General features: G+C 43.3%; 1 protein-coding gene and 1 long non-coding RNA gene across 7 annotated transcripts in view; both read left to right on the top strand.

Annotated features, from left to right (window-relative positions):
- LOC125632621 (uncharacterized) overlaps positions 1-10,747 on the top strand; it is a 25,725-nt gene extending 14,978 nt beyond the window's left edge. Inside the window, exons 2-3 of the long non-coding RNA XR_012666937.1 lie at positions 8,881-9,100; positions 9,435-10,747. This is a non-coding gene — a long non-coding RNA (uncharacterized LOC125632621). The remainder of the gene's footprint in view (positions 1-8,880; positions 9,101-9,434) is intronic.
- A 15,372-nt stretch (positions 10,748-26,119) lies between these two features.
- Positions 26,120-65,627, top strand: LOC125632617 (carbonic anhydrase 3). 6 transcript variants are annotated; one of them, XM_048841120.2, is made up of 8 exons: positions 26,121-26,305; positions 26,883-27,080; positions 36,994-37,112; positions 41,560-41,652; positions 43,456-43,521; positions 45,150-45,305; positions 57,152-57,250; positions 64,570-65,627. In XM_048841120.2, the coding sequence occupies exons 1-8, from the start codon at positions 26,263-26,265 to the stop codon at positions 64,645-64,647; spliced, it is 852 nt and encodes a 283-aa protein (XP_048697077.2). In that variant the 5' UTR covers positions 26,121-26,262; the 3' UTR covers positions 64,648-65,627. The 6 variants fall into 6 exon arrangements, with proteins under 6 accessions (XP_074981178.1, XP_048697077.2, XP_048697076.2 ...); XM_048841119.2 differs by lacking the exon at positions 64,570-65,627 and adding an exon at positions 60,590-62,311; XM_048841124.2 differs by lacking the exon at positions 64,570-65,627 and adding an exon at positions 56,662-56,729 and having other exon boundaries at positions 26,123-26,305; positions 57,152-57,229.
- The last annotated feature ends 6,462 nt before the right edge of the window (positions 65,628-72,089 follow it).

Raw genomic sequence — 72,089 nt, 5'->3', positions numbered from 1 at the left:
ACCAGTCCTGTAGGAGATGCACACAAAACAGGGACAGTGGGAAATACTTAAGGTTAGCGATGACACTTAAACCTCACAAAGTTTATGCAAAACAACCAGCTACATCCTTAGAAAAAACAGTTTAGCTTTTTCCTCTGAAGAGAGGGGGGAAGGTAGGAACAGTGCAAAGTTACCAGGAGAACAAAGGAGGCCAGGTAACCAGGAAGAGCTTAAATAAGGAAACCCATAGGAAGAACCAGCATGAGAAAAGACAGTAAGGTCACAGAAGCTGGGAAAAGGGCTCTGCCATGGGGTACACTCACCACTAGGGCACCTCCTCCTGGTTGCTCTGGGGATTAGCTCCTCCCAGGTCCTATGCCCTTCTGTTGATCATTCTTGCACCCTCCCATCTCTCTCTCTCTGCAAGTCTTTCCATTCACTGCCCAGATTGTACCACTTCCCCAGTGGCTGGTAGGGGACTCCACACCAGCCCTCTACTCCAGGTTCTAGTTCTGGGACCCTCTGATCAGCAGCCAAGGTCTGTAATGTCCCACCTTGCTGCAATTTCCCTGCGCCTTTTCCTATTGTGTCTTTCTCAGGCTTTCACTCCACCCCTCCCTTCTGGATAAACCCTTCCTTCAGAGCCTGGATTTCCTGAGGTTTCTACTCTCCCTCTGGGTTTCCTTTCTAACATCCAGAAAGTGGCTTCAGGGTCCCTCATTCCAGACCCCTTCTGCTGCTAGCTTCCTGGGTTTATACTAGCCCCATCTGTTCCTTCTCAGCAGGGCTCCATCATCACTTGGGGGTTATTTAGGCCACCTAATTCCCCTCAGCTGTGACCTATCAGGTTAATTGTCCCCTTCTCAACCTCATTAGGTTAGTGTGGGATGAACACCCCATCATAGGCTCCAGAAGGGATTGGTCACCCAGCATATAGCCCCCTTTCCTGAGCGCAGGTGACCTCAAGGATTGTGGACAACCCAAGGGAATCAAACCCCATCCCATTGAATGCCCTGGAGTGGTGAGGAAACTGAGACAGAAATATGCATGTAGTGTTTATTGTTTTATATGATCTGTAATCTCCTGTGCTTTCCATGACTAAATCGAAAAGATCATAAAGGTATTAGATTGTCCAAAGTGTTTGTGTTGACTGCTTTACAACTAGTGTGTGCCCCTGAGAGGGTTAAACTGTAAACCAGAAGCTTCAGACCTTTTGGGTGATGTTCTGGGAAAGGGGGCTGGAGTTAAACAACTGGGATAATCTCTGGGGTCAGCACTGGTCCTGGGACCGAGGGTAGTAGGCTCAGGAGCCCCATTTCCAAGAAGAGGTGTCAAGGTTCCTTCCCCACACTGAACTCTAGGGTCCAGATGTGGGGACCTGCATGAAAACCCCCTAAGCTTATTTTTACCAGCTTAGGTTAAAACTTCCCCAAGGTAAAAACTATTTTACCTTTTGCCCTTGAACTTTATTGCTGCCACCACCAAGCATCTAACAAATATATAATAGGGAAACAGCCTGCTTGGAAACGTCTTGGAAACGTCCCCACAAAATCCTCCCAAACCCTACACCCCCTTTCCTGGGGAAGGCTTGATAAATATCCTCACCAATTTGCATAGGCGAACACAGACCCAAACCCTTGGATCTTAAGAACAATGAAAAAGCAATCAGGTTCTTAAAAGAAGAATTTTAATTGAAGAAAAAGTAAAAGAATAACCTCTGTAAAATCTGGATGGTAAATACCTTACAGGGTAATCAGATTCAAAACATAGAGAATCCCTCTAGGCAAAACCTTAAGTTACAAAAAGACACAAAAACAGGAATATCCATTCCATTCAGCACAGCTTATTTTATCAGCCATTTAAACAAAACAGAATCTAACGCATATCTAGCTAGATTACTTACTAAGTTCTAAGACTCCATTCCTTTTCTCAAAAAGAAAAGGAGTACTTGTGGCACCTTAGAGACTAACAAATAAGTACTCCTTTTCTTTTTGTGAATACAGACTAACACAGCTTCTACTCTGAAACCTGTCATTCCTTTTCTGTTCCTGGCAAAAACACACAGACCAAGAGAACCTTTGTCCCCCCCACCCCCCCCAGCTTTGAAAGTATCTTGTCTTCTCATTGGTCATTTTGGTCAGGTGCCAGCGAGGTTATCCTAGCTTCTTAACCCTTTACAGGTGAAAGGGTTTTTCCTCTGGCCAGGAGGGATTTTAAAGGTGTTTACCCTTCCCTTTATATTTATGACAAGGGGTAACAGATTGAGAACCAATGCCCAAGAAATGTGCTAGAAAGACCAAGGGGAACGTGTGCTGCAACTGCTGAGGATGCAGAAATGTGGCACAGCCCAGGCATCCAGAGGCCTGGCTTCCCCTCCCAGCAGTCATAGTGGGAGGCCAGGACAGGGCACTTGCTAGGTTCTGTGACATGAGGATTTAAAGATTTTTTTTTCATTTAATTCATTTAATTTCTTCTCTCCTCATACTAATTCTTGGTATATTATGCACTGCTGATGGTTGTGCTTTTGAGAAGGCATGGGCTGTGCAGCCAATTTCCTTATACTGCTGACATTTGCTACCAAACTTCAGGTTATCTTTTTGGTACCGGAGACAATTATTTTCTCAGCTACAGTTTCATACTGGGTGTTATCCTAGCCTCATTAAAGTCAATGGCAAAACTTCCAGAGACTTCAATGGAGCCAAGATTTTACCCTCTGACTCTTAGTACTCTCTGGGTGATCTTCCAGCCATTCTCAAGTAGTCTGCCTTTTAAAAAAAGAAGTGTCTGGTCACACTCTCTATCCTGAATGTTGAAAAAGGAAGCAGAACTAGCATGTTCTTACTATTCCCACCTAATTTAGGGTCCCCCTCCTTGTATTTACATTATTTCAGTTCAGTTTTACCTTCCTTTTGAGGGAACAAATGCCCATTTTACAGTGGAGGAAACCTAGGGGAGGTCTCTGGTTCCCTATGAAATAAACAGTAAAGAATTGAGAGATGAAGGCAGGTGATTCACAGTGGGAGCACATGGAAGGGCTAGATGTCCCAAAATGTTATGTTCTTGGAAAGGGGCTTAATTTTTCACATCATTAACTCATGATGGCATGTCTCAAAGGTGGCATGTTTATAGGGGATGGCTTTCTCAAAGCGAGAGTTAAGAGCTGTCTGGATAACTCAAAGGAGGAGGATTTCTGGAGATCAGTTAAGGGCAAATATCTCATGTGCATGCCTGAGGTGTCAGATGTTACGTGGGGGAAGGGTGTCTTATGAACTAGAGGAATGTATGGCATGAGGGACTCTTATAGGGTGCTCACTGAGGGGCACTCACCTCAGAGGGAGAATGTACAGGGAGTGTGTCTCCTAGAAGGAGAGTTTAGGGGATCATCACTGACTTGTCTCTAGAGAGAGTGGGAAGAGCCAACCACGAGCAGCCTCCCCCTAAATATCTTAGGTAGAGCAGAACCTGGTGGTTTGCATCACTTTACATGTATCTTGTTTGATTTTTGTTGTGATACTGTCTGACCTACTTGGAGTTCATTTACCTTCCATTTACTAAAGTGTTTAGAAACTTTTACCTTTTCCAAACTCCCATATCAGTAGATATGCTGCAAAGTGAGACTTTTTCCATATTTCCACATGGATAATGTCATCCCTGGTGTGTGTTGATAGAAGCTCTGGTTCCATATCTTATTAGTCTTTCGGGCCTTACCTAATGTTTCTATTGTTTGGTTTGAACTGTTCTCAGATATTAGTATATTCATGTCACATTGTAACATTCAAGGTCATTACATGACAAAGTTTTTCTTTAGTAGAAAAGAGATGCCAATGTGCTGAAATTTCAGAACAGACACATTAGGAGTTTATTAAAGCAAACAGCTTAAGTCAGATTTTCATTCTTGGATTATTTGGAATCAGGCTGTGCCAGAGTGCATAAGTAGATAGCTCATCTTGGATTTTCATTCTTGAATCGAGATTTGGATTTCAGCGTGCATATCGTTCACACAAATTCCTATGCAAAAACAACAGTAACATACTAATGATTATGCAGTTCAATGCATCAAATCTGGAAGCTGTGCTTTAAATGGAGAGAGAGTTTTTACTGTCGATGTCTCATGTATTAATTGATTCAATATATGCATTGATACAGATTTTTTTATTATGTTCATCTTGTCAGGTTTCCACAGGGAAAATTGTTTTATTTTGCCTCTTAGGGTATGTCTACACTGCAGAATGTACCCATGTTCAGCTTCCATGCTTGTGAATCTGTGTTTGTTATCCTACCTGAGAATGTCCATACAATAGGGCTACATATGTCCCACACCTGTGTAGCTGCATCCACAGTGGCACTATGTTGACACATTTAATGTTAGGATTTCTGGGGGCATATCCCAAGGTTCATAGCACCTCACTTACTGAAGCTGCTTTAGGGCTGGGTTCATGGTGCATTGTGGGAGAATATGTTTAATTCCCAAGTCCTTGTGCAGCAGCATTCTTAGCCCACAAACACACCTACCGGAGTCTGTTCCAGCTAGATCCAAGCCATGTATTTAGCACCAGGGGAAGAGCTTTTCTAGCTTGCAGCTGCATTGATCTGTGTAAACAGGATCTGTGAGGTAGAGCTGTGTGAGGAGCTTGCCCCAACCCTCCAGTCCCAGGACACGCACATAAGAGATGCCAAACAGGTCCAGAAGCAGGTTGCTGTTGCCATGTGGAAGATGGCTACCGCAGACTGCTACAGGTCTGTGGCTGACCAGTTTGGTGTCAGCAAGTCAACTGTCAGAGTTGTGGTAGTAAAGATTTGAAGCATGGGTTACCCTGGGTGGTGGCTATCTGAAATAATAGCTGGCTTTGGGAGGATGGGCTTCCTAAACTACACTAGGGCCACTGATGGCATTCCTGTAAATAGTCTGCCCACCATGAAGAGCACGTGAGTATATCAACCACAGAGGGTACTACTATATCATTATGCAGGCCTAGGTCAACTGCTGAAGCCAGGTCATAAATACTAACATGGGATACAGAGGAAAGGTGCACAATACCAGGGTTCTGAGGAGATCTGGCACTTACCTTTTTGGACAAACACTTTCCCTCCAAATGACATGGTTATCAATAGGATATCAGAGCCCACTGCTATTTTAAAGAACCCTCCTTGCCCTCTCCTGCTCTGGCTCATGAAACCATACCATGACCTCAGAAGGTCTAGCAAAAGAAGGTTTTATTACATGCTTAGCAGTTACAGGATGGCAGTGGAATGCATTTGGCATGCTTAAGGCAAGATGATGAAGCCTACAGAACCATTGTATGCCAGTGAGGCCATATGCTGTCCATATTATTGTGTGCCCTGTACAATGTCTGTGAGGCTAAAGACAAGTAATTTTGCATGGAGTGGTCTCAAGACACTGCTAGTTTGCAGGCTGGTATAGGCAACCAGAAAGTCCATCTGTTATCGCTGGGGCTCAGTCCAGGCAGACAAGGGAAATCAGAGATGCCTTGTGTGCTCACAGCCTAGTTTTGAAGAGTGGTGTAATGCTGTATATTCCTGTGGTATACACAGCATATTATTTGCTCCTCACTGCCTGGCTGCCCTGCAAGCTGCTGTTCCTGGTTGCCTTGTCAGCCGCTGTTCCTTGCTGCCTCCTACCAGCCGACTATTAGCCACTTTTGCTGACCGCTCCCGCCAGCCACCCATCAGTCAGCTCTGGCTGCCACCTGCCTCTCTGCTGTGACCCCTGTAGGTCAGTCTCTTAGTGATTTTTTTTTTTTTTTTTTTTTAGCTCTCAGCAGGCTGGGCAGAAACACTGCCTCATCACAAGTGATTTCAGCTTTCATTGAGTACTTAACAAAACAAAAGCCTTCTAATAAAGCCTATTTAGCTCTATCTTTTAACAGTGGGGAGGAACAGGTTAAACCAGAGTGGGAACCCTTAGGGAGAGTCCACATCTCCTGGCTGGGACACCTGTCCCACCCCTCTTACTTTCACAGTGGTCTGGCATTCGATCCCCTGGCTTAACAAGGTCCATTCAGCTGAGGGTGACACCCCCCCCCCATCACCATTTGGGACAGGTTAAGCGCAGTTCTGCTCCCCTTTATTCATACAATAAAGATGACAACATTGATCACAGCATTTGACTACCTCTGCATTCAATACTAAAGTGACTTGTAACCCAACACCAGCCAAAGTTGATCACTTTGAGCAACACGGCTCTATCTGCTGGATATCTAAGCAGAGTAGATGTGTTCGTGTAAATACAGTTTGCTCCTGAAGTCTCTCCATCTCCCGGCTAGCTGTCGGGAGAGTTCATTCAGACCCTGCTTAAACAAGCAAAAAAAAAAAAGCATACTATTTTACAACATAGAAAAAAAGAAGAAAATTCCCCCTTTTATGTTCTACATCATGGCAAGCTACCGGTTGATACTTTTATTTACATCTTTCTTCACCATCCTGTTCAGAAGCTCCTGCTAACATTGCCAGCCCACAGACACACTATGTTAAGAATTATATATTGAATGAATTAAAAAAAGTAATGAATAAACAACATTTTGGCCCTGACGAAGAGTGGGGGGTGGCACCTCATAAGGTTCCTGTTACAAGTACTGGTTTTAACATTATTTAAGACTGGGGAAGCCGTGGAGGATGTTAGCCTTTGGGGGTTTTCAGAGTGGAAAGAGCAGTTTCTTCTCCAGGCCAGTGGAGGAATTCCCTCTATCTGTGCAAAGGAGATTTTTCAGCATTTGCAAACTGAACAGTATATCAATGAGTGGAGATGATTAGTGAGCTACAGAGGCAGTATCGTAAGTTTGCCCTGCCCAGGAATCTGACCAACGGTTTAGAGTTTCTCTTTCATGAAAAGTTTTAAAGCATCACCACCCAGGAGGGGAAAATTTGAGGGAACATTAACAGGACGCTGAGCTAGGATTCAGAGGCTTGCTAGAAATGGAACTGAGACCCTCCCCCACCATCACCTTCCTCCCCTCCAGATTGGATAGCATGTGAATAGATAGGGGGCCAGGACACTGCTGTCCCTAAGAAGCTTTTCCATTCTGTTACAGCCATTGGCACTTATAATCCAGACTGTCTTGGACACTGCTGCAATGCTAACAGTGACCTAACTCTATACCAGCACACTGGGAGGAGAATAAGATGAAAGATGCACTCATGCTTGCTAATCTTATAATTCTGGTTCATTTTTTCTACCAGTAAGAGTACAATTAGTAAAAATCACTAGTTTCTTTAAATCCCCCTCTATGCACGCACCCCACACCTACAACCACACCCAGGTTGGATCCCATGTGGTGGTGGTGAGGCAATGGCAGGGCTTCTGTCCTCAACCGAAGCTAAATCCAACCCCCTGCATATAATATCCTTCATAACAATAATTGTATTGGTCATAGCCTGGAAATCCCTCCTACTTATGCTGCAATTTCCAATATAATAATAAAGATGGCAGATGCCATTTACCATGCTCTAAGTTCCACTGTGATACTGCTTCCTTTTCTGGGTGCCCCAAGTGCCCATCCCTAAACAGATATTTGGATCCCCTAGCTGATCCAGCCACATGGCTTGGTGTGAGGCCAATTCCAGCACCATGCTCTATTCCAGCTTCTAGTCTTCCAACTCTGTCCCCTCTGCCTCCAGGCTGTCCACTGTCACTGCCCCCATCCCCTCAGCCTGCTGTCTGCAAAATATACTGACCCCGCTCAAGAGATGGTTATGGAGAACTGTGGACTTTGTTTTGGGGGTAGTGGTGAGTACCCCCCTGAATTCTTCATAGTACAGCCATATAGTGGGGAGTTGCCAGACTAGCCAGTCCCAACCTTTGCCTTGCAGTAGGCAGACTGGAGGTGGGACGCACTGCACAGTATCTGACTGATCTCCAGCACTATGAGTCTCTTGAAGATCTTTTCATATAAGTGCAGGTTTATGGTGCTTCTTCCAAAATCAGCCCCTGAAGTTCTCACTAGACTTCATGGTTCCTCAAAGCTTCTTCTGGGGCCAGAAACAGATGCATTTCCTAAAAGCCAGTTTCAGCTCTTCTGTGCAGCAGCTGGATTGTATTGCTAGCAGTTTTCTCAGCCCCTTGCCTTAAGACAATCAGTTCTCTCTCCTTGGAACAGGAGCTCCCCTTCAGCCCTCTTTCTGGTATTGGGATTTTTGTCTCGGGCCTGTTTTAGGTTAGTCAGCTGCAAGACTTTTGCCATCTCCCTTCAGCTGAACACTGTTCCCAGTTACCTTCCAGTCTGGAGGGTTCAGCAGACCAGGCCTGTTTGACTGTGAGGGAGGATGCAGCTTTTAGGCTGTTCCCCTTCTCCCAACTCCTTCCCAATACTGTGCTTAAAGGTACAGTAACTGTCAAGGAACAAGAGAACAACTCAGACTCTAATGAAAGACTTGATACCAAGAAGATCAGAAAGGGAAATTAAATGTCCTGAAAGACTCTTAGAGACTTGCTAACCTTCCTGGAGAAGGGGTATTATAGGAAAGTGAGTGGTAAGGACTCATTCGAGAGTGATGTGCTGATAAATTCTCCTCTCAAGATAGCTGACACATTGGGTTTATGGAAATGTACTACATGGGTCGAGAATTTAATGTGTGGTGTTGTTGTTTGTTAGCTGTTTATATATGTATGTATGTAAGAGTTAATTTGTTTTTCTTTAAGAGGGACGATGTAAAGCTATATTTGTAGAAGATTATAATTTAGAATCACTCCCTCATAAGGGACAGTATTATGAACATAGGAATGTGCTCTCCAGGCAGGGTTTGGGAACATTGTGTGCAGCAACTCACTACAGAAGCTCTCCAGTTTGTTGTATTAAAGTTTTATTCCTTTCTCATTAACTGGTTTGTTGTTTAATGAACCCCAAGATGGTGACAGATTCCACGACCCACCCTCTATCCCCACAGCTCAGAAACTCTTCATGGGACTCTGGGCGATGAAGGAACTGAGCAGTGGGTAGAGTCACTCTGCTGCTCATACCTTTGGAAGGAAGTGAGAGGGCCTGAAAGGCCCATGTGTAACCTCTACTGGACTCTACTGATAAAACTTTCAAATTCCTGTATGGGGGGGTGAGCGCACCATGAGTGGGATCCACATGCAGAGAACTTCTTGAACAGTTACTATAAGGTAAGCAGCTGCTTTTTCCCTATGTCATGTCACCTGATTTGGAATATTTTATTGAATTAAGACTTTTAACTAGAAAATGGGGTGCAAATGTATTGACTTGTTAACTCATGTTTTCATTTTATCATCAATATACTGACTATTCTGCTGTAATTATGCAGAGATGGGTTATAAGAAACTAAATATTCCATTTATTCAGCATACACTTTATCTGGCTGTGATCAGCTGACACTGTTTTTGTTTGTTTCTTTAGACATTCTTTAGACATAATCAGTAACAATGCTTCTGAAATTTGTTCGTTGCTCTATTTGATTACTTCGAGCATTTCCTCTTCTAGTTCCACTTTCCTGCTTCGTGTCCAATTTTGTCATCTTAGCAAATTTGATCTTTCTGATGAAACCGATGTTTAAAAAGAAAAGGAGTACTTGTGGCACCCTTAGCCCTGGTCTACACTAGGACTTTAGGTCGAATTTAGCAGCGTTAAATCGATTTAAACCTGCACCCGTCCACACAATGAAGCCCTTTATTTCGACTTAAAGGGCTCTTAAAATCGATTTCCTTACTCCACCCCTGACAAGTGGATTAGCGCTTAAATCGACGTTGCCGGCTCGAATTTGAGGTACTGTGGACACAATTCAATGGTATTGGCCTCCGGGAGCTATCCCAGAGTGCTCCATTCTGACCGCTCTGGACAGCGCTCTCAACTCAGATGCACTGGCCAGGTAGACAGGAAAAGAACCGCGAACTTTTGAATCTCATTTCCTGTTTGGCCAGCGTGGCAAGCTGCAGGTGACCATGCAGAGCTCATCAGCACAGGTGACCATGATGGAGTCCCAGAATCGCAAAAGAGCTCCAGCATGGACCGAACGGGAGGTACGGGATCTGATCGCTGTTTGGGGAGAGGAATCCGTGCTATCAGAACTCCGTTCCAGTTTTCGAAATGCCAAAACCTTTCTGAAAATCTCCCAGGGCATGAAGGACAGAGGCCATAACAGGGACCCGAAGCAGTGCCGCGTGAAACTGAAGGAGCTGAGGCAAGCCTACCAGAAAACCAGAGAGGCGAACAGCCGCTCTGGGTCAGAGCCCCAAACATGCCGCTTCTATGATGAGCTGCATGCCATTTTAGGGGGTTCAGCCACCACTACCCCAGCCGTGTTGTTTGACTCCTTCAATGGAGATGGAGGCAATACAGAAGTAGGTTTTGGGGACGAAGAAGATAGCTCACAGCAAGCAAGCGGAGAAACCGGTTTTCCCGACAGCCAGGAACTGTTTCTCACCCTAGACCTGGAGCCAGTACCCCCCGAACCCACCCAAGGCTGCCTCCTGGACTCAGCAGGCGGAGAAGGGACCTCTGGTGAGTGTACCTTTTAAAATGCTATACATGGTTTAAAAGCAAGCATGTGAAAGGATTACTTTGCCCTGGCATTTGCGGTTCTGCCTTTGCAAAAGGTTTCTGGGGAGGGCAGCCTTATTTCGTCCTTCATGGTAGGACACTTTACCACTCCAGGCCAGCAACACGTACTGGGGAATCACTGTAGAACAAAGCATTGCAGTGTATGTTTGCTGGCATTCAACCAAAATCCGTTCACGCGGTGGGAGGAGGCAAAATGCGACCTTGTAACGAAAGCACATGTGCTATGTATGTAATGTTAACAGCAAGGTTTACCCTGAAAGAGTGTAGCGACTGTTTTATAAAATGTGTCTTTTTAAATACCGCTGTCCCTTTTTTTTTCTCCACCAGCTGCATGTGTTTCAATGATCACAGGATCTTCTCCTTCCCAGAGGCTAGTGAAGCTTAGAAAGAAAAAAAAACGCACTCGCGATGAAATGTTCTCCGAGCTCATGCTGTCCTCCCACACTGACAGAGCACAGACGAATGCGTGGAGGCAAATAATGTCAGAGTGCAGGAAAGCACAAAATGACCGGGAGGAGAGGTGGAGGGCTGAAGAGAGTAAGTGGCGGGCTGAAGAGAGTAAGTGGCGGGCTGAAGACAGGGCTGAAGCTCAAAGGTGGCGGCAGCGTGATGAGAGGAGGCAGGATTCAATGCTGAGGCTGCTGCAGGACCAAACCAGTATGCTCCAGTGTATGGTTGAGCTGCAGCAAAGGCAGCTGGAGCACAGACTGCCACTGCAGCCCCTCTGTAACCAACCGCCCTCCTCCCCAAGTTCCATAGCCTCCACACCCAGACGCCCAAGAACGCGGTGGGGGGGCCTCCGGCCAACCAGCCACTCCACCACAGAGGATTGCCCAAAAAAAAGAAGGGTGTCATTCAATAAATTTTAAAGTTGTAAACTTTTAAAGTGCTGTGCTTAAAGTGCTGTGTGGCATTTTCCTTCCCTCCTCCACCACCCCTCCTGGGATACCTTGGTAGTCATCCCCCTATTTGTGTGATGAATGAATAAAGAATGCATGAATGTGAAGCAACAATGACTTTATTGGCTCTGCAAGCAATGATTAAAGGGAGGAGGGGAGGGTGGTTAGCTTACAGGGAAATAGAGTGAACCAAGGGGTGGGGGGGTTCATCAAGGAGAAACAAACAGAACTTTCACACCGTAGCCTGGCCAGTCATGAAACTGGTTTTCAAAGCTTCTCTGATGCGTACCGCGCCCTCCTGTGCTCTTCTAACCGCCCTGGTGTCTGGCTGCGCGTAACCAGCAGCCAGGCGATTTGCCTCAACCTCCCACCCCGCCATAAACGTCTCCCCCTTACTCTTACAGATATTGTGGAGCACACAGCAAGCAGTAATAACAGTGGGAATATTGGTTTCGCTGAGGTCTAAGCGAGTCAGTAAACTGCGCCAGCGCGCCTTTAAACGTCCAAATGCACATTCTACCACCATTCTGCACTTGCTCAGCCTGTAGTTGAACAGCTCCTGACCACTGTCCAGGCTGCCTGTGTACGGCTTCATGAGCCATGGCATTAAGGGGTAGGCTGGGTCCCCAAGGATACATATAGGCATTTCAACATCCCCAACAGTTATTTTCTGGTCTGGGAATAAAGTCCCTTCCTGCAGCTTTTGAAACAGACCAGAGTTCCTGAAGATGCGAGCATCATGCACCTTTCCCGGCCATCCCACGTTGATGTTGGTGAAACGTCCCTTGTGATCCACCAGAGCTTGCAGCACTATCGAAAAGTACCCCTTGCGGTTTATGTACTCGGCGGCTTGGTGCTCCGGTGCCAAGATAGGGATATGGGTTCCATCTATAGCCCCACCACAGTTAGGGAATCCCATTGCAGCAAAGCCATCCACTATGACCTGCACATTTCCCAGGGTCACTACCCTTGATATCAGCAGATCTTTGATTGCGTGGGCTACTTGCATCACAGCAGCCCCCACAGTAGATTTGCCCACTCCAAATTGATTCCCAACTGACCGGTAGCTGTCTGGCGTTGCAAGCTTCCACAGGGCTATCGCCACTCGCTTCTCAACTGTGAGGGCTGCTCTCATCTTGGTATTCATGCGCTTCAGGGCAGGGGAAAGCAAGTCACAAAGTTCCATGAAAGTGCCCTTACGCATGCGAAAGTTTCGTAGCCACTGGGAATCGTCCCAGACCTGCAACACTATGCGGTCCCACCAGTCTGTGCTTGTTTCCCGAGCCCAGAATCGGCGTTCCACAGCATGAACCTGCCCCATTAGCACCATGATGCATGCATTGTCAGGGCCCATGCTTTCAGAGAAATCTGTGTCCATGTCCTGATCACTCACGGGACCGCGCTGACGTCGCCTCCTCGCCCGGTATCGCGTTGCCATGTTCTGGTGCTGCATATACTGCTGAATAATGCGTGTGGTGGTTAATGTGCTCCTAATTGCCAAAGTGAGCTGAGCGGCCTCCATGCTTGCCGTGGTATGGCGTCCGCACAGAAAAAAGGCGCGGAACGATTGTCTGCCGTTGCTCTGACGGAGGGAGGGGCGACTGACGACACGGCTTACAGGGTTGGCTTCAGGGAGCTAAAATCAACAAAGGGGGTGCCTGTACATCAAGGAGTATTTCAGGCAGGACTGCACGGAGGGTTCCAATAAGAAATGGTGCACCTAAGTTATCGTTGTTATTGGAACAAGGAGGTTAGCCTGGCCTCTGATTGATACATGGCTAGATTTACCTCGCTGCACCTTCTCAGTGAGTGACTGCAGTGTGACCTAGAGGAATGAGTCCCCTAGACAGGGGAGGAGGCAAATGAGTACAAAACAAATCTGGTCTATTTCTTGTTTTGATCCACTCCATCTATCTTTTACATCTTTGGCTGGCAGCAGACGGTGCAGAAGGACTGCATGCCATCCACATCTCATGGCTGCTCGGCAGAAGATGGTACAGTACGACTGCTAGCCATCCCCATCTCTTGCCTGCCTGGCAGAAGATGGTGCAATACGACTGCTAGCAATCCTCATCTCTTGCCTGCCTGGCAGAAGATGGTACAGTACGACTGCTAGCAGTCCGTATCGCTTGCCCGCTCACCATAAGACGGTTCAATAGGACTGACTGCAGGACTAAAGAGAATGACCTGGTCAAGTCACTCCAAATTTAGTCCCTGCGCCCATGTCTGCCCAGGCGCTCCCAGCCGACGCGGCCAGGAGCACCTCGGACACGATGAGGACGACTACCAGTCGTATTGCACCGTCTGCTGCCAGAAGGCAAGGGGTTGCTGCTACTGTGCAGCAAAGCCGTACCGCGTCTGCCAGCACCCAGGAGACATAGGGTGACGGTTACCTGAGCGGGCTCCATGCTTGCTGTGGTATGGCGTCTGCACAGGTAACTCAGGAAAAAAGGCGCGAAATGATTGTCTGCCCTTGCTTTCACGGAGGGAGGGAGGGAACGGGGGCCTGACGACACGTACCCAGAACCACCCGCGACAATGTTTTAGCCCCATCAGAGTGCTCCATTGTGACTGCTCTGGACAGCACTCTCAGATGCCCGATTGTTTGCCATTGCTCTGATGCTGGGAGGGGCACTTACAGGGTTGGCTTCAGGGAGCTAAAATCAACAAAGGGGGTGGCTTTACATCAAGGAGTATTTCAGGCAGGACTTCACGGAGGGTTCCAATAAGAAATGGTGCACCTAAGTTATTGTCCTTATTGGAGCAAGAAGGTTAGCCTGGCCTCTGATTGATACATGGCTAGATTTACCTCGCTGCACCTTCTCTGTAAGTGACTGCAGTGTGATCTAGAAGAATGAGTCCCCTAGACAGGGGAGGGGGGGAAGCAAATGAGTACAAAACAAATCTGGTCTATTTCTTGTTTTGATCCACTCCATCTATCTTTTACATCTTTGGCTGGCAGCAGACGGTGCAGAAGGACTGCATGCCATCCACATCTCATGGCTGCTCGGCAGAAGATGGTACAGTACGACTGCTAGCAGTCCGTATCGCCTGCCCGCTCACCATAAGACGGTTCAATAGGACTGACTGCAGGACTAAAGAGAATGACCTGGTCAAGTCACTCCAAATTTAGTCCCTGTGCCCATGTCTGCCCAGGCGCTCCTGATCGACCTCACAGAGGCGACCAGGAGCACCTCAGACATGACGATGACGGCTACCAGTCGTACTGTACCGTCTGCTGCCACAAGGCAAGGGGTTGCTGCTACTGTGTAGCAATGCCGTACTGCGTCTGCCAGCACCCAGGAGACATAGGGTGACGGTTACCTGAGCGGGCTCCATGCTTGCCATGGTATGGCGTCTGCACAGGTAACTCAGGAAAAAAGGCGCGAAATGATTGTCTGCCCTTGCTTTCACGGGGGGAGGGAGGGAACGGGGGGCTGACGATATGTACCCAGAACCACCCGCGACAATGTTTTAGCCCCATCAGGCATTGGGATCTCAACCCAGAATTCCAATGGGCAGCGGAGACTGCGGGAACTGTGGGATAGCTACCCACAGTGCAACGCTCCGGAAGTCGACGCTTGCCTCGGTACTGTGGAAGCGCTCCGCCGAGTTAATGCACTTAATGCACTTAGAGCATTTTCTGTGGGGACACACACACTCGAATTTATAAAACCGATTTCTAAAAAACCGACTTCTATAAATTCGACCTTATTCCGTAGTGTAGACATACCCTTAGAGACTAACCAGTTTATTTGAGCATAAGCTTTCGTGAGCTACAGCTCACTTCATCGGATGCATAAAAGTGGAAAATGCAGTGAGGATGTTTTTATACACAGAGATCATGAAAAAATGGGTGTTTATCACTTCAAAAGGTTTTCTCTTCCCCCTCCCCACCCCACTCTCCTTCTGGTAATAGCTTATCTAAAGCGATCACTCTCCTTACAATGTGTATGATAATCAAGATGGGCCATTTCCAGCACAAATCCAGGATTTAACAAGAACGTCTGAGGAACGGGGGGGAGGGGTAGGAAAAAACAAGGGGAAATAGGTTACCTTGCATAATGACTTAGCCACTCCCAGTCTCTATTCAAGCCTAAGTTAATTGTATCCAATTTGCAAATGAATTCCAATTCAGCAGTCTCTCGCTGGAGTCTGGTTTTGAAGTTTTTCTGTTGTAATATTGCAACTTTCATGTCTGTAATCGCGTGACCAGAGAGGTTGAAGTGTTCTCCAACTGGTTTATGAATGTTATAATTCTTGACATCTGATTTGTGTCCATTTATTCTTTTACGTTGAAACTGTCCAGTTTGACCAATGTACATGGCAGAGGGGCATTGCTTGTACATGACGGCATATATCACATTGGTAGATGTGCAGATGAATGAGCCTCTGATAGTGTGGCTGATGTTATTAGGTCCTGTGATGGTGTCCCCTGAATAGATATGTGGGCACAGTTGGCAACGGGCTTTGTTGCAAGGATAGGTTCGTGGGTTAGTGGTTCTGTTGTGTGGTATGTAGCTGCTGGTGAGTATTTGCTTCAGGTTGGGGGGCTGTCTGTAGGCAAGGACTGGCCTGTCTCCCAAGATTTGTGAGAATGATGGGTCGTCCTTCAGGATAGGTTGTAGATCCTTGATAATGCGTTGGAGAGGTTTTAGTTGGGGGCTGAAGGTGACGGCTAGGGGCGTTCTGTTATTTTCTTTGTTAGGCTGTCCTGTAGTAGGTGACTTCTGGGTACTCTTCTGGCTCTGTCAATCTGTTTCTTCACTTCAGCAGGTGGGTATTGTAGGTTGTAAGAATGCTTGATAGAGATCTTGTAGGTGTTTGTCTCTGTCTGAGGGGTTGGAGCAAATGCAGTTGTATTGTAGAGCTTGGCTGTAGACAATGGACCATGTGGTGTGGTCTGGGTGAAAGCTAGAGGCATGTAGGTAGGAATAGTATCTGTTATCAAAGTCCATCTCTTACAGTGCTATCAGTCAGTGTTACTACATAAATTGTTGGGCAAAAGTCAGCATGGTTTGTGTAAAGGGAAATCGTGTCTTACTCATCTATTAGAGTTCTTTGAAGGGGTCAACAAACATGTGGACAAAGGGGATCCAGGGGACATAGTGTACTTAGATTCCAGAAAGCCTTTGACAAGGTCCCTCACCAAAGGCTCTTATGTAAATTAAGTTGTCATGAGATAAGAGGGAAGATCCTTTCATGGTCTGAGAACTGGTTAAAAGACAGGAAACAAAGGGCAGGAATAAATGGACTGGAGAGGGGTAACTAGTGGTGTTCCCCAAGGGTCAGTCCTAGGACCAATCCTATTCAACTTATTTATAAATGATCTGGAGAAAGGGGTAAACAGTGAGGTGACAAAGTTTGCAGATGATACTAAACTGCTCAAGATAGTTAAGACCAAAGTAGACTGTGAAGAACTTCAAAAAGATCTCACAAAACTAAGTGATTGGGCAACAAAATGGCAAATGAAATTTAATGTGGATAAATGTAAAGTAATGCACATTGGAAAAAATAACCCCAACTATACATAAAATATGATGGGGGCTAATTTAGCTACAACTAATCAGCAAAGAGATCTTGGAGTCCTCCTGGATAGGTCTCTGAAGACGTCCATGCAGTGTGAAGCAGCAGTCTAAAAAGCAAACAGGATGTTAGGAATCATTAAAAAAGGGATAGAGAATAAGACAGAGAATATCTTATTGCCCTTATATAAATCCATGGTATGCCCACATCTTGAATACTGTGTGCACAGATGTGGTCTCCTCATAGCAAAAAAGATATACCGGCATTAAAAAAGGTTCAGAGAAGGGCAACTAAAATGATTAGGGGTTTGGAACGGGTCCCATATGAGGAGAGATGAAAGAGACTAGGACTTTTCAGTTCGCAAAAGAGACTAAGCGGGGATATGATAGAGATATATAAAATCATGACTGGTGTGAAGAAAGTAAATAAAGAAGTGTTATTTACTCCTTCTCATAACACAAGAACTAGGGGCCACCAAACGAAATTAATGGGTAGCAGGTTTAAAACAAAAGGAAGTTCTTCTTCACACAGTGCATAGTCAACCTGTGGAACATCTTGTCTGAGGAGGCTGTGAAGGGTAGGACTATAACAGGGTTTAAAAGAGAACTAGATAAATTCATGGAGGTTAAGTCCATTAATGGCTATTAGCCAGGATGGGTAAGAAATGGTGTCCCTAGCCTCTGTTTGTCAGAGGGTAGAGATGGATGATAGGAGAGAGATCATTTGATCATTACCTGTTAGGTTCACTCCTTCTGGGGCACCTGGCATTGGCCACTGTTGGCAGACAGGATACTGGGTTGGATGGACCTTTCGTCTGACCCGGTATGGCTGTTCTTATGTTCTTATGCATACAGATATGCTCCAAGGGGAGTGAGCATAGCTTTCTGATTCAGGCACTGGCCCTTGACTCAGGAGATCTGGGATTGGCTGGGGTGCTAGAACAATTTGTATAGTGGCGGTGCTGAAAGCCATTGAACCAAACTGTAAACCCTGTATATAATGGAAACCACTTCAAGCCAGGGGGTGCAGCAGCACCCCCCACACTCCTAGTTCCAGCACCCATAGGGACTGGTTCCCATTCTCACACAGACTTCCTGTGTAACCATGGGCAAATCATGGAGAGTGGGATTTTTGAAAGCACGTAAATCCCATTATGCACTTCTTAAAATCCCACCCTTAAACTTTCTGGGGTAGATTCCCAAAGACCTCAGGTGCGGTGATGCTCAGTGTTGTCATGCTAACTTTTTAGTGCCGATAACATCATCACTGGGATTCACAAAACCAAAGTTAGGCACTTAGGCTCCCTGTACAGTGAATGGGAAGAGATAGATATTGATGGTTGGGATGGACTCAGATATTGCAATATAGTGTGGGGAGAGAGGTTCATATATGCATATACTTAGAAGCTGTTAAGTTACTGGACAATGAACCAAACTGAGCTTGTTATGTTCTGTTTTTTGCAATTTTCTCTTTTCTGGGAACTGCCTTGTTGGATAGTGCATTGAATTAAACATTGGAGAGGTTTAACACAATAAATAAATAGCTGCAACACAGCTGTAAATTGTTAGGTATTTATCTTCTGCTTAAGCTTTCAAGTTTGGCCATTTCTTAAACAATCAGTAATAGGTGGCTGGAGTAACTTAATTTTATGACTTGCAGCAAATGTTTGCCCCAAGAAAAAGTGGAAGTAGACATGTTAGGTTTTGGATCAACAAATCATCATCATTAACAAGTTTTCTGGGTTGAAAAGGTCTTTTACTGACATTTGAAGAAGGGATTTTTGGAACACAGCCAAAAATATTCTATGACTATTTGTCAGTCCAGTTAAAGGTATCGAATCCTTTACTTTGCCCATGTAATTTCCCAATGAAAAGGAAAGGCAACAAGGCTAATAAAAAGAAGAGCCGTACAGTGCAAGACAACTTGCTGATTGTGACTGATTCCACATAATTTTACTGATCCAACATCTGTCACTTAGCTGTGAAGCTATTTTGTTTGTGCAATAGATCAGGTAGAGTTTACTGGAAAGCTAAAATTTCAAAGGTTTTCCTGCAGTTTGTAGGAATTCTTAATGGAATAGATTGCTCAAACCTTCATTTAAAAAAATGTAATGAAAGAAAACAAATCAATAAAAGATTTTTTTCCTTGTAGTAAAAAGTGTTGTTTTTCCATAAATGGCTTTAGTAAGTGTTCTATGTATCTTTGAGCTTCTGCTAAGCAAGACTGCTAGAGCCGTCTGTTTGTAATGACTAAAATACTGTGAGCTGCTCCAAATGGAATTTGATGATCTCATAAACATTGCTGGCTCTCAGTACATGAGGAAGAAACCATTTCTGAGAGATTAATGTCTGTGCTAAGATTTATGAATTAAAATGGCAATGGGACAATTTTATATTCAAGGGCTAAAAAACAAAAGTGAGAATACATAAAATGATGGGGTGTAATAAAGTAAGATGTTACGAGTGGTTCCTCTTTGTACAGAAACAGAAAAGGTGTATTTCTCTGTTTTAGTGCTGAGTTTTCTAAATCATTGTCTATTTTTTTCTTAATCTTATTCTGCTGAGGGAAAACAGAGGAACTGAGATTCTTTAGAAGACATTTGGACAGTGAATGGATCTTTCTAGCTCAGTGGTGCCAGGAGCTGAGGCTTCCTAATGTTCCTAAATCATAAGAAATTTTCGTAACAGGAATCACCAAAGCAATATAAATTCTCAGCAAACAACCAAACCCCAGCAATGTGAAATGTATGAAGCCATGGTAATAATTCATTTATATTAGAAAGACACCTATCCCTTACTTTTCAATAAAAGATGATCTGAGGACCCCAATGTTTTTCTTGTGCATATTCTGAGTGAGATATTGGGATGAATGTATTCAGCCATACTATCTCATGGTAAAAATCTTTACAGGCTGCAATTTGACCCTCAAACCTGGCTGAACAATTGTTTTTATAGCCTCTTAATCATGTTCTCAGTCAAACATTTGGTGTGGGAAGCTTCTCAGGCCAGAGATGAAAGGGTTTGAGCAACTGTTCTGCTAGGGCTCATTTCTGATCCCCATGAAGAGTGAGTAACTTGGACTATTAAATGGATCTTTGTGCTCTATAAGTTCAACATAACTTACATATAGTCTTTTATTTGCTTTTGGCAGATGTGTGCACAGATCTGACTATGAATAGGGCTTCCATGTCTGTGCTACTGCCAAATACAATCATTGTTAAACCCATACCTGTGAACATACATGGGTTTCTAATTAGGCATTTTTATGTGTACCCTGTATCTTGCTCTGGCTGGCAAATTCAGGATGAGCTTCCTGGCTCTTTTCTTCACTGGTTCTAGCATAGTCCTCAGACTAACAGTAATTAGCATTACATGAGAGAGAGATCTCTCCAAAACTGTAGAATCTAAACAGCGTGTGTGTGAGAAGGAAATACACCCTTCCAACGTTGATTTCCTAGCTGACAATATGCCTTGCCCTCTTGCATTGTAACTGTTATTGTACTTGTCCAAATTAGACTGTTGGCTCTTGGGTTATGGACCTTGTCTTTCATGTGTTGTAAAGCGGGGTGTTTATGGTAATGATGTTAGGATATTTACATTATAAAAGAGAGAGAAAATATAGAAATGATAGTCTACTAATCAGTCAATGACTTAATGCTAATTCCTGGTCCCCAGAATGAAGTCTGAGTTAAGGGATTTATCCAGAGGAGCTATGTAAGGGTTGATAGGAATGGAATCCTCCTCCGCTGTCTGGTTGTGGGCTGTGAAACATGAGCACACCCACTAGAGACTGTATGGATTATAGCAATCCCCAGACCTACTGACCATCACCAATAACAACAACACAGAAGTTCTGGCCAGTGGATCCTCATAGTTTCAGTTCCACTCTCCTGGATGTGGATTCCCTCTGAGTAGCTTCTTCACAGCTTGTCCCTTCGCTCCCTATTCAGCAGAACTATGGCAGTTCTCATACTTTTTGGTCACTGTGCACCTGAAAAAGATAGGGAGGGAGCAGGATTTGGTCCATAGAATCAAAAGTACGTGGATTAAAAATATATTTGCATATAAACATCTATTCCCACAATCCATTCTAATAAAGAGGTGCCATATCTAGGATGATCAGGTGCACTTACCATGACAAAAAAACATGAGTATTTTAAGAGAGATCAGAATAGATTGTGAGTTGGGACCCTTATTAAGATTTATGAAGCGAGATTTTTTTCATTAGTTTCAGCTTTTGCATGTGTGTGTTTTGGTATTCAGCTTTATTACTTTTGCAAGTCCATTAGCGCTAATGAGTAGTAAAGAATATTGTTTTTTACTACATAATCTGAAAGTTTTTTCCAAACTGCTCAGGTCCCCTGTACTTTTCTGTTCCCAAATGACTGAATATTCACCTTAAACTGTACAATTCAAGGTCAGCATGAGACTTAAAGCTGTACCTTCGTAGAGAAGAGGCGCCAATCTGTTGGAATTTCAGAGCAGACATGTCCGGAGTTTATAAAAGCAAACAGCTTAGGTCAGATTGTCATTCTTGGATTATGCTAAACCAGTTTGTGCCAAAGTGTATAAAAGCAGATAGCTCAGATTTTCATTCTTGAATTGAGGCTTGGATTTCAGAGTGCGTGCCACGTGAGTGAATCCCAATGACAAAACTGTAACAGTCATCTAGTTAGTCAGATTAGGGAGTTCTCTGTGTTAAATTTCCATGTTGTTGTTTTTAAGGACAGAAATTGGTCTGTAATGTTTTTTAATTGCTCCTATGATTGCTTGAACTTTATACCTTAATTCTGCTAAGAGAAATACTTTAAATTAAACTTCAAATACCTAACCCAATGTTCTGTATTTGTCTCCCACCCCTCAACTTTTGCTACTACCTATAATAGAAAGACAGAGCAGAGGGGAGTGTTTATAGCAAAGGGTTAGGAACCACCAAACAAGACTGGAAGAAGTCTCTTAACCTGTCTATCCCATCAGGAAATTGAGATAATAATACTTACCTGCTTTGTAATGCTCTTTGGAGAGGCAGTGTGGTCCAATGGTACCAGGGTGTTAAACAGGAGACCAGGATTGTGTTCCCAGCTGTGTCAATGACTATCTAACCTTGGGCTAGTCTTGTGCCTTTGTTTCTCTTCCCATTCTTTGTCAATCTTGCCTATTTAGAATGTGAAGTCCTTGAGGAAGGGACTGTCTCTTAGTAAGTGTTTGTGTCTATCATAACAGGGTCTGATTTTATTTGGAGCCTTTAGGTCAGGGGTGGCTAAACTGTGGCTCTCTTACAGTTAAAGTGCGGCTCACAGAGGCCCCCCTCCCCAATTCTCTACCAGATCGGGGAGGGGTAGTTCTGGGCTTCCACCCTGCGGCAGGGTGGTCAACTGGTGCCTGCTGAGAGTGAGTGGGCACAATTTAAAGGTCCACCTCCCCCCGCCGCAACAGATTGAGTCACGCCCCCCCCCTCCCCACACCCCTTCCCGTTACCCACAGTGGCCACTCCCTGAAGCTCCCAGGCATTAGCTCTGCATGGAGAAATAGCAGCAAACAGCTGGGAGCTGCAGGGAGGGGCCGCTGCTTTAGCTCCATGGGGAGAGGCAGCAACAAAAGCCGCGGCTCTCCCTGTAGCTCCCAGCTGTTTGCCGCTGCCTCTCCCCAGGGCTTCAGCTCCCAGCTTGCTGGCTCCAGCAGCTGCTGTACAGGAACGGGGCCCAGCAGTACTGTGTAACAGCATGTCCAGCAAACCCTGGCAAAAATCTGGGTGGGGCACATGACTCTAACTGCCCCACCATGCATTACCTCTGGTCTGTCCAGTGGGGAGGGAGGTCTTGGGGCTTCAGCCCAGCAGGATGCACCTGTTGGGGCTTGGGGCTTCAGCAGGAGTGGAGCTGAAGTCCCGAGCCCCAGCAGACACGCCCCAGCTCTCAAACTTCTGTTAAAGTTAAATGGCAGCTGCTCCAGGTCAATTAAGACACCTGGGGCCAATTAAGAAGTTTCCAGAAGGCAGGGAGAATGCTAGATTGATTGGGACACCTGAAGCCAATCAGGACTGGCTGAAACTAGTTAAAAGCCTCCCAGTTAGTCAGGTGGGTGTAGAGGTCAGGAGCTGTGGGAGGAAGTTGTGCTGTTGGAGAGACTGAGCAATACACACCATATCAGGCACAAGGAAGGAGGCCCTGAGGTAAGGGTGAAGTGGAGCTTGAGGAAGTGGGGGCTGCTGTGGGGAAGTAGCCCAGGGAATTGTATGTGTCATGTTTCTAAAAGGTCAGCTACCATAACTGATACTATTAGGGTCCCTGGGCTGGAGCCTGGAGTAGAGGGTGGGCCTGGGCTCCCCTTTTTGCCCCTCCTCCCCCGATTAATCACTGAGACTGTGAGACAACAGAGACTGTGCAAGGGAGGATAGCTTCTCCTCACCTCCCTTGCTGGCTTATGATGAAAATGGCTCAGTAGACTCTGTGACCCTTGTCTCTAGAGAGAGAAGGTTATGTGGAGGGTCACAGTGAGCCTCTGAGGCTAGTGAAATCTGCCAGGAAACGTGGGACCCATGGAGACAAGGGCAGAGCTTTGTCACACATGGTTTGAACTAAGTGGTTTCCATTATATCCAGGGCTTGCAGTTTTGTTCAGTGGCTTTCCACCCCCCTATACAAATTGTTCCAGCACCACTACCCCTCTGAGTCACCTGCAGAATGATGCAAGCTAACAAGTATGCCTTGAGTTTACATGCAATTTGGTGCATGACTCCCTACTTATTAACTTAGAATTAGCTAAACAAAACCTGCACTTGAGTGTGGGATAAAAATCAATATTTTTGAAAAGATTAAGGGTGTTTTGTTTAATAAAAAATATTGTAGGCTGTTTTATGTGTTTAATTGAATTCCACTTACCATCCTAATGAAACTTGATACTAATCACGAGCAAAAAGTTTAATTATCTAGTAAATAACAATATATCATTCCCCTTTTTCTAACATACTAAAATGTACAAGTAATAAGAATTTAAATTATTATACTATATAATTGCTCAAATAAATGTATATAAGTATAGTGTGCCCTGCCAGGTAGCAAAAAGATGTACCATATCTATTGTAAAGGCTCTCTATAGTTGTAAATCAACATGTTATAATGGTTCTATCCACTAATGTGCATGCATCTTTCTTTAGAAAATAACTGAAGTACAAATGGAAAAGCTGGTTAAAATCCACAGTTTCAGTTGAGGCTTTCTACTTGATGATTTAAATCAATCCAGCCTGGCTGAAGCAAGGGTTTTCTTACTGGGAGCTGTCGGAGACTAGCCGTCTATATTCTATAATGATTTTGCAGTTTAATAAGAATGTCCTGAACAGTAAGTAGCATCTTTAAAAAGATCCAAGAATTTGGAAATTCACCACCCTCTGCTGACTTTGTGCAATCAGGCTCTTTGTGAAGCCAGTGGGAGTGCACAGGCTGAAATTAAGCTGCACAAATGGGAATTTGATGTGATAGGGAACAATGTGAATTTATGATGTACAATTACATAACTAAAGTCGATGAGCCAACCTTATCCTTGACAGAACTCCAAACTCGAAGTTATACTGAACATAAGGTGGGAAAAGGTATTGCTGAATCCATGTCTCCTTGAGATAACGCCTTCTAGGTGCAATGTTCTGTCCCCTCTAATAGCACTGAGATCACTTACAGAATGAGTTTAATGAGTCTGTTCTATACCCAGCTAACAGGCAGTTGGCTTTTAGCTCATGCACTAAACTCCAGAGGTCCCAGGTTTGATCCCGCCCACCGCTGAGCAGGGTCTGTTGGTGTTTATACTAACATACAGCAGCTTCTGTGGAGTAACTGCACCTTCAGCATAAGCTCAACAGAGTCAGCCAGCTGCAGTTGGATGACAGGGTCAGCATAATATGATGAATTCAGATGCAGTGTGTTGGTTCAGGCTGGCCAAAGAATTAATTTTATTTACAAGTGGAAACCCGTCACCTTACGCTTCCCAGAACATGAAATTAAAAACAAATCCTTTAGTACTGAAAGATTTCAACCATATCGTCATTTTAGTGCAAAAGCTTTGAGGTGTCTGCACTCTCTTGCTGGTAATTCCTGGCTTTATGCACTCAAACAGGGGCAGAAGGAGGCACTAGCCTGGTAAAACGTCTGTTTCCTCTCTCAAATTCCCTCCAGCATTTCCTCCCTCAAAGTCACTAGCCGGGACAAATTTAGATCCCCACTAACTAGTCCCATTTGGTGTATGCAGTGTTATTGAAGAAGAGCTCTGTGTCCGAGCCAAAGCTTGTCCTTCTCACCAAGGGAAGTTGGTCCAATAAAAGATATTACCCCACTAACCTTGTCTCTCCGTTCCCATTTGATGCATTTGTAAAGCCTCCTGTTGGAAATTGATTTTAAAAAAAATACTACATCCTTTAACAATTAGTGATGACCCATGTAATATTCAGTAATAATAAATGGTGTTTAGTAAGAGCCATGTGAGACAGAGCATCAGCTGGAACAGGTCTAAGAACTTAGGACAGCACCTTAGTGGAACAAATCATCGAAAGAATTATGTGGGCTCTGTATTGCCACAGATGCATTTACTCATTTTATTTGCACTATGTGTTTAAATTGATTGAAATCACTGAAGTGCAAAGGAGAAGAGTTATTCTTTGAGTTTGAAATATAAGCCCCAGGGTCAGCTATTTATTGTTCCTGTTTGTAATGTACCTCGCATATATTTGTTTTTAATCCTACGGTGCAAACAGGCATTTTTGTGACCACCTTCTACTGCAAGGGAGAGATACATGGTTCAATATAAGTTAGTCTCTCTTCCCACACCCAGCCCTGTGCAATGATTTGTGTCACGCCCCGAAGTCACAAGTTTAACACGCCGTGAAGAGAAATCTTGGTCCCAGGCAGGGACCTAGCAAGGGGTGCGAGGCGCGGTACCGCCAGCACCCCCTCCCCCCCGCACCCGAGTGGGGACAGGATCACAGCAACTCCTCGTTCAATTACAAATACACACTAACGATCCCGGGGGGCAGCGGGAAGCGGCGCAGGCAGGGCACTAGCTCTGCAGGAGGCGAGCCTGCCAGGCGCGAAGCAGACGGGCAGGGGAGCGGCGCGGGGGGGCGGGGGGGGCAGCAGGGGAGTCCAGGGGATCGCTCTCTCCGCCCCCTGCGCGCCGGCCAGGCGCCCCCGCCCCCTCTGTCCCTCTCCCCCCCGACCGGCCTCAACGGGGGCTCGGAGTTGGCGGGAGCCTATAAAAGCCCCTGGCGGAGCCGGCGCCACCGTCCTGCAGGAGCCGGCCGGAGCAGCCCGGGCACAGAGTGCGGAGACCCCGCGCCGAGAGCATGGCCCAGCAATCCTGTCAGTGGGGCTATGACAGTGACAACGGTGAGTGAGGGGCAGGGCGAGCCCCGCAGCCTCCCCGGGCGGGAGCCTGCAGCGCTCGCGGCCAGCCCGGGCTCCGCTGTCCGCGCATCTGTCCGGCATCTGGCAGACGCTGTAAGGGCTGAGACTGGGGCGGGCTGGGTGGGGGCTGGCTCCCGGCTCCTGCAACCTCTGCTGCCATGATAATAAGTCTGGGCACAACTTTACCGCCAGGTCAACCCACGTTCCCCGTCCGATCTCCACCCTCACCCGGAAAGTGGATCTTGGACAGCTCCTGGAGCGCGGCGATCCAGGCGGCTGACTCCAGCTCCCCGGCTGGGCGGGTGGGACGGGGCTGGGTGGGCCTGTGGCTCAGCAGCATATTCACCTGCAAAAACAGTTTCTTAAAAGGAGTCACGCGCAATGGTTCAAATGCCTCTGTCTGAAAACCAAAAGGAGGGGGAAAATCCACAGTGAATGTCACAGCTGTGAGGCGATGTATGAATAAAGTGTAACGTTGATTGTATTTGTATTAAACAGATGTCAACTTTATGCCTAAATGGAAGCGATTTTCATGTCATTCCTTTGCATTTCTTCCTAGGACCTGAGCACTGGCACAAATATTACCCTATTGCCAAAGGAGACAATCAGTCACCTATTGAAATCAATTCCAAAGAGGTCCATTATGAGTCCTCTCTTCTGCCTTGGTGTGTTGGATATGATCCTGTCGGAGCTAGGACCATAGTGAACAATGGGAGAACCTGCAAAGTTGTGTTTGATGACACTTTCAATAGATCAGGTTAGTCTGGGTTTTACCTGAAGAAATTATAGAAATGAATGTTTGCAAAGTTCTTGGAAAACAACATCTGCTCTATATGCTAATATGCTATATGCAAAAGGGTCTTTGTACTGGCCCTATGCATACCAACACAGATGGCCACTTTGGGGATGGTCCAATATCTGCATTTTTGTGGATTCAGTGCTCCCAATACTCAACACAGCTGGGGCAGGGAGGTTGTGATTGCTATAGCAGCTCCTAGGTACAGTTTCAGTTTGGGATGAGGGGAAAGGGAGGGGCTGCTCAGCATCCACAGAATGTTCCCCTTGGCTGTAGGGTGGATTTCCCCTCCCCAGCCACACTGCACTCCACCTACATGGAGTCCAAATCCTCAGGATTTCTGTGAGAGGAGTGAATTTCACCAGAAACGCTTTGAGGTCCCCAGCTGGAATGCCCGTGTAAATGCAAAATATCATTTTTGAAAAGTGTGATCATACTATTTTGACAAAGAAAAATAGCTAACAATCGACCCTAAATCCTGCTTTGTTTACTCTGGCAAGAATCCCATTAAAGTCGGTGAGTTTTTTGCCTAAGGACTGCAGGATTAAGCCTGTGGTATTTCTGCTAAATGAGTCTCCAGATACAAAAGGAAAGGGCTTAGAAACTTCAGTTTAAAATGAACTCCTTAAAGCAAACATTAACACTCTCTAAAACAGTGGTTCCCAAACTTGTTCCGCCGCTTGTGCAGGGAAAGCCCCTGGCGGGCCGGGCCGGTTTGTTTACCTGCCCTGTCCGCAGGTTCGGCCGATCGCGGCTCCCACTGGCCGCAGTTCGCTGCTCTAGGCCAATGGGAGCTGCTGGAAGTGGCACAGGCAGAGGGACATACTGGCTGCTGCTTCCAGAAGCTCCCATTGGCCTGGAGCAGAGAACTGCGGCCACTGGGAGCCACTATCAGCCGAACCTGCGGACAGGGCAGGTAAACAAACCGGCCCAGCCCGCCAGGGGCTTTCCCTGCACAAGCGGCGGAACAAGTTTGGGAACCACTGCTCTAAAAGTATCACCATTCTTATTAACCTGTTTACCCACCAATTCTTTACAACCACATGCACAGTGCTGCACATATCAGATGTGGCTCTTCAGGCTTAGAGCAGCCATACATATCGAAGAGACATGCCAATACCTTTTAGCAAGTGCCAGCAGCATGTAGCATCTCTGTACAAATGGAATTTCATACTATTACCATTGGCTATACTTCATAGAAAAGTTGCTGTCAATAAGCTATGAAGTTGCTTCACTATTGAGTTAAAAAGGAAATCAAGTGAGTAATACTGCAGCTCTAATTCTTATGGCTCTAGAAATCAAAACTTGCTCTCATCTTTGCAGAGCTTTTCAGTGAATATTTCTGAATGCAGATTAGCAACAACAGCCATAATTTCTGTTCACAAAGTACCTTGCCCTTGTGAACACATCTCAAGAAGTTTCAGAAAATACATGTACTACCTGGAGTAGAGCGGATAGGAAAATTGTTGTCAAATGAGTTTGTTGTCAGAAAAGGCTGTTTTGTTTGAAAACTTTTTTTTTATGAAATAGCATCTGACATATCGTGAAATAAATGTAAAAATAATATTAAAATGAAAAACTCCATAAATTAAAATTTGAAAGAAAGCTACACAATTCCAACACAATGTTGATATTCTGAAATGACAAATTTTCAAAACTGATTTTTTTTTCTAAGATTACGTCCACACTGGGAGCTAGGGGTGTGATTTCCCTGCTGGTGTACACATACTCACACTAGCTCTGATCGAGCTAGCACAAGCGTAAATACCAGTGTAGCTGCAGTACCATGGGTAGCAGCAGAGGCAAGGCTTAGCCATGCCAAGTAAGGGCCCTGTGGTTTCAGGTGGGTTTGTATTTGTCATGGCTAGGTCATGCCTGTACTACTGCTATCCACGCTACCGTGGCTTCATTGCTACTTATACTCATGCTTGCTCAGTGAGAGTTAGCACAAGTATGTGTACCTGAGGAGGGGAATCACACCCCTAACTCGTAATAAAGATGTAGCCTAGGTAATCATTTCCTTCAATTTGGGAAGAAAACAACAACATTCCAAAAGGAAAACACATTTTAAAATGTTGAAATTTCCTGCAAATCTGATTTTCGGGCAGCTCCAATTTGGACCCCATGCAGCAGCCCTTATGCTTGAGTGTAAGGTCTGCAGGATTGTGCCATTTATTTGTAATATGTGAAGTACCAATCTTAAAAAAAGGGAAAACAAATGGCTGTCCCTTTATATTGTAGAGTGAAAGACCAGCCTCTTTTGGCACAAAATATGATGTTGTTTTTAAACTGCATTGTAAGCTTCAACTACTATTGCTAGTAGTGACAATAATTAGTATGAGAGAATTTGCTAAAAGATTCAATGCTCTTAAATATTTAAGTGTGTATACATCAACTTTTTTTTATTACTTTGATGGGTTCATGAAAACAAATCTATAGTCAAAATGAATACAAGATGAATTATTCAATAAAATGAAAAATGGAAGCACACAACAGACTGGGAATAGTTATGGGATTTTGATTAGTTCTCTAGCAAAGACAAAACCACATCTCCTTAATGGAAATCACTTAGCATTTCTTCCTAATGTGTTTTTTTTTATTAGATTCATTTTCATGGCGTTTGCTTTGGAATTCTATCATTGATGAGCTACATCATTAACGAAATGTAGCTGCAGTATACTAAAGACCTCCATAATCACTGCTGATTATGCGCACTAGGGCTGTCTCATTGTTTCCTTGTGCTCCCATCTGTTTGTTGCATCCACCGTTGTCTCTCATCGTATACTTAGATTGTAAACTCTTTAGGGCAGCACAGTACTAAAGGTACCCAGAGCCTTACGTAATGGGGCCCTGATCATGACTGCAGCCCCTAGGGACTACGTCAAGCAAATAAATAATAATCATAAATAATCTTAGGTAAATTATGAAATGCTTACACATAAGCAATATATGACATTGATTCCACTGCTGTCACAAAGTGCAGAAAAGTTTGTGCTTGTGTAAATTTATTTCAGGCTAGGTATTCTCATTAGGTGTTTGATTCTGAGAGAAAAGGTGACCAAGAATGATAGTGGTGGTTTGTTTGTTTGTTTTTTAGAAATCTATCTGCAAAATCTATGTCTGTTTGCTTCAACTACCATGTGTCCCTGAAGTGTTAAACTGTAAACCAGAGTCCCCAAAGTGTGGAGCTCTGCAAAAGGGAGTGCCTAAGGTATTGTGTTGAAGGGAGTTAGGACGGGTCCTGGGGGTCTAGGGCAGCTGGATCATGAGGTCCCATTTCTGTGAAGGGGGTAACAGACTGAGCAACTGTACTCAGAAAAAGTGCGAGGGAGGCTGGAGCCGGAGAGGCCTGCTGAGGCCCAGGGAAGTTTAAAGGCACGTAAATCCAGTGTTGGAATCCAACCACAGCACCTTGATGAGCGTCCAGCATAGGGAGCTTGACCAGGTTAGGCTCTTTCTTCCAGCTCTGTCACGCCACCAGATACCTCTGGCATCTCCCCTGATACTCCATGCACAAATTCTCTGTCCATCTGTACCCCCTCCCACCCCACCCCACTGATTTTTCTGATGGCTGCAGGACAGAGGCTGGAGATGCAGCGTTCAGACATGCTTTCCTGCAAGTCTCCCCCTTGTCTTCCTGCCAGATCTTCCACTGCCTCATTACAGCCTTTCATAGAAATGTTTCTCTTTGGACATAGCTCATTCATAAAACTTTTACCAACAGAATTTTAATGTGAAGAATTGTATATGCTAGCATTTCATAAATAATATTATATTTATCAACTTTCAGTGAATATATGTTCATTTTTTGGCTTCCACGATCATAGAAATACCGAGGATAAATAACAGTAATAACTCTTTAGCTGGGAGAAATCTAACTGAGCTTGGACTTGTGTTTTGGGTCTAATCTTACAAAAAGTTATGAGGTTGAAGTTGCTTCCTTATTCCCAGTTCCTTATTCATGGTACCAGCTCCTTGCCTTGTCATAAGGTTTTGAGTGTTAAAAGAAAGCCATTTGTAATGTAGAGAGCTCCAAAAACTATTAAAGAATAACCTTTTTAAGGTGCTGCTATCTCTTCTAGTCCCACAGTTCACACTGCAGGGAGTAAGTATTGTCTGGTCATTAGCCAGGAAACTCTGCTAACAGACTTTCCAACTCTGTCACTGATTTGCTGTGTGACTTTGGGTAAGTTACTTAGCCTCTGTCGTTCAGTTTCCACATATTAAAAGGGAAATGAAGATAACCATGCTTGTCTACTTTTGAATGGCACTTTGAGATCCTTAGGTGAAAGACTTTATATAACTACAAATTATTTATGATGATTTATTTAAGTATTACTAAAGTCAGTAAGAGTTAGAAGAATTTGCACAGCTAAAACCTAACATAAAGCTTTGCTTATATATTCCCATTGGATTGCACATATGCCAACTAAAGACAAACAACAAAGCTAAACCTTTTACTCTGTCCTTAGCACATCTTTTAACACTAGCTGTCATCATACTGAAATGCTTAGCATTAATTTGAGACCAGCAATGCTTAGGCCCAACAGGATTTAAGAATTGTATTGATGTTAACTTTGATCCTCCATGCTGTTGTTGGAGATCAAACCTTGAGTGCTATTCAAACAAAGTCTTCTGGGGCTGCAGTACTGGAGTGGGTTACATGTTTTCTGCCTCTGGAGACACAGGTTGCATTAGGTCAAAAAACACAATGAATTTAGGAGCTAATTTTATAGCAGTCTTTACTCAAAAGTGGCCCTGAGCTGAAAGAGCAGGATGTATTGTGTTGTAAGTCATCATGGATGTGTATTGTAAAACTGTGAGAAAACTCTACTTTTTTCCTTTGTATATTAAGTGCTTCTCATCCTACAAAAACACCAAATTTACATACAAATAACGCCAAAAGAAATACTGGGTTTATCTTCCCTTTTTAACAGTTGCTTAGAGTGGAAAATTCCATTTTAAAATATGAATGATGTAACTCTACTGAAGGCCTTTTGGAAACCTGCTTAACTGACTTTATTAGTCATAATGATCATGGGGGTACTGATAGTTTCTGCTCAGCACATGTTTGTTTATGTATGGATTTTTTCCTAATGCACTGTTGACATAATGAACTGTAACATTGCTTGATGATATTGTTCCTTTGTTTCCTTGTAAAGCAACATTTTCTATCTTGGGGAATAATGCCTCATTATTTTCCCTTGTGGGTTACCACCTGACCTTGTAGATCTGGCCACAGGTAAGGGTTTTAAGACTCGTTTGCAAGGACAAGAACTCCTCATGTCTATAAACAGGGCTGACCTTCTGTGCCAAACTGATTTTTGTCACTTGACCTCAGACGAGCCACATGGAAGAGTCTCTGCTCCCCTCAGCTGCATCCTCCTGTACAGCATTGACCCTCACTGGCTATGCCAGCCTCACTAAAAAACTGTACTGCAAATGCAGTCTCTTGCTGGTCATAAAACAGTTCCATGATGGATAACCATGGGGTGCTGCAGGAAATGGAAAGGCCCCACTCCACCAGACCTCTGTCTCTGCACACCCAGTTACAGGCCCCACATTGTGACAGAGGCCTCTTTTAAATAGGTGCTGTGAACTCTACATTTCAGCAAGTACTTTAGACTGTCGTCACTATAATAAATGTTCCATAAATAGGAGAGAAGGGCCCCATTCAAAACCACTGTACAAACACGCATAGTAAGAATCAGTCACTGACCAAGAGCTCTCTGGGAACCAAAATATTGTGAGTACTTTCCTAATACCACTCTCCTGGGCTATTCCACCTCTGGAGAGGTGCATCCTAATGGCTTAAGCCAAGTTACTTGAGTCCAAGAACAGCAATCTTAAGGGAGTCACATCTGTATTCCCTACTGTGGCCATGATATTTCTCCTTCAGAAATAAACTGTGGGAAATTCCTAGTTCCCAAAGCCCACACATAAAGCCAAACACTCAACTAAATGCCTAAAGAAGGTCAACACCATTTTGACGGGGCCACCTCCCACCTGCCAGAAATGCTGCGTACACAAACATCATTAGAGAGAGCCTGTGAGCTCCACTAGGAGGCTCTTGTCTGCCCTCTTCTGCAGTCCCATGCTTGGACACCATGAAAAGAAGCTGAGAGGGATTTCAGTGTAGGCTGTGATTGGGATTTCAGTGTAGGCTGTCCAGACACTCTCAATGTAGAGGAAGCTTTTCTCCACTTTTAATTTTTCAGAAACGTGTTTCCAAATAGGATAGAAATAGCTGAGGGAGTAAGACATGATAAACATTATGTGCATTGGAACACTGTAAATTCTCAGGTGTTTTTGCTGTGTATGTGAGGTTGCCTAGAGCTAGAACAGAAGAAGGGAATGTGGGACATTCTCTTTGAAGAGGCTACAGAAATACTTACCCTGCACACCAGACTCATGCTGGGTTACCAATGCCAGGGGTGGACGCAGTATTGCAGATATCATGGATAGGAAAAGTTTTGCTTAAACCATTTGGGGTCCCTAATCCAAACAGTTCAGTTCTCCAGAGGCATGGTTATATTGATGAAGATAAGGAAGAAGGAGGGCATCTCCAGTGCTGTGGCTTGTATAGTTATCCTCAAGCCAAGAAGGAAGGAGATCAAGAGGCTGCACTATCCAGCCTGTAAGAGAATTTTCAACCTTCACTTGTGTGCTGCATCTCAAGGCAGACCACCTCACCAACTGGGAGATGCAGGTTCTGGGATATGGAAGCAGAGTTTTCTTACTGACTTACAAGACAAGACATTCAGACGATCAGTCTTTTATGTGCAGCATTCTATATTCATGTGCAGAGATTCTTTTCCAATCCAATCAGCAAAGGCAGGAATGCTTTAGGCTCTGTAAAAGGTCCAATATCATCTTATCAGCCCTGTGATAGGAATCAGACAGGCTAAAATTACACCTTAGCATCAAACCAGTACCAGGGGTCCTCACTTTGTAAATTAATATAGACAGCTTTCTCACCCTAGACTTAGAGGAAAAGATCATAGAAAATTCAGAGTCTCAGGACCTAGAAGTACTGCCAAAGGAAAACTCTCTGGTGGCTGAATAAACTCTATTTTCGTGATGCCCGCGTCCATTATGGGATATAATCCAATCTTACATGCAAAGTCCATGCAGCTTTTTATGAGTGTCCACCCATTTCTCATTTCTAAAGGGTCAACCTTTAAACTCAAGGTTTAAAAAGGGGAAGTTCAATGAAAAACAGATTTACACTCAGCCATTTTCTTCATTCCTATGCATCCAAACTATGGGGAAATTTTCAGGCTCTCCTGGCAATTGTGTATCATTGAAAGGTAATTGTGTTTGTCCTGTGGGATGCGTTTTTATCCTGGGTACAGGATAAGTTATTCATCTTATCGTAAACACCTCTGCTCAATATGCAGCAGCATTCAAAAACAGCAAGCAAAAAGTTAGATTGCAAAAAGGAATGGGATGGAAAATAATACAGGAAATATTATGATTGTTCTATTCCTTAGAACTAGTGGAAACCAGGTCAGCATAGATGACCACTGTCCATAACATCTGGAAACTTAAACTGGTCAACGTATCCCAGGGACAGAGAATTTGGTGGCAAATCCACCCTTTGGGAGGAAGCATCCCTGGACCCTGAAACATTTCTCATCTATGGGAGACTCTAGTGATGGGATTTTGCCAACCAAAAATGCCAGTAATTGAGATTCTGAAGGTTCCCAAGCAAAGCTGCAGGAAGGATGCATTCTCCATTCCTTGGACAGGACCACATCTTCTCCACCTACTGTAAAGAAAGCAGCAAGATAATTCTGCAGTTAAGGATTTATCATGGACAGATAGCAGTTGTCAGGGAATCTCGCAGGATTTCAGGTACACTTTTGCTTTCAGGTTGGAAGAATGCAGCTGACACATCCTACAATAGGAATTTTGTTCTGTGGGAAAAATCAAACACAGAATATAAAAACACCCTTTTTAGATACTCTTTGTCTATAAAATGTCAGATGAGAACTCTACATCCATTGTCGAATTATGTACTTGTGTCCTTACCTCTCTTTTTTTCTGAGGTTACAGAGGAATTGGACATGCAAACCTACCTACCCAAATCAATACAGTTCATAAAATAAATATTTTGGGGATGTGAATCTTTTATGCAATCCCTTAGCATCTACTGCTAATCTACTCCTGGAATATCAGAAACTCACCTTCAAAACTGGCATATCTCCTAGTGTTGTGTTTGTCCATCAGAGTGTTAAAATTGGATTTCCTGAAAATGAAGGAACAATGGAAGAAAAAATACCCCAAAGGATGTGAATTTCTTTTGTCCAGGAGAGCTACAACCCAAATAGCCCCTGGTGCGCCGGACCAGTTTGTTTACCTGCTGCGACATATTTCTAAAAGATAGTCTCCATTAAATTTTTTGTGAAGTTCTATGGCCTGTATTATACCATAGGGTCACACTAGATGATCACAGTGGTCCCTTTTGGCCTTGGAATCTATGAATTAAAGTTAAGCCATAGTCTTTTGTCATTATGTCTGGATCAAAATCAGTTAGGCACAAATTAAGCCCTGTTTATAGAAGAGAAAAGCTCTTTTATTTATTTATTTATTTTTTGGCATGATGTCTTACAGCTTCACCTGGTGCCAGACTTAAAATGACTGGTGACAGTCCACAAGTGAAAATACTATGTCATTATTTCCCCTCAAACAGGATTACTAGGTTTTACAAGTCTGTTTTAATGGACAATTGATGCCCCTGACAGCTGCTACTGATCCTGCTGACAAACTGCCTACAGTATTACATTTCTGAGGGAACACATGAAAGGCCTCCTTTAGATGCTTTAGTTCTAGGACATTTCAGAAAGTAGCTGAACATGGACTTACTCCCAGTCTTTTCAGATCCAGGGATGTAATTGTCCTTACCTAATGTATATGAACTGAATCCTGTGAGGTGCTGGACCCCTTGTAGAAGTTGTTGAGCACCTTTAACTTCCAAGAAAGTAAATGGGTATTGAGGATGCTCAGAGCTTGACAGGATCAGACCCTAACCTACTAGCTGGAAAGTGTGAGTAGTCAAGAATCCACACACCATGATGATATTGTCAAAACGCACTTACCTTGTTCTTTGTGGTCTATAAATAAAACCTTCCCAGTGTTTGGAATAATGGCTCTTTAATGCATTATGGCCTCTTTGGTGAACACATTGCAATGGGAATTACACCTATGGAACTTCTGCAGGGAAAAAAGTTTGTCTGCGTGCTCAGTCGCCACTTCTCTAACTCATCTATTTTTACCTTTTTCTTCTGCCCTTTCTTCAAGAAATAGACTTCCTGTAGAGGCAACAGACTATGCTGTAAATAAACATTGCTTGCAACAAATTGGTTTTAAAAGCTTTGGTAGGCCTTTAGTACTTCATGGCACCTCTACAATACCTGTAATGCTGCATGGTCTCTCTAGAGCAAGTTTCATGAGAGAGATTCCCATCAAATGCTCAGCATAGATTTGTTCATTCCACAGCAGGACATTTGCTCAAGGATAGTGGGCCATCCTTAGCATGCTTCATCCCCAAACTGCAATACATGCTGCTGTTAGAGGAAGGGGACCTGTTCGGTAACTGGCATCACATTCTGTGGTTTGACCCTGATTCATGGCAGTTTCTATAGCTATGTAATCAAATAGTGCTATGTACCCTAGTTATAGGAGGATATAGGCCCAATCCTGCAAGGTGCTGAATTTCCTCAACTCCCACTGAAATAATTTGAATTTGCAGTAGGTGCTCAACATTTTCAAGGTTTGGACTCCTCTCTGGTAAATATATGAACCTCTCTTGTGAAGCAAAGCTTCCTGAAAAAGTTCTGAGCCAAATATTGATGTAGGTTATCAATTGCAGTGCTGAGAAATGGGCCACTCCCAGGTATCTACAGACTGCGTCAACTTCACTTTCATTGGGGTTCTTCTAATGATCATGGCTCTGAGCACATTGTGGATGGAGTGAAATATGCGGGAGAGGTAGGACCCATTTTTTATATATATTTATATGGTGCAAACTGAAATTTGGAATTATTGTGCAGCTGGGCAACGAACAATTTTCACTTTCAAGTATTTATTTGTATTTATTGGTTTGTGTACGAAACCTGTTATTTCAGTGAATATTCAAAAATGTGAACCAGGGTGAATCATTTCTGCCAACAAACATAGCTTTTTCGCAACTAAAATACAAACCCCTCGCCCTTGGCAAAATGTGTAAATTTTTGTAAATATGCCCCAACCTGATATTCACCATTTTCAGTAAGATCTTTTGCTGTTTTTGTAGCAAACACAGCTTTTGTGGCAAAGTGTTTTGTTTTTCTCAAACTTGTGAAAATATCATGTTTTGCTAGTTTTACTTGTTTATTAGCATTAATGCATCTTGGTATTTTCACAGATGAGGGAAATGACTTGCTAAAGGGATATTTAAATGGTCTGAGGTCCAAAATTGGATGTACCTTAAAACCGATGCAGGGTGGCGGAGAATATCCTCCACATTCTAAATAGCTGTGCTTTTAAATCATCACTCTATTGTCAAGAATTGTTTTAAACAAATATTTGCTGCTATTTTGGTGTAAAAGCACCAAACTACTATGTACTGAATTCACTGAAGTTAATGGGTGGATTTGACCCAGTATGTACTCGCTGTGGGCCTAAATTCTCCCTAATACTCAAAGACCAATTAATTAATAACAAATTCCAGTTTCTATCCCCCTCCCACATGGGAGTTCAAGGCCCAAACTACCATGGAAATACCATGGTTTCTCTATATGAGAAGCCATGCTGCAGCCTCTTAGTGTTCCCACCCTGAAACCCACATACATGCCATGGTGCCGAATTTTATGGTGGTTCTGAACAGCTTGCCATAAGGAGAAATGTTGGCAGACCAGATGCATAGCATAGCTCCACTGGCCCAAAACCTTGTGGTAGGGGCCATGGATGATTTTTTTCTATCATCTCTATTGCTGCTAGCGTCAGCCATGGTCAAACTGCATGGCTATACTAGTTCCTAGTTGCAGGCTGAATAGGAGGACTCTGTCTCTCCAAACTCCTGCTTGGTTCCATCAAACAAAGGGCTTTTACTTGGCCTTTAGTTTTCAGGACTAAGATTTGACCTCTAGGTCTGTGTATAGAGGAGAATGAATTTATGGAGTGATTTGGGCTTCACTAGAGTGTAATTGGAGGCCTCGGGCTATGCTGCTTTTATCCTTCGTAATAAGATGTTGCATCAACAGAGAAATAAATTAAGTAGGGCTGTCAAGTGATTAAAATTAAATGCGATTAATCGTGCGATTAAAACATTAATTGCAATTAATCACACTGTTAAACAATAGTAGAATACTATTTATATAAATATTTTGGATGTTTTCCACATTTTCAAAGACTGATTTTAATTACAACACAGAATACAAAGTGTACAGTGCTCACTTTATATTATTTTTGATTACAAATATTTGCACTGTAAAAATAAAAAATCATATGTTCAATTCACTTAATACAAGTACTGTAGTGCAATCTGTTTAGCATGAAAATTAAACTTACAAATGTAGAATTATGTACAAAAAATAACTTCATTCAAAAACAAAACAATGTAAAACTTTAGAGCCTACAAGTCCACTCAGTCCTACTTCTCGTTCAGCTATTCTCTCAGACAAACAAATTTGTTTACATTTGCAGGAGATAATGCTTCCTGCTTCTTGTTTACAATGTCACCTGAAAGTTCTCATGGCACTGTTGTAGCCAGCATTGCAAGATATTTACGTGCCAGATGAGCTAAAGATTCATATGTCCCTTCATGCTTCAACCACCATTCCAGAGGACATGCATCCATGCTGATGATGGGTTCTGCTTGATAACGATCCAAAGCAGTGCAGACCAATGCATGTTCATTTTCATCATCTGAGTCAGATGTCACCAGCAGAAGGTTGATTTTCTTTTTTTGGTGGTTTGGGTTCTGTAGTTTATCCATTGGAGTGTTGCTCTTTTAAGATTTCTGAAAGCATGCTCCACACCCTGTCCCGATCAGATTTTAGAAGGCACTTCAGATTCTTAAATCTTGGGCCCAGTGCTGTAGCTATCTTTAGAAATCTCACATTGGTACCTTCTTTGCGTTTTGTCAAATCTGCAATGAAAGTGTTCTTAAAAGGAACAACATGCTGGGTCATCATCCGAGACCACTATAACATCAAATGTATGGCAGAATGTGGGTAAAACACAGAGCAGGAGACATACAATTCTCCCCCAAGGAGTTCAGTCACAAATTTAATTAACACATTATTTTTTTAACGAGCGTCATCAGCATGGAAGCATGTCCTCAGGAATTGTGGCCAAAGCATGAAGGAGCATACAAATGTTTAGCATATCTAGCACATAAATACCTTGGAATGCCGGCTACAAAAATGCCATGCGAACGTCTGTTCTCACTTTCAGGTGACATTGTAAATAAGAAGCGGGCAGCATTATCTCCTGTAAATCTAAACAAATGTGTTTCTCTTAGCACTTGGCTGCATAAGAAGTAGGACTGAGCGGATTGTAGGCTCTAAAGTTTTACATTGTTTTGTTTTTGAGTGCAGTTATGTAACAAAAAAAATCTACATTTGTAAGTTGCACTTTCACGATAAAGAGATAGCACTACAGTACTTGTATGTGGTGAACTGAAAAATACTGTTTCTTGTGTTTATCATTTTTACAGTGCAAATATTTGTAAATATAAATTGAGCACTGTACACCTCGTATTGTGTTGTAACTGAAATCAATGTATTTTAAAATGTAGAAAAACATCAAAAATATTTAATTTAAATGGGTGTTCTGTTTAACAGTGCAATTAAAACTGTGATTGATCGTGATTCATTTTTTAAATTGCGATTAATTTTTTTGAATTAATTGCATAAGTTAACTGTGATTAATCGACAGCCCTAAAATTGAGCAATCTCCTATATTCCACATTCAGGGACAGTGATTCATTGATTCATAGATTCCAAGGTCAGAAAGGATCATTGTGATCATTTAGTCTGACCTCCTGTATAATAGAAGCCATAGAATTTCCAAAAATAATGCCTGTGTGAACTGGAGCAGTGGTTCTCAAAGCCAGTCCGCCGCTTGTTCAGGAAAAGCCCCTGGCGCACCGGACCGGTTTGTTTACCTGCCGGGTAAACCGGTCTGGTGCGCCAGGGGCTTTCCCTGAACGAGCGGCGGACCGGCTTTGAGAACCACTGAACTAGAGCATATCTTTCAGGAAAAAAAAATCCAATCTTAATTTTAAAATTGCCAGTGACAGAGAATCCACCATGACCTGTGGTAAATTGAGTGGTGTTTTGTTGGTGTTTTTTTGTTAGTATAAGGGACACTTTGCTAAGTTTAATCAAATTATTGGATTGCAATGATACCACATTTGTTTTATATAAAAGGTTAAAGCTGGGTGAATTTTTATTTATTTATTTATTTTGGACAAATAATTTCATTTGACTAAAAATGAAGTTTCAGTTGACCTAAAATTTATTCACAAATTTAACATAAATACTTTTGGCCAGTCACAGAATGGCAAGAATTAAATGTGCAGGAAGGAGGTGCTCCTGTGAGTTTACTCCCCCTTTATAACCTTTAGCTCAGCAGTTAGGGTACTTTCTTGGGTTGTGGAAGACCTGGGAAGACCTGCTCCGGAAAAGACCTAAAACAGACCTCCCCATTTCACCTAAAATTCATATTTGATTTAAATCAAACCAATTTTTTAAAAATAGTATTTGGAACTGCTACTGAACTTCAAAATCAGTTTTTTGTTCAGCTCTCCTGAAAATATGTGTTCACATACCAAGTGGTATTAGAAGCTATATAAGTCCTCTGGAAGGATAAATAAATGTTGAAAATTTTCCTGAAAACATAGTATTACAGAAAGTAGAAGTGGGAAAGGGCCACCTTGTCCATTCCCTAGCAGTGCAGGATTGGGAGTAGAGCAGACAACTACAGAGTAATAATTTATAAAGCACACATGAATTAGGATTTTTCTTTTAGAATTTCATTAACCTGAAAATCCAGTTGAGATTCCACACATCAATGGATAACTTATATATTGCACATATGCAATTACATGCATGGGCAAGCATCTCCTCTATTACATGATCTGATTAATTTTAAGCAAGTTTTCCAATATTTTGTGCAGTCTCCCTATTCTAATTTTTACACTTTGTTTAAAAGTAAAATAGCTGACAAGTGATTGCTACAAAAGCACAAGCACATGGAAGAGCTGTAGCAGGTATAGGGCATATTTATACATATTTTCTTTTTATGGAGTGATACATTTGAGGCCCAATCCTGTATTCCCTGTTCACCCTATTGAAAGAGGTTTGGGTGCACAGTGAATGCAAGATTGGGCTCTTGGTGGCTTGTTATTGCAGAATAATACTTACTAATGTTTAATTGTATTTGGTTACAGCTTCATTTGATACACTGGTATTCAAAATACAGTAATTACGCTGAAGCTTTGAGAAACTATGATGGTGTGGCTATTTTGGGTATTTTTCTGCAAGTAAGTAGAAAGAGCTCATTCTTTCTTTGTAATATTGCATACATTTGTTCTTTGCAGGAGAAAGGTTCCTGCTCTGTTTTTCAGTATTGTATCACATTAGAGGACATGTTCAGAATGGTGGATTATGTTCTGATGTGAATAGAGGGACTGAGGAAGACGTCCTAACCACAGGGTGTACTCCTCCTGCTCAGGGGGCGCAGTGTCAATAGCGGGTGGCTGTCCAATAGCAATCAGGGGTGCACTGTATTACTCGCTGACTGATTTCTATATCCGGGATCTCTCCAAAAGATTCCGCTTTAATCTTCCCATGAGAAAAACATGCCAAAAAACAGCATGTATCACTTGTACCAGATTTACCTGGTGGGTGTATAGTTTTAGTTTCAAATGGTGGGTTTTAGCCACTCATTTCTCATCAATGTTAATTAGAGATAGACCCAAGTTCAAACTCTGAATTGGGATCCTGATCAAAATCTTCTCAGTCTTCAAATCCAAGGTTCTGGTTCAGCCCATTGCAGAAATGGGTTCCAGCCAGGAAGTTTAGATTTGGTCCAGATTCAAACTTCCTCCTAATTGTGGAATTTGTTCCAAGATTTTGGTTTGGGCTCATTTCTAATATCAATGGACAAAAATCTGAGGTCCTTCCTGAGTTCTTTAGCTCTATTCAGGCAAAACTCAGTGGGTCCAGTAGTAGTTGTTTAATGAAAGACCCTCAGATGTTGAAAGTCTGTAGTGATTTTTCTTTCACATTATGATTTCTGTGTCTGTTATGAGAATGAGGAATGAGAGCACTGGCTATTAGCAGATGTAATAGGAGCCGGTGCTGAGTGAGCTTCTCCACACATCTCTGCAAATATACCCTGAGCCTTTTTAGTATATTAGAGTAAATTAGGTAAATTTTAATATTTACCAGTCAAATTATGTGGTGGTCTTGTGAGAAGAGACCAATTTCTGAAGTTTTCTCTGATGCCAAACTTCAGTGGGTGTTTGGTTTACATGGGACTCACAATGAGGCCCAAGAGAATAAGGACAAATTTGCATTACTGGTGACATGAACCATGTTTTAAGCCATTCTTTCAGTGATGAGAAGTTACATTACTTTTAGATTGTGCTACCCAGGGCCTTCCCATAAACTGTAATCCTATTCTGAAATACAGAGAGTCCTATTATAGTATTTCTTTGCTCTTCTCTTCTTTTCTTTACGTGAGATCAGATCCTTTGCAGAGATATCAGCTTTCTGCTCATATTTTCCCTGGATCCTCAGCTTGGCATATAGTTGTATTTTTAATAAAGTCAGGCTTCTGCATAAGGGCTAAAGCATGCATTTGGTAGGAGAATTACCATCAAATGGTACATATGCATGCTAAAGAAACTATACATTTTCTATTTGTTATACGTCCAAAATTGTGTGAACTGTGAAACTAATTTGCTACTAATCCTCAGAAATTCTTCTTTTGCATCAAGTTTATATTCAATACTGGGAGCCCACCCTGCTCTCACTTAAGTCAGTGGTAGTCATACGAGTCACTTCAACTGGAGCATGATTGAGCCTGGTATGTTGTTTTAGCAAATACTACTATAATGAAAAATCAAGCAATGATTTTTATATTATTCAGGGTGTTTTCCCCCCTATCAGGTGTAACATTTTGTTATTGTTCCATACAAGATGTTCTGAGAATGTTGCTAATTAAACTGACAGATGGGATGGGTCAAGTTCAGTTTTTCATGTAGTCGTGACCTATAATGATGAAGGGGAAAAAAGCAGCTGTCATATCTATTTTTCAACTCTTGCTTCCTGCATTACAGGTAGGAAAAACTCCCAAACCAGAGATGAAGAGAATTCTTGAAGAAATAAATGGTATTAAAACAAAGGTAACAGAACAGTTTTTATTATATTAGGTTAACTGAGTAGCTGCAGTAGGGAAAATCAGAAAGCCAGATTCACTAGTCTGCTCTGGCTGCTTTGCACTGTTCCAGCAACACATAGCAGCCAGCGCATTCTGGTGGCTATGGCCCGGAATATCTTTTTTTCTTTAAGGAGAAATGTAATTCCTCCTCTCATTTCTCTAAGGTTCCGCATTGACTTCAGTGGGCTTTGGATCAGTTGCCAGGCAGCTCTCGTTGATAATTAGTACAACTATCATTGCAAACTCTATCCTAAACTGCTTTTTAAATTAATTAATGATCTAAGGGCCTTGTCCCATACTTGTCCCATTATATAGGCAGAACTCCCACAGAAGGGAGCTCAGTTTGCATACGAATTATAGTATCAGGACTACGTTTAACACCGGAAATAAATGCAACCACTGGGTGTTTCCTAAAAATATTAGTCTGTGACCAGCATTGGTGGGGTTCATTCTAATTCTACTAAAATAAAATTCACTCTTCAGAATACATCTGACATTGATTATGTCACTCACCTTTTTAAGAGTTTGCTTCTGCAAGGTGCTGAGTACTGTGTATCCAATCCAGCAAATCACTTAAGCCTGTGCTTCACTTTAAGCACATAAGTAGTACCACTGATTTGCAGGGTCAAGTCCTGAACCTCTCCACCAGCTCCCCACTCTCCATCACCTCAGCTTTAAACTTCTTTGCCTTCTCTTCAGTCCCTAAATAACTCCACCTCTCCCTGCTTAACCAACCGTGAATCATTTATTACTCTGTCCCTTGCCCTCTTTGCTCTGCCCATAATGCCAGAGCCACCATTTCTCTCTTTTTTTCTTAATGCCTTTTTTCATGCCATCATCTACCTGTGGAACAGCCTCACCACTGTAATCAAAAGTTCCTGAATAAGTGAAGAGATCAAACACTGTCAGATACTATGTTAAAAAGACAACAGTGATACCAGCCCCATTACATGGCAACTGAGACTGCCTGTCAGATTTTACACCATGTTTTAGTAACAATGGAAACCTAGCTGTTCAGTTTTGGATAGTGGAATCCAGTCATGATGCATATATATCACAGAAATCCAAAACTGGGCTGTAGCTATTCTGAAAAAGAAACAGTTCAAGAAAAGCAGAGAAAGATAAGAGCATGAGCTAAGGAATTAAAATCAATGCACAGCATCTTGAATTTTATTTGTTATACTTTTTTTTCTTGGCAAAGTATAAATCTGAACAAGGCTACATATTTATGTATTTATAGGACGGGTTAGTGAAAATATATCCTGGACATAAATATTTCATGCACAGTCACAATTGTTAGGTAACAGTACATTATGGTGACAAGTTCTAAGAAGTTACTGTACTTAATTACATCAGTGGACACTTTGATAAAGTGCATCTTATTTTATTTCTTTGGGAAATCTCAGCCTTGGACTAGTGGTCATTTCTAGAAAAGTAAGTTACAGAGCAAATGTTTGAAAGGAGGTGGTCAGCCTCTTACATAATATTGGACATTTCATTAATTCTTCCATGGAAACTTGACTCTCTCTTTTTAAGCAAGCTCAGTGTCTCCATTAGTGTTACTAAAGAGATTTCTGTTTTATTTATTTGAAGGGAAAAGAGGCTCCTTTTTCAAACTTTGATCCATCAATTCTTTTTCCTAAATCTTGGGACTATTGGACATACCATGGCTCCTTGACTGAACCTCCTTGTGATGAGTGTGTTACCTGGATTCTTTTGAGGGAACCTATTATTGTCAGCCCAGACCAGGTAAACTTCAGCTGGACATTAACCTCCCTATTGTCGTGGTTCTCTCACAGTTTCGGCTTATTTATTTATATGCCATATCCCAGCCCTACTCTTTCAATAAGAAAAACTCCCCTTGGAGTTAATGGGAAATTGCATGAGTAAAGACTGGGTTAAAATAGAGTAAAAACTGAACTTCAGGATTGGGCCCTTCTGTTAGTCACCTCCTCAGCTGACTTTAGTAGAAGCACCATTGGGACCCCTAAAAGAGCTGCACAGGACTCCAGGCTGCTAAAGGTATGTCTACACTGCAGCGGGGAGTGAGTCTCCCAGCCCCGATAGATAGACTTGGGCTAATGGGGCTCATGCTAGCCTGCTAGCAATAGCTGTGCAGATGCTGTGGCACTGGAGGAGGGACCCAGGGGTGAGAGTGGGTGTGAGGTGGGTGGCTAGCTCAAGCCTCCGCCAGTGCCACACAGCTATGAGTCTACCTATCCAGGCTGGGAGGCACACTCCAAGCTGCAATGCAGACATACCCTATGAGCCTATCCACCCACCCCAGTTCCTTGTCTGTCTCCACATTTGGAAAATTGTTGGTTCCAGCTCCTAAATTCCTAGACCATGTTGCTGGGAAGGGTCAGGTCAGAGGCCACAGAGCTTCACAAATCAGTGAGATTGTAACAGACTGGGGGAGAATAGGAGGGGTCACAAGGAAGCAGGAGGTGATCAGAGAGTGTTTGTGTGGGTTTTGTGGCTACCAATGTGGAGGGGGCTGATTGTAATCGGGACTATTGTAGATTGAAACAGGAACAGTCTTTCTCATACATCAGCCAAAGAGGAGTGGCAGCTTTCCCTCTGCTTTCCTCTTTGTCTACTCTCCCCTTTACTTAAACTCCGGATTGTAGATGATGGAGCTGGATGTGGCTCACACATGTTATTTGCCATAGAGCCTTGCAAAACCGAAGCCTGCACTGTCCAAACACCAAGCAAATTAAATTTTAAGCCACTAACCTAGATACTTATGTGGCGTGATAAATCAGCAGAACATTTAGTGCATGTAGAAAAAGCTATAGTTATATTTGCTTAAACCATTTCAATTCCAAAGAGGTTTTTCAATTTATAACTTTCTGAAACTTTCATTTTTCAGGCAAAAAATGTCCCAGGTCTGTTCAAGTTGATTTTTTTTTGTTTTTCTTTTTTGCCTTTTGAAAGTTTGAGCAAAACGACTTCAGACATTTTTGAATGAAAAGAGAGTGAAACAGTACACTTTTTTTCATGGAGTGTAGTGATTGAGGCAAATAATAAATAGTCAGCTATCTCATTCATTATCCATTACATGTGCTCATCTAATTAAAAACTGTTTGTAATGCAACCTCAGTTTTGGCATTTTCAAATTTCTGAGGGATTCATTTTGCAGCCACAATGTTCTTTCAATATAGTCTTATTTAATATTTCAAAAGATTCCTTCCTAAAATCCATAGGAATCACATTTTAACAGGTGGAATAATATTTTTTTAACAAATGGTACTTCTAAAATAACTTGCCCCACATTCTAAGTGGCAGCATGTAACAAATAAATTAATGCAAATTTTGTAATCCTTTTAAATACATTTCTGGAAATGTTCATGGCCAAATTTGAATAAACAAAAGCAACAACTTCAGAGAACCTTAATTTCTCCAATCTGAAGGCCTCATGTTAAACATAACAGTCTCATAGCAGAAATAAATATTTTTTGTAAATTTCCACACACCCTAGTATACTCATAAAGGTGCTTAAATGATTGAAATTGGATGAAAATGACCAATGACCTCCTTGGTGATCTCAGATGTAAAGGTCAGTTTTCTAATCTAGGATTCAGAGTAGCAGCCGTGTTAGTCTGTATCCACAAAAAGAAATGGAGGACTTGTGGCACCTTAGAGACTAACAAATTTATCTGAGCATAAGCTTTCGTGAGCTACAGCTTACTTCATCGGATGCATTTAGTGGAAAATACAGTGGGGAGATTTATATACACAGAGAACGTTATACACATGTTATACTCATGTTCTCTGTGTATATAAATCTCCCCACTGTATGTTCCACTAAATGCATCCGATGAAGTGAGCTGTAGCTCACGAAAGCTTATGCTCAAATAAATTTGTTAGTCTCTAAGGTGCCACAAGTCCTCCTTTTCTTTTTAATGTAGGATTGTTCCCATGCTCAGCAGTCCACAATGAACGAGTCCCGAAGTTCAAGAGTCAATGGGAACATGAAAATTCTTTGAGTCAGACAGTGAGTGAGTGACATGTTACACATGCACGTAATAGATACATGTAGACATATGTTCTTATCCTAGGATCTCAAGGTGTTTTATGACTACAGTACACATAAGCCAATGCAGGCATCTCTGACACTCCATACGGATCCTGGCAGGCATCAGTGTATCACACAGCACTTTATTTCCAAATTATTATGTCCTGATACATTTGTGGCTGCTTAGTTTAAAAAAAAACTGAGTGAGTGGAGTACAGTGAAATCACCAGAACTCAGATCTGACTTGAACCTTAAGAGGAAAGCTAACACAAGCACCTGTATGACTGCGTTTTACATAGCTCATTCAAATACAGAGCCAGTCTGGAGGTCACTTCCTTATTTTTCTTTGTTTGTACCAAAATATAAAGGCATTAGATATTTGGAAGCTTCTCCTTGTATGCAAAATGCAAATTGGCTCTGGTCAGTTTTCCTGGCACAACAACAGATCTGGTTAGAGCCTTATTACTGACTCAGCTGTTTCCATCACAGGGGATCATGTACGGGTTTATATGAAACTCCAGTGTAGGTATAGCTATTCGTGAACAGCTCTGTGTTGCATCAACAATAAAAATGTCAATTTCCTCTCCTCCCCTACTTTAATGGGTTGATCTTAGTGTGAAATTCTTTTAGAATGCAACAGCTATGTGCCGAATCATTGATCCAACTTCATCTGATGTGTTTCTGATCTATATTCAGACTGCTCTTCTTTCTAAATACGGCTAGTAACAAGTTTGGGTAATTAATTGTTCTCCAGGCAGCCATCAGGTCCTGTGTGTAATCTGCAGGGAAGCACCTTGATCTGCTCATCAGAAGACATTGATCATTTCTACAAAGTGGATAATTAGTACCTGTAGATGGTGCTTTGTCATTCTGCTTTACAGACAGAATTATTATTAGTAATATTTTTATTGCAATAATGCCAAAGAGCCACAGGCAAGGACAAGGGCCCCACTGTGCTTGGCACTGTATAAACACAGAACAAATCAACAGTTCCTGCCCCAAAGAGTTGCAGTCTAGGGCCATGTCTACACTGCGGGCACTATAGCAGCGCAACTATGGCCCAGTACTGATGCCGGCAGTAACCCCAAAGTGGAAACACAGCCTAAAGTGATGGGAGGGTTTTTTTCTATCACTGTAGGAACTCCACCTCCCCAAGCAGCAGTAGCTAGGTCAATGCACTGCGTTGACACCTGGCATTAAGTCAGCACCCCTGAGCTCTGTAGCTATGTCTACCTACATTTTAAATATAGACCAGGTTTAAGTAATCTTCACCTGAGAGAGGTTCACAGGCTCAGGCCCTTAAAGATCTCTAATCCTCGAAATGTGCTAACATTGCAGGCTTGCTGGCGATAATTGTTTTAAGTGCTAATCCCTTTGCCACAGAGACCAAGATAGTGTTCTTGCATGGCTGAGATACTGAGGGCAAATTTTCCGGTGTGCACCTGGAAAGATGTGCTCATCCCATATGCGTTAAGCCATGCAAACAGGTAGATATGTACATCGTTACCCAATCCACATACTATTACTATTTTATTTCTATAATATACTTGGCATGCCTGGCACTTTTCAGCAAATGTATATACTAACCCTCCTAGGTGCACCCCAGTGTGGGGGCATGGGTCCAGCAGGAGTGGGTTGCATGGAAATAGGTATCGCTGGGTGCAAAAACAGGGAAGAACATTATCAAGGCTTGAGAAGTACCTGGAAAATGTTGCTTGTGGCATCACACAAAGAGAAGATAACCCTGGATTTTTAATGTTTTCACCAAAAAAGAAACAAACCGAAGGCCCAGCTTCTAATCCATCTAAAGCATTGCAGGGGGCAGCATCTTGCTATCTTAATATTGCTGACACTAGTATTGAGTCTTCCTACTGTTCCACAGCAGAATACAGTCTTGTGCCTCAGCTCACTACTGAAGCAAAGGATTTGTTGGAAAATCCAGCCCTAAGGCCTTCTCACAAAGGACCAAATCCTGACTCCTCCCCCGCAACCCTGGAGGACTCTATTCCTATGACCAAATGGTGCAGTTCTTGTGCTGAAAGGGAGGGGATAGGATTTGGGGCCCCTGCATAGGTGGTGCACACCCCTTGCATGTCACAGAACCCTGCAAACCAGTGCTCCCTGCACCCCATCACATTGAGCCTGGGGGCAAGACTGAGCTGGAGAAAGCAGGGGTGGAACCAGTGGATCTCTGACTATGTGGATCTATCTACTGTAAATATTTATGTAATGCCACTGTAGTATCTAGGTAATGGGTCCCCTGGCTATTCTAATCCTCCGAGGGTAGCATGGTGGCCATGAGGGTTACTGCAGCCAATGCAACTCTATGGCCTTCGGGGGAAAATTTCTTCAAACTGGCAGCTCCAGTTTATAGCCCAGTCACTCTGATGATGTTCTGGTTAAAGCACTGGGCTCAAAGGTCAGAATTCTCAAGTCTGAGAATTTTCATTTTGGTGCAATTACTCACTGTGTATTTTCCTTTTATACTGCACTGGCCAGATTTCTCATGGAACGGAAAACACATGCCTCTGTTCTACAAAATAGAATTCTTCTTCGAGTGATAGCTCATGTCAATTCCAAGTAGGCGTGTGCGTGCCATGTGCATGATTGTTGGAAGGTTTTCCCCCTAGCGGTACCCTGGAATGGTGCCTTAATGGTGGTGTATATAGGTCCCTGCCGACCCGCTGCCTCTTCGGTTCCTTCTTACCGCAGGTCATTGGAGCAGCTTCTCTCTCTCTCTTATGTTTAGCATGTAATCCCCTGGTGGACTGTTCTCCATTGTTTTCCGTAAATAGTTCAAAAAATGATTTGTAATTAGTATTAGTAGTTAGTTAAGTATCAGTTGGGGGTCCCCCCCCATCTTGTTTCCCCCCTGAGGAGTGGGGCATGCATTGGTCTCAGGGTTTCAAGCTGTGCAGGTCCTGCCTGAAGCCTGTGCTTAAGGGAGACCCACACGACTCCTGCCTGAAGTGCCCTGGAGAGGCACACTAGTCAGACAAGTGTAAAATCTGCAGCAGCTTCAAGCCCAGAACAAAAAAGGAATGGAACTTTTGGCTAAAACTCCTCCCAATAGAGTCAGTCCTTCACCCCCTGCCGACCCAGGTGGAGTCCGACCCTAAGCCCAATGCTTCGGTGCGCAGCACGCCAGCCTTGGTGCAGGAAGCTTCAGTGCTGAGAAAAGACTTGGCTAAGGACTCTCAGCACTGCCATTCCCCGGTGCTGAAGATCGCCCCTAGTGCAAGCACCAAACACCTCCCATTCGCCAGTGCCTCACAAGAAAAAGAGAGCAGATAGGAGGTGCTCCCCCACTAAAGTAGTGGAGTGGGCAGGCACCAATGGGGTGCATTCCACATCGGGACACCTGGCCTCGGCCCCACCTATACCAGCACTGTTGACTCCAGCCTCTCTGGGAAGTCCATCAAGTCCGGTCCTGGTGGACTCCCCAGTGCAGGAGGATGATATAGACCTCCCATCCACGCTGCACACGTTTGAAGCAGCCAGGGACCTGATCGTGATGACAGCGCAGTCCCCCCCATCCAGCACCAGCTCACACACCGGTGACAGTTCTACAAAGAGGCACTGTGGCCTCCCGGGGCAAGCTTATGATGATGCAGTGCCATTCACCATCACCATGGCACCGTTCCCTGGCACCATCTCAGTCCACTCTGCCCTGGTCACTGGGATCAGACTACTCTTTGGAGTCAGAGGTGGACTCCTATGCCTCTAGGTGAAGCCAGTACTGTTCCCAGCACCGCTCGAGGCACAATGAAGGGCAACCATTGCTCATGATGTCCTGGCCTCCACAGTGGCAGGGGCTGACCCAGTGACCCTTTTGGACACTGTGGGCCTACCGCCAAGTCCAGGACATGGGCTTCAGATCCCTGTCAGTGGGCTTCAGAGGTGCAGATCCCTCCCTCTGCCACCTCAGTGTCCCGGGAGCCTCCTCATGAACAAGAAACAGACGCCCAGGTCGGCGCCAACACCAGTGCAGGGCCCAGCACCAGCACTGGTACCAAGACTGGTGTGGTACCAGGAACCAGCACTGTCCCCAGCACCACCCAAGGGGTCACCATGCAGGGGGATTCCTGCAAGCCAGAGGGTCAAGAAGACCCAGTGTCCCCGTGGTCATCATCCTCATCCTTCCTGAATGAGGCTGTGGGTGGGTACCTCCACCACACTGCCTGCCATAGACACGAGGACACATCAGGACTTGCTCAGGAGGGTGACCCAGAACCTGAATATGCAGGCGGAGGAGGTCTCAGAGGAGATTGATCTTATGATGGATATTCTGGCTCCTGAAGAGCCTTCGAGAGTGGCTCTGCCCCTCATTAAGACATCCAAAAGGTGTTGTGGCATACACCTGTCTCTATTCCCCACACAGCTAAAGGGGTAGAATGCAAATACTTTGTGCCATCTAAAGGGTATGAACACCTATATACTCACCCATAGCTGAACAGTTTGGTGGTGGAGGCAGCCAACCACAAGGAATGGCAGGGACAGCCAGGGCCCACCCCCAAGTCCAAGGAAGCAAAAAAGCTGGATCTCTTTGGTCGGAAGGTATTCTCCACCAAGAGGGCTCCAGCTTCGCATATCAAACCAGCAGGCGGTTCTCAGCCATTATTGCTACAATTCCTGGAACACCTTCTCCAAGTTCCAGGGATTGCTTCCAGAGGACTCCCACTCTGAGTTTGGGACAGTCCTGGAGGAGGGCAAGGTGGTCTCAGGAACCTCCCTACAGGTTGCCTTGGACTCAGCAGATCTGGCCACTCACAAGATGGCTACTGCTATAGCTGTGAGACGCAGCTCATGGCTTCAGGTCTTGGGGCTCCCTCATGGGGTCCAGAATAGTATCCAGGACCTACCCTTTGACTCTTCGGGACGCTTTTCAGAACAGACAGACTCAAGGCTCCATAGCCTTAAAGACTCGCGGGCAACCCTTAAATCCCTGGAGATTCACATGCTGGCCCCGCAAAGGAAGCTGTTCAAACCTCAGCCCATTTCTCGCTTCTACTCTGCTCCTCCCAGGCAGGACTATAATAGGAAGTGGGGCAGGAGTAACAGGAGGCGCCCATCTCAGTACTCCTCAGGTCAGGGCCAGGGGGCAGCAAAATAGCACTCAGCCTCAAAACTGAACTTTTGAAGGTACGCCTGAGGACGGAGCACCAGTTCAAACCCCGGCTCCTTCCCCTCCTTTTGCAGATCATCTATCCAATTTCTACCATGCCTGGTCTCAAATAATCGCAGACTGATGGGTCTTGAGCACAGTAGAATTGGGATGTTCTCTCCAGTTCTGTTCCCTCCTGTCTTCCGACCCACCATACCTGTTCCTCTTCAGGGACCCTTCTCATGAGCAACTTCTAGTGCAGGAGGTGCAAGTGCTCCTGCAACTCAGGGCAGTAGAGGAGGTTCCTCTGGAGTTCAGGGGTAGGGGGCTCTACTCCTGTTATTTCCTAATCCCCAAGGCCAAGGGTGGGCTAAGGCCTATTTTAGACCTGCGAAACCTCAACAAATTCATGAAGAAGTTGAAATTCCACATGGTCTCCCTGGCTTCCATCATTCCCTCTCTGCATCCAGGGGACTGGTACGTTGCCCTTGACTTGAAGGATGTGTACTTCCACGTGTCCTTAATGTTGTCCCACAGACGGTTCCTACGATTCCTGGTCAACAGTACTCACTATCAGTTCATGGTCCTTCCCTTTGGCCTCTCGGTAGTCCCTCGGGTGTTCACCAAGTGCATGGCAGTTGTGGCAGCCTTCCTACAGAAGCAGCAGGTGCAGGTATTCCGATATCTGGATGGCTGGCTAATCAAGGGCCACTCTCTGACCCAAGTGGAGGACCACGTGAGCCTGCTGCACACAACATTTCTCCAGCGTGGCCTCATCCTGAACATGGCGAAGTCAACCATAATTCCCACTCCAAGAAGGTACCAATGAATTTTATCCTTTGACTCCACTCAGGCCAGGGCCTTTCTTCCAGAATCTCGTTTCCTTGCCATGAGCGCCATCATAGAGGATCTCAAAAGGTTCCCTATGACGACCGCGAGAAATTGCCTAAAACTGCTAGGGCACATGATGGCTCCGTCCCCTTCAGGCGTGGCTAGCCCGAGTGTACAGGCCAAACCAAGACCACTTAGACTGGTCACGATCACTCCTCAGGTCCTTGAGGCCCTCCGGTGGTGGCTCAATCCACGGACAGTCTGTGTGGGAATACCTTTTTCCAACCCTCAGCCCTCGCTATCACTAGTCACGGATGCATTGGCAATGGGATAGGAAGCGCACCTAGGTGGACTCAGGACTCAAGGTCTATAGTCCCAGGCAGAAATTTCACTGGACATCAACATGAGGGAGCTGCGTGCGGTGCGCCTCACTTGCCAGACATTTCAAACCCATCTCCGGGGCAGATGTACTCACAGACAATACTGACAGACAATACCACCGCGATGTTCTATATAAACAAACAGGGTAGTGGAAGAAGCCTTCTTCATTGCCCATTTGATATATTTGGAGGCATTGTATCTTTCAGGCTCACAAAACGAACTGGCCGATCACCTCAACAGGTCTTTTCACAGCCACGAGTGGTCTCTCCTCCCGGACATGGCGATCAACATCTTCCAAAGGTTGGGATCTCCCCAGATAGACCTGTTTGTGACACAAAGCAACAGGAAGTGTCAGCAATTGTGCTTTTTCCTGAATCATGGCCTGGACTTGCTCACAGATGGGCTCCTCTCATGGAAGGGGAGCCTGCTGTACTCGTTTCTGCCTTTTCTGCTGGCACATAAGGTCCTCCTCAAGGTTCAATGGGAGAAAGCATCCTTGATCCTCATAGTGCCAATGTGGCCCCATCAGCACTGGTTCACCATGCTGTTAGACCTATTGGTGGACATGCCTGTAGCCATGACTATGGTTCTGGACTTGATCACACAGGACCACGGCCACCTTCAGCATCCCAACCTGAAGTCTCTCCACCTCACAGCATGGAAACTCCATGGCTGAACTCGTTAGAGCTCATGTGTTCGGTCCCGATTAGGGAGGTCCTCCTTGGCAGTAGGAAACCCTGCACTTGTGCCGCTTATCTGGCTAAGTGGAAGAGATTCTCTGTTTGGTCCCTACAAAAGGGCACTCCTCCATTACAGTCATTGGTTCCCTTCATCCTAGACTATCGACTTTACCTGCAACAGCAAGGTCTGGCAGTGTCTTCAATCAAGGTGCACCTGGCCACTATTTCATTTTTCCATCCGGGCTCAGCTGGGTGGTCAGTATTTGCTAACGCTATGGTTGGCCGCTTCCTCAAGGGGCTAGACAGGCTGTACCATCAGGTACGGCAGCTGATTCCCCCATGGGATCTTAACCTGGTGCTCTCAAGGCTGATGGGCCCGCCCTTCAAGCCCGTAGCAGTGTGCTCTCTACTTTACCTTTCTTGGAAGGTGGCATTTCTAGTGGCTATAACATCGTCCAGGAAGGTGTCTGAGCGCAAGACCCTGACGTCCAAGCCCCCTTACACTGTGTTTTATAAGGATAAGGTACAGTTGTGGCTGCACCCAGCGTTCCTCCAGAAGGTGGTTTCGCAATTTCACACAAATCAGGACATCTTTCTTCCAGTGTTTAGCCCTAAGCTGCATGCTAATGGCAGGGAACGCATGCTCCATTCCCTGGATGTCAGACGGGCATTAACTTTTTACGTTGAGCGGACAAAGCCATTTAGAAAGTCGACACAGCTCTTCGTCGCCATTGCTGAGTGAGTGAAAGGTCTTCCAGTTTCCCAAAGGATCTCTTCATGGATTACAACCTATATCAAGGTGTGCTACCACCTATGAAAGATACCAGCCCCAGCGTTAACAGCATACTCCACAAGAGCACAAGCTTCATCTGCAGCATTCCTGGTGCAGGTCCCTGTTCAGGACATCTGCAGGGCGGCGACGTGGTTGTCTATTCACACTTTTACATTGCACTATGCCATTACACCTCAGGCTAGAGACAATGCCATGTTTGGCAGAGTGGTCCTGCAGTCTACAAATCTGTGAACTCCGACCCCTCCTCCAGGGGACTGCTTGGGAGTCACCTACTTGGAATCAACATGAGCAATCACTCGAAGAAGAAAAAACGGTTACCCAGCTTTCCTATCTGTTGTTCTTTGAGACATGTTGCTCATGTCCATTCCAAGACCGACCCGCCTTCCCTTCTGTCAGAATATCCAGCAAGAAGGAACTGAAGAGGCATCAGGTCATCAGGGACCTATATACATGGCCATGAAAGTGCCATTCTGGGAGCTCCACAGCCGATCCGATGGGTACCACTAAAGGAAAAAACCTTCCAACGACTGTGCATGTGGCGTGCGCACACCTACTTGGAATGGACATGAGCAACACATCTTGAAGAACAACAGTTAGGAAAGGTAGGTAATCGGTTTTTACATTCCTTTACTACAAGTTCTAGCAACAAAACCTTGATAAACCACTCTTACTTCCTCTCCAGCCACATAAGCTGTTCTTACATTCTGATTGATCCTGGGGCTGGAAAAAAAGCCTTATGTTGTGAGCCTTAAGGAGCTGAAATTATTCAGCTTATTGAAGCTGTAAACATGGTGGACCAGTGATCTGAGATGGTACAGGGAGTCCTTTTTCTAGATGTCTGGCTGGTGTGCCTAGCTCACATGCCCAGGGTCATACTGAACACCACATTTGTGGCTGGGAAAGAATTTCCCCCCCAGATCAGATTGGCAGGGACTTTGGGGAATGGGGGGAAGAGTTTGCCTTCTTTTGAAGCACAGAATATGATTTTCCTGAAGGGATCATCTGTGCCTATTTCGTCTAATCAACTCCTTGCCATTGCAGCAGCACTGGTGACATCTTGATCTCTCCTGTTGTCTGCTGGTGGCACACAGTTTAGTGTCTAGAAGACTGAAATGCTTTAGTCTAACTAGAGTCTTTGGGTTTTTATAGTGGGATCTGGGTAAAATTTAATGGCCTGTGTGTACAGGAGGTGAGACAAGATGATCTAGTGCTCTCTTCTGGCCTTAAACTCTATGAAACTGTGAATGCAATATACAGCGAGCCTTCAAGTTCATGATGGATTTGTTATTGTGTTTCAGATTCATAATACAGTTGATGCACTTTTCATTGCTCTTTGAAGATATAAGCTAACTATTCTGAAGACAAGGTATCATCATGGCTCATGTCACCCTATATACTCTTTCCCTTGCCTCCTTGATCATGGAAAGTAATGTCACAGCAAAGAAATTTTATTGAAGTTCCACAGTGCAAGAGGCAGGCAACGGCTGCTACCACTTGCACATGACAGAGCTCCCTAGGTTGAGGGTTTGTGTTGACAGGTCATGAGTAGGCCAGAGAAGAAGCCAGGCAGAGATGGAGAATCCACTGTTACACAGGTCTACTATGTAAGGATCCCCAGAGTCTATTCCAGCTATTAGGCTGCAGTAGACTCCATGCAGTGGCTCCTGTGACTTCGTAGGAAGATTCCTCTCCAACCCCCAATGCTTGACCCAGCCACAGTGGTTGGTCTAGACCTGGATTTGCCCCAAGTGAATTCCATATTGACATTGTTATTTTGCTTCTTTGCAGATGGCAAAGCTCCGTAGCCTTTCCATCAATGCTGAGACGGAACCTGCTCGCCCCCTGGTGGATAACTGGCGCCCTCCTCAGCCTCGGCATTTCAGGATGGTGAGAGCCTCGTTCCAATAAAATCTATGCTGAAACTGGGTGTCTTTGCGTGAGGCAATGCCTGCATCCCAAAGCCTAGTTAGCTTTGTGCCCTCTCCTGCTCTTCCTCTGGATGCAGCGCTGCATTTCACAGTCCAAAACTCTGCATAATGAAATGTGATGGGTCCCCGACTCTAATTTTGAGATGTCAAAAATTACTCGAGGCAAATTCGAATATTAACATGAAAATGTGGAATCTGTGTTTGGATCTCAATAACAACTGTGTTGACTTTAATAGTAGCATTTATATGGCTATTTCTAAGGAAGAAAAATGGAATAGTTACTAATGGCTAGAAAAGGCATTTCTCCATTAACCTTATGGTCTTCAGTGCTTGCCTTTTTCCAGACCAAAGACGTTTCCAATTAAGAGGTTTCTACTTTGTATTCATATAGAAATATGGAGAGTACAAAGACTCATTAAATTTCCATTGATAATTAAGCAAGTTAAGATTTTAATGAACTGAGAGATTAATATTGTACAATTTTATGTTGAAAACTGAAATCAAGTTGTCAAATTCAGGTTATTAAATGGGGGGGGAGGAGAGAGTTCCTACTTTAATTATTGTAAAAACGGACTTATTCTTGTTAGAATGTCAACATTCATTTTAATGTTAAAGCAACTGAAATGAAATGAATTTCAAGAAATCCCAGGATTTTCTTTAATTTCCTGCATTTGTAGGTCTTATCAGTGGATGAAAGTGAATAGATTCTGTAGAAAACCCTTTAGCATCCTAAGAGTTACTTAGTCCCCATTTTTTCTACTGTACCATTGTCCTTACATATCTGAAGGCCAAATTCTGCCCTCGTATACCTATGAAATTGAGCCTGATGTCGGTGAGATTTGCTTGCAGGTATCTCTGTTGGACTTGTGGTAGCAAAAGCAATAAAAGAGTATTGTATGACTGCACTTGAAGTAATAGCATTTCTGCATTACGCGAACCAACACTAATGAAAGCTCTTTTGTAAGAAATGGTGTTTGGGGTTTTATTTCGAATTCTGAGGACAGGAAAACGCAACAGACAAAAATACTTGTCAATGTCCTCCTAATACATCTCTGTATACATTAGGGATGGATAAGATTGTAGTACCTAACCCTGGTTGTTTGTACCATGAAAAAATGGGTGATTATCACTTCAAAAGGTTTTCTCTCCCCCCACCCCACTCTCCTGCTGGTAATGGCTTATGTAAAGTGATCACTCTCCTTACAATGTGTATGATAATCAAGGTGGGCCATTTCCAGCACAAATCCAGGGTTTAACAAGAACGTCTGAGGAAGGGGCAGGGGTAGGAAAAAACAAGGGGAAATAGGTTACCTTGCATAATGACTTAGCCACTCCCAGTCTCTATTCAAGCCTAAGTTAAATATAATCAATTTGCAAATGAATTCCAATTCAGCAGTCTCTCGCTGGAGTCTGGTTTTGAAGTTTTTCTGTTGTAATATCGGAACTTTCATGTCTGTAATCGCGTGACCAGAGAGATTGAAGTGTTCTCCGACTGGTTTAGGAATGTTATAATTCTTGACATCTGATTTGTGTCCATTTATTCTTTTACCTAGAGACTGTCCAGTTTGACCAATGTACATGGCAGAGGGGCATTGCTGGCACATGATGGCATATATCACATTGGTAGATGTGCAGGTGAATGAGCCTCTGATAGTGTGGCTGATGTTATTAGGTCCTGTGATGGTGTCCCCTGAATAGATATGTGGGCACAGTTGGCAATGGGCTTTGTTCAAGGATAGGTTCCTGGGTTAGTGGTTCTGTTGTGTGGTATGTAGTTGCTGGTGAGTATTCGCTTCAGATTGGGGGGCTGTCTGTAGGCAAGGACTGGCCTGTCTCCCAAGATTTGTGAGAGTGTTGGGTCATCCTTCAGGATAGGTTGTAGATCCTTGATAATGCGTTGAAGGGGTTTTAGTTGGGGTCTGAAGGTGACGGCTAGTGGCGTTCTGTTATTTTCTTTGTTAGGCCTGTCCTGTAGTAGGTGACTTCTGGGAACTGTTCTGGCTCTATCAATTAGATAAATTATTACCAACAGGAGAGTGGTTTTTTTGGGGGGGGGAGTGTTGGGGGGGGAGAAAACCTGGATTTGTGCTGGTAAGGCCCACCTTGATTATCATACACATTGTAAGGAGAGTGATCACTTTACATAAGCTATTACCAGCAGGAGAGTGGGGTGGGGGGAGAGAAAACCTTCTGTAGTGATAATCACCCATTTTTTCATGGTTTGTGTGTATAAAAACATCTTCTGTACTTTCCACAATATGCATCCGATGAAGTGAGCTGTACCTCACGAAAGCTTATGTTCAAATAAATTGGTTAGTCTCTAAGGTGCCACAAGTCCTCCTTTTCTTTTTGCAAATACAGACTAACACGGCTGTTACTCTGAAACCTGTCATCTGTAAAATATGGTATTTCATCACAGCAACTGCTAATTGGCACTTTCCCCCACTATGATGTCACTTGTGTGTCTCTGCTTCAAGAAAATCCTCATTCCTAATAGCATTTACTTCTCGTTTGATCATATACCATCCTTGATCCTGCCAAAACCCATATATTCAGAAGTATTCTGCTTGAAATTTTCTGAACTGATCTGGCTCATGTCTAATGATGACATTTCACTCTAAATTGCACATGAACTCTAGTTTCCTACAACGAAACGCATGATCAAACTAGATGAGCTGTTGGGTCACTCTGAATTTAACTTTTAACCTCTGCTTCACCTCCACACGTCACAGCCCACAAGCCTGACTGTTTAAGAATGGCATTAGTAGCTTCTTTTCCCTGAAGACATAGAATAGATATTCAGTCAGTCACAACGAGTCCTGTTGAGGTCTAAAAAATATCAGGTAATAAATTATAAGGAGGCAAAAGTAAAGTCATGTAACTGATTCCTGTAAGCCTGGAGAAAAGCCAGCTGGGCCAGTTCCAAATAATTCCTCAATAGGAGCCAGTGGGTCTGGAACTTCCCTCTTCAGTGCTAATGCAAAATTCATTTTTCTGTCCTTACACACACATCTGGAGAGGTAATAGATTAATGCAGGATATTTTGTCACATTATTAGCCCAGAATACATCTGTGTATGTGAACGATTCAATATAAAAGCTAGCATTTAACAATGTTGGGTGGGACACAAGAAAGTATTTTAAGAATAACATGAGTCTGTTCTTACTTCATTCGTGATATTGGGGGGGGAAAAAGCCCAGTTCTTTAACTCTGAATTTCCTAGTAGCTTGTACGACAACCTTAATAGTATATTTTAAATGTATTATTAAATGTGATACATATCATTCTTTTCTTTCAGGAAGTAATGCTTACGAAGGTTATGAAATGTGTACTATGCATACAGAGTATGCATGTTTCCAAGTTTAATGTCCCAGGACCAGATCACTTCTTTCCTTATTAAAGTCAGTAAAAGAGGGAATCTTCCTTGTTATTTACCATAAGGTTGAGTGCAGTGTCTGTTCCTCCCATCCTCCCCTCAATTGCAAGATGATGGCAGAACAGAGATGAGACCTCCAATACTGTTGTAGTCATGGATCTGGTCCCAAACATGAATCATTTGCCATCACAAATCAAGTCTCCCTGTGCGTTTTGTGGTACTGCCAACTCAAAAACTATGAGTCAGACCCCCCAAAATCACAAGAATTGTTTTAAAAGATTATATTGGGGGTGAGGGTTGGCTTGTCTTTTGATTTTTGAACTCCCCCTGCCCATCCCTGGTGAGTGTCAGCGGCAATTTGTATTGCTCACTCCCACATTTTTTGGGTAAGGTAATTTTGCTGCCTTCCAGTTCAAAGCCCCCCCACCCGACCCAGTTCAGCTTGTCCCTGAACCCCCATCAGTTCATCCCAGTGCAGAAAGCCCCCCTCAGTTCAGCCTGTCACCAACCCCTCCAGTTCAGCCTGTCTCCACCCCCTCAGTTTAGCCCATTTCCCCATCTCCCTCAAAAGGTGGCTCCTATCTCCAGTCAAAACTGGCAACTTGCCCCATGCATCAAAAAGTGAGGCTTCAAATCTACAAATGCCCTTTCACCAAATCTTGTTTGGCTTTCCCTTGAAATATGTGTTAACTACTGATATTAAACAATCTGTTCCACCTTGTATTTAGCTGTGACACTCTCAGTACGTTTCCCGGACCTGAAGACGAGCTCTGTGTAAGCTCGAAAGCTTGTCTCTCTCACCACCAGAAGTTGGTCCAATAAGAGATATTACCTCACAAACCTTGTCTCTCTAATATCCTAAGACCAACGCAGCTATAACAACACTCGATTCTATACCTGTACATGTGAGAATTGTTTGACTTAGAACAAGTTTTAAAAGAGCACCCTTTTCAGTGGTGTTCAGCTGTGCAGTTTAATATATATGCAAAACACGTATGTAATAGAATCAAATAGGATAGAGCCCAAAGTCTGATGGCTGGTGCCAAAGTGGTTGCACAGGGGGAGAGAGAGAAATTATAAAACTGTGTCCCCACCCGTGATGTTTTCCCAGATTGGCCTGTAGATGGCAGCAAAAGTACAAGAACAAGAGCTAATGCACTGAACCTGCCTTCACTGAACTCTATAGGCAAACTCTCATTGACGTAAGTGATGCAGGATCAATCACCACGGTATGCATCTGATGAAGTGAGCTGTAGCTCACGAAAGCTCATGCTCAAATAAATTGGTTAGTCTCTAAGGTGCCACAAGTACTCCTTTTCTTTTTACATTATCCTGGCGGCAGACAGAACTCCTTGTTTAACAGCAGTGATATTTTATTTCAGCCTGTCATTGGGTTTCCATCTTAAAAAGGCAGGATAGACATTGCATTGGAATCCACAAAAGGGCGGTGAGGACCTGACTTTAGAAAATCAAATAGTTAATTTGACATTGACAATAGTATTTTCCTTCCATAATCTGCATAGTAGCACATGTTGGTTACTATAATGCATTTAAATTTAAGATACACTGTTATTCTTAGCAATGATGCTTGCAAATAGGAAATGTGGAAGTTTCATGTAGAAATATATTGTATATTCTACAGTTTGTTTGGTGTTTTTATTATTTATTATATTACCCAAACAGTACCATCCTGTCAGATGTGCATGATGCTGAACAAAACTCATAGCTCCTGAGTTTGATATCAGTTACCCCAGTGTAAATCAGGAGTGATTCCACTGACATCAGAAGGTGAAATCCTGGACCCATTGAAGTTAATGGGAGTTTTGTCACTAACCTCATTACATGGGGCCAGGATGTCACCCAGGAGCCATAAAACTTCTGTAAGTGAAGTTGGAATCAGCTCCATAGTTTAGAGAAACGAAAATCTAAATTGCACTGGTAGAACTGAACAATGAAATTCTGTGAGATGAGGGATGTGGGGCAGCTGGAGATTTAACTTTGATGTCTCAACCCTGGTCAACAGAAAGAGTTAACCCATAACTGTACGAGGCCAGTATATTTTCTGCTGCAAAGGCTGAAAAGCCAAATAAAAATAACCATTCAGTGGTCTAAAGAAGGGCTTTGCACACCGAGCTATGCTGAGCTTCCACAGCTTGGTGGCTATATGGTACACAGTACATTTTGCTGTATTTTGATGCTTTAAAAAATGCAAAGGAATTGGGTCCACCTGTGTCAAAATAACCTGCATTCCTCTGAACCTGCTTAGGCCCAAATGTGGCATAAGGAATCAAGATGAAGCCTGAAATGGTGTAGGAATCACTTCTTTAAGACAAACAATATTTACTATAACCTTGGTGTCCTGACTCAGTTTATCAGCTCTCAGTAATAAAAGTGAATCAACACCCAATTTGCATGTAATGGATTAACCTAAATTTGGTCTAAACTGAAGGAAGTCCCTGCTAACGAAGTGAGAAGCCTGAAGCAAATGCTCACCAACAACCACATACCACACAACAGAACCACTAACCCAGGAACTTATCCTTGCAACAAAGCCCGTTGCCAATTGTGCCCACATATCTATTCAGGGGACACCATCACAGGGCCTAATAACATCAGCCACACTATCAGAGGCTCGTGCACCTGCACATCCACCAATGTGATATATGCCATCATGTGCCAGCAATGCCCCTCTGCCATTTACATTGGTCAAACTGGACAGTCTCTAGGTAAAAGAATAAATGGACACAAATCAGATGTCAAGAATTATAACATTCATAAACCAGTCGGAGAACACTTCAATCTCTCTGGTCACGCAATCACAGACATGAAGGTCGTTATCTTAAAACAAAAAAACTTCAAATCCAGACTCCAGCGAGAAACTGCTGAATTGGAATTCATTTGCAAATTGGATACTATTAATTTAGGCTTAAATAGAGACTGGGAGTGGCTAAGTCATTATGCAAGGTAGCCTATTTCCCCTTGTTTTTTCCTACCCCCCCCCCCCCCCAGATGTTCTGGTTTAACTTGGATTTAAACTTGGAGAGTGGTCAGTTTGGATGAGCTATTACCAGCAGGAGAGTGAGTTTGTGTGTGTGGTTTTTGGGAGGGGGGTGAGGGGGTGAGAGAACCTGGATTTGTGCAGGAAATGGCCCAACTTGATTATCATGCACATTGTGTAAAGAGTTGTCACTTTGGATGGGCTATCACCAGCAGGAGAGTGAATTTGTGTGGGGGGGTGGAGGGTGAGAAAACCTGGATTTGTGCTGGAAATGGCCCAACCTGATGATCACTTTAGATAAGCTATTACCAGCAGGACAGTGGGGTGGGAGGAGGTATTGTTTCATATTCTCTGTGTGTATATAAAGTCTGCTGCAGTTTCCACGGTATGCATCCGATGAAGTGAGCTGTAGCTCACGAAAGCTCATGCTCAAATAAATTGGTTAGTCTCTAAGGTGCCACAAGTACTCCTTTTCTATTCACCCCACAGTTGCTCACTGGGAACCGCTTCACTAATATTCAAAATAATCAGAGAGCTTGTCCTCGTGTTACCTCAGTGCAGCCAGTGGGAAAATGTTCCACTGCTTGTTTCACTCAATAGTGTCTCTCAGGCAGAAAGAATCTGAGAGAAGGTTATATTGCAGCCTAAGGTTGTTTGAGTGGCTGTTGTTTTCATGTCATGAGAAAAATACTGCTGCATGGCTGTAAAACTTCAGGATGGGGGCTGTGTACATATTCTCCTTCATTGTATTTAATGTATATTTTTGTATAATATGATGATTTATTTTATCAGTTTTGCAGCCCCACTCTCTTTTACCCTCCCCACCATGCATACATTCTTTCTGCTTCACTATGATGGGGTGATCTTCCTCTAACGTTGATTTTTCCTGTCCTTGTCTAAGCAGGAGCCAAACTCTCCACTGATTTATACCAGTCACTTCTTTGGGCCAGATTCTGATCAGAACATTGTAAATCCAGGGTGACCCAGTTTAATTTAGAGCAACACAATTGATTTGATTGTGCTCTCCCTAGTAGTGGATTAAGCCGTGGATTCAGGCCCTGACCTGGGAAGAGGCACATGGACCGATGCATCTGACGAAGTGGGTATTCACCCACGAAAGCGCATGCTCCAATACATCTGTTAGTCTGTAAGGTGCCACAGGACTCTTTGCCACTTTTACAGATCCAGATAAACACAGCTACCCCTCTGAATATTGAGACAAAGGGGCTGTAGGTATTATCCACTCCTTGGGGTGGGGGTATTTCCTAAGGGAGGAAGACAATAATTGCCTTCAGGGAGAATTCAGAGAAGTGACTTGATTCCTGCAGGAAGAGCTATGTCTGCTAGATTGTAGTGTGAAGAGAGAACATAGGGCAGGAAATCCAGAAAGCCTGGGCTGATAAACTGATGGACCTGGAAATGACAATGAGACCTAGACAGAAACCAACAGGCTGCAGGAAAGTCTTTGTTACTTTGAGGAAACTGGGCTTCAGAAAGACTTGACTTCGGGTATCCAAAGCATAGGAGCAGGAGACCTACAGAGAGAGACATGATTTGGGAGAGCATGTGATTAGGAACTGTGAGAGAATTTGAAGCTAGTTTATGGTTAGTAGGATAAATCCTAGAAAGTGCTGGTCACTCAGAAATGAACAGGATTATAGTTTGGAGCTAGAAATAAGATGTAAAATCTAATGTGTGAATGTTGCTACCTTAATCATCTGTACCTATTTTGTTAATGATTATATCTAACTGACCTAGCTGAGTCCAAAGGAATAGAAATAATACCACCTCTGTACAAATAGTAATATAAAAAAAGTGTTGACAGATAGATACTCTGTCAACACCGTGATGTTCCAACCTCAGATGTTAAATCTGTCTCTGCTATTAGAAGTATTATAACCAATGTTTCGTTTGTTACAGAGCCAAATCCTACACACCCAATAAAGTTTATTTATAAAAGGATTAACAGTAAAAGATACTTTGTCTTCTTGTGTTTGCTTTCATTAAGGACTGTTGATCCCTCCTTAATTAGGTTAGTGAAATCATGTTCTACTTGTGCAATATAAACTCTTCTTCATATAATGCTGAAGCTTAGATAAAAGACAATTTAGTATTTATGTAGGATTGATGTTTGTGAGATAATGCACCCCTGTATTCACACCCTACACACCATTGTAATAATCTTTGTAGAAAATATGCCTTGTGAGGTAGCATTTGAAACTAATAACTCACTGATTAGTAATATGATGAAATGTGTGTAGCAACATTATATAAAGTTACGAGTTCCTTCTCAATGATGCTGATAGCACATGTTCAAACCCAAAGAGCCCGATTAGGTAGGATTGGTCAAACAGGTTCTAAACAAAGCAATGTGTGTTTACTTCAGTTTACATATAAATTGTAAACAGAGTTCTCAGATGGAGAGGACAGGTGACAAGGAAAACCTACATTTCAGCAAACAGAGGTGAGAAGAAAACGTGCATCCTCTTTTACCCCCAGACACCATGTCACCTTGTTTACTTTTTGAATGAACTTTAGCTAATAGTGACCCTAGTAAAATGCATTTCAAAGGGGAACTGAACTATAAAAGTGAGGGGCAAAAACATCCCAAGTTATCTCCCCCTATCCATCTCTCTCTTTTCCACCTAAGAAGACAAAAGAAAGCCTATTGACTTTGAGAACAGATCCTGATCTAAAACTTGGTCAGCAATGATACTGGGAACCTGTGGTAAATGACTTCACCTTGAACCAAGTCCACTTTGTTAAGTTTAGAAAGCTTTTTATCCTTATCTCTCTTGTAACCATTTCTGACTTTAGTGCCTTATATTTGTACTCACTTAAAACATATCTCCCTGTAGTTAAATCAACTTGTTTTATTCTTTAATTAAAACTAACCCAGTGTTGTAAATTGTTTGGGTAACTCCATTTAAAGTAGCAGCCTGTTGTATATTGATCCCCTTAGAGGGGCAACAGACTTGATTTATCTGGGCTGCCCAGGAGAGGGCTGGACAATGAAGAACACACATTCTCGGGGGTGGGGGGAATCCAGGACTCGGAGTGTGTTGGGGTCACCCTGCAAGTAGTAACCGAGGCTGGTGGAAGCCAGAACGTGGCAAGTGTTTGGTGACAGGCAGCTGGGGTCAGAGGTGCAGGACCAGGGCTGTAACTATACACAGATACTCCGGGTGTGACCTGCATGCTGTTTGGCTGCTTGTGAGGAGCCCAGGTTGGGAGTTACAGCAGCAAAGCAATGTGAGACTCCCCAGATTGCTTGGCAAGTGGTGACACAGCCACTCACTGGTCTGGATTGTACCCTGGATGCCATAATGCTATCACAGAACCAGTCAAATGCTGTATTTAGAACAGGTCTAGCACCTAGGCAGTGATGAGGCAAGTGTCCCTGCAGTCTGCTGTCTCAGTCTTGACCAAGCACAATGCTGAGGTGGTAAATTAGGCTCCATGCACAGTTCAGTGATTGGCTCTCCTGCTAGCTAAGATGCCAGTTGTGCTTAGGTGAACATGTGATCACTAAGAACAGGACTAAGATCAACTCATCAAATGATAACATATTTCAGTCTCTACTCGTCTGAGCTAGATTTTTAACCAGTGCCTTAGAGGGGTTGGGGAAAATATCTCATTACTGAGCTAACTGATCTCACTGCTTTAGCTCCTGCCAAGACACAGCTATAGTCCTGTGGTATAAAGGGGATTAAAGAAGATGCTACCTGATGTTGTCCTAAAAGTGGAGACAGATGATACTTTAAGAGAAGCTTTTGCTAAGGTAAGCAGAGAAGACCATTTCTCAAAGAGTTGGTTAGTAAAAAGCACAGAGAAATAATTAAAGTTACATGGTGATCTAACAGAAAGTTCAAAGTTTTAGTCTTGAATCTCATTTTAAATTTAGATCTACAACTTTACAGTTTTAGATCTTGATTTAAAATGTATACAGCACTATTCAGGTCTTGGAATGCGGTAATCTTAATGCATCTTTTCTCTTGCATAATATTAAACTTATGAACTCAACATGTTGTAGATTAATTATTATTTATTTTTATTTGTTAAACACTGGTAATGTGTTCATTGTTGAACCAAAGTGAATATAATCTCTAGCTAGAGCAGCTTGGGATTTCAATAGTAGCCTAGAAAGAAGTAGTTCGGAAGTAAGTCTTGGAATTGTACAGTGAGCCCTGGATGACATACAACTTATTCCCAAGAATAGTGTCAGTTACATTTCCTTGTTGATGCTATTGTTATTATTATTAATAATAATAATTACTAACAATAATGATGTTTATTATGGTAGTGCCTAAAGGTCAGCTAACAATGTGTGCTAGTTATGGTACAAACATAGGGTAGCAGACAGTCCCTACCCAGAAGAGTTTACAGTCTTAATAGACAAAACAGACTGAGGATGGGGGAAAGCGCAGAACATATAAGCAGCATGAACAAAGTCCTGGTGGCAAACATAATGTTACTTCTGTAATAGTTTATTTATTTATTGTTGGGTTGGTTGGTCTACTTAGGTGGGGGTAAGCTAAATGGAAAGAGAAGGGAGACAGGGCAGGGGGAAAGAAAGTAACAGGGAGAGGTACAGAAGGAAGCTGAGGTGAAAAGACTGTAGTGAACCCACCTGTTTAAGTCGCGTACTAATATTATAGTGACTCAATCTCCACAGAGGACCGCAGTTATCTGACATTCTGAATTCAGTATGAGTTCCATTCACATAAGCAGTACAGGTCTCAAGATCTGCTGTGGGAAGCAGTTTGTATCCTGAACTGTCCATTATAGAAGAAAGTTAAGAACGTAAAGAACAAAGTAATTTTCTGAATGCTCCAATCCAGAATGGGTGGCAGCTGTACATGATTTAGCTACGTTTGTTATCTGGCATTGCAAATAATTTGGTGCATAATGTACAGCTATTTCTCCATTTTGCAGGACTTCTTGCAATGATCTGTGTTCTCAGATCAGTTACATTTATAAATCCTGAGATAATAGTAATCCTTTCAGAATCCTTAAGAGGATTGAGGGCTATTAATACTTACTAAATAGCCATTCTTTGAGCTCCACGTGTGAGAAATGTCATAGAACACCATATAATAGATGAAAATAATAGATGTGTCTGAACCAAAAATCTGGATCAAAAAAGCTCTGGATGATATTGGGGGAATGCCAAAATCTGGTATCTAGATACTACAGTGATGGATGTATTAGAAGTATACAGATTAGATCAGGTTATCTTTAGATTCAGACTTAGATTTAGATTAGATTCAATTAGATTAAATCAGATCAACCCAGCTCTAGCACTATCTATGAAGTGCCAAATCCTCAGCCCCACTCTGGTCATATTGCATAGGATTGTGTTTTCCAAACAGTGGGGAATACCCCCATGGTGGGAGGATCACAGATAGATTTCTCACTTGTTCTTCAGAGTTCAAGCTTTCATTTTTTAAAAGTAAGTCTTTATCTGTTATTGTTGTAAAGAAAACCTTGAAAACATAGAAAAAGTATAACAAATGCTGTGTGATGTCTGCCTGAGTTTGCAGAGAGCCTGAAACAATAGCGAACTATCCCATTCATTTAAATGTGTGATATTGACTTAGGTACCAATGATGCTATTTTAATAATGTTGATGTTTAGTTGTTTCAGTGTTCATCAAACCATATGAGCAAGTAGAACGTATATTATGAAGATCTGCAGCAGTTTTCTACAGTGGAAGAGGATGTGAAGGACTGGGGTAGAGAGGAGTGGAGTGGAGCAGTAGGCCTTTAATATCACCTGATGAGACTGTAAAGGAGGCAGCATTTAATTGGTTTAATTTTCCTTAAAGGGGACTCAGCTTTCAAAAGTATTGGAAAAACTGGCATAGGCAAGGCAGAAAGCTGACACTGATAGCTCTAAACCTTGTCTCCTGCTACCCCACCAGCAGCCTCCCAGTGTAGAGGACATTCTGGAGATATATTAAGGCACAAATGGGAGTTGCTGGAGCAACTTTTGCTCCAGAAATCCTGGGCTGACAGAATGGCCCCTAGGGAGCCATTGCAGATGGCATAGGTTAGAGCAACCCCGAGACTGCTCTAATTTATGTCAGGAGTTGAACAAGAAATCAGCTGCCCCCAAGGTTAGGGAATCACAAAAGTGGCATAAATCATCTTTGTCTCCATCTATCAGGGTCTCCACTAAGTATTTGGCCAGACCTAAAGATCTGGTCCTATAGTTTTCTTAGAATCCAGATAGTGAGGAAAAAGTTTGTGGACTGGATAGCAATTGTGGAGCTAAACTATTTGAAAGTGTTTGTGTTCTGAGTCTTTTGTGCAATTACTTTAAAGAGGCATCACAAATTTAGGTTTAAAACTTTGGCTATGTAAATATAAAGTGTTAACCAAATCAAACATCAGTAGACAAGCTTCCTTTTAAAAACGTCGGTCGACTCAATTTATTTTTTAACCAACACGTCCATGCAAATACTGAAACTGAAACATCCTGCTCAGCAGGAGACTGAGAAAGTGACACGGATGAGCCTATTTTCACTGTCCAGGCTGAATGCAGCACAAAAAGGGAAACCAACAGTGTAACATGGAAAATTAAATTCACTTGGCAAATTAAAAAGTGACCGGTGGGGAGGAGGCAAAGGTGGTGGTGGGGAATCTAAACAAAAACAGGAAAGTAACCCTGACATGCTTAACTCCACCATCCAAGCACGCTGATTATTGTTGCCTTCCATCCCCTTATATGGATTGTATTCTCTTTGGGGCAGGCACCTTGTCTTCTGTTCTGTGTATAATGCACCAAACACAATGCTGACACTAGGCAAATAATAAAGATACAATGTTGCCTAGGAATGAGAGACAGCAAACAGCAAAAATAGGAGAGAGACAGAGACAGTGACAGTGGCAGATTAGTCCCTAAAAAGTGACTGACGATCACTTTATTGTTATGGCCTGTGCCTCTATTATTTTTCTTGAAAAGCTGAGGTGACTAGTCCAATAATTCAGTCTCTTCAAGGATTTGTTGGGAATGAGGAAGCTGTCACGCAGTAGCAATCCAACAGCAGATATGAGAAAATAGACCTCACAATTCCTATAATAATTATACTACTAGGCAGGAGGCTAAACAGACTAATCAATAGGGGTTCTGTGAGAAGGCAGCTTAGATTACTTGCCTGGGGGGACATGAAATGAAGAACAGTTTGCATGAGTGGAGACTGCAATTCTTTTGCCAATCTATGTAGGGATGTGAGTAGAGCTTTATACAACATTGGTAAAAATCACCTGAGTTTGGGCCTCCTTACAGACTCAAAACCCAGCCCAGGTTTAGTAAAAAGTTCACAACCTTTTCATGTGAACCTGGACTGATTTATAGATAAGCCTGAGTGTGCTGCTGTATGATTGAATATGACCATTTATATCATTGATATTACCACTGTTACATAATTGCAACAAATCTTGTACAAAGCATATCATGTATGGTATCAATAGAAAAGTTATGAATTGCTAAGTATGATTAGTCTGTTTACATGCATGTATCATCTTTGTATCTGAAGTTATGAATATTGGCTATGTACTGGTATGTAAATTCTATTGTGTTACCACGTGTTTTAGTCCTAACACCCGCCCCCACAATAGAATTTACATTAGGGCCAGAGAGCTGTGTACTGATGGCCTATTGAGGACATTCAGCTCACAATGGGGCATTGAAGAAATTCATCACACTCAATAAACCTTTCCTGTGGACACCTCAGAAAGAATATGGGCATAGACTGCCTCTGTGAGTCAGCAAACCATGTAAGGACATGTAATATGCTCATGGGACCCTAGACTCCATCTTGGGCCACTAATTTTCCATGCACCTGGGCTGTGGGCTTTGTCTTAGACAGTAACATTCCATGCACATGGCAGAGGATATAAAAAGGCACTTGAGACATTTCTGTTTTTGCTTCATTTTCTGCTTCATTTCTCTGGGCTGGATTTCTAACAAGGAAGCTCTGAACAAAGACTGATGGCCCCCAATCTCTTTGGGTAATTCCAGAGAGACTTTTGCAAGCTAGTAGTTTATTCCATCACTGCTTCAAACCTAATATAAGGACTTTGCAATCACTTGTATGTCCATGATCTATTAACCATTTATAAATCTCTTCTTCTTTTCTTTTATTATTAAACCTTTAGTTTTTGGTTACTAAAGGATTGGTATCAGCATGATTACTGGGTAAGATCCGTTTTATATATTGACATGGTTAAGTGGCTGGTCCCTTGGGATTAGAAGGACCCTATAACTGATTAAACTGGTTTTCAGTAACCACTCATCATAAAGCCCAGTGTCTGGGTGGAGAACCAAGGGCTGAAATGCCTTAACTTCTTGTTAACCAGTGTGGTGATACAGTTCACTTTTGTTACTGGCTTGGTATAATCTAATGATAGAATAATCACC

The sequence above is a fragment of the Caretta caretta genome, chromosome 2, assembly GCF_965140235.1.
Source record: "Caretta caretta isolate rCarCar2 chromosome 2, rCarCar1.hap1, whole genome shotgun sequence".
Classification (NCBI taxonomy): Eukaryota; Metazoa; Chordata; order Testudines; family Cheloniidae; genus Caretta; species Caretta caretta.
This window is presented reverse-complemented; position numbering and strand designations above follow the sequence as displayed.

What these genes read in the sequence shown, in the direction of transcription:
- LOC125632617 (XM_048841119.2), top strand. Translation starts at nt 26,263, where the DNA reads ATGGCCCAGCAATCCTGTCAGTGGGGCTATGACAGTGACAACG. An exon ending in TAAATGGTATTAAAACAAAG is followed by an intron (nt 43,522 to 45,149) that starts GTAACAGAACAG and finishes ATTTATTTGAAG; the next exon opens with GGAAAAGAGGCTCCTTTTTC. An exon ending in AGCCTCGGCATTTCAGGATG is followed by an intron (nt 57,251 to 60,589) that starts GTGAGAGCCTCG and finishes CTTTTCTTTCAG; the next exon opens with GAAGTAATGCTTACGAAGGT.